The sequence below is a fragment of the Triticum aestivum genome, chromosome 1A (genome assembly GCF_018294505.1).
Source record: "Triticum aestivum cultivar Chinese Spring chromosome 1A, IWGSC CS RefSeq v2.1, whole genome shotgun sequence".
Taxonomy (NCBI): domain Eukaryota; kingdom Viridiplantae; phylum Streptophyta; class Magnoliopsida; order Poales; family Poaceae; genus Triticum; species Triticum aestivum.
In genome coordinates, this window is record NC_057794.1 from 62,647,168 (window position 1) to 62,719,256 (window position 72,089).

At 42.8% G+C, this 72,089-nt stretch overlaps 3 protein-coding genes and 1 long non-coding RNA gene across 4 annotated transcripts; all 4 read left to right on the top strand.

The window, feature by feature from the left end:
* Positions 1-8,337: 8,337 nt before the first annotated feature.
* Positions 8,338-11,419, top strand: LOC123093540 (uncharacterized). Its single transcript, XR_006445408.1, has 4 exons — positions 8,338-8,613; positions 9,961-10,051; positions 10,440-10,555; positions 11,129-11,419. It is a non-coding gene; the product is annotated as an uncharacterized lncRNA (long non-coding RNA).
* Positions 11,420-17,965: 6,546 nt separating this feature from the next.
* On the top strand, positions 17,966-19,604 carry LOC123093595 (uncharacterized). The gene is made up of 3 exons (XM_044515614.1): positions 17,966-18,305; positions 19,010-19,205; positions 19,326-19,604. Exons 1-3 carry the CDS (start codon positions 18,216-18,218, stop codon positions 19,481-19,483), a joined length of 444 nt encoding a protein of 147 aa, XP_044371549.1. The 5' UTR covers positions 17,966-18,215; the 3' UTR covers positions 19,484-19,604.
* A 16,096-nt stretch (positions 19,605-35,700) lies between these two features.
* On the top strand, positions 35,701-38,711 carry LOC123093664 (uncharacterized). Its single transcript, XM_044515703.1, has 4 exons — positions 35,701-36,383; positions 37,298-37,414; positions 38,119-38,314; positions 38,435-38,711. Exons 1-2 carry the CDS (start codon positions 36,001-36,003, stop codon positions 37,389-37,391), a joined length of 477 nt encoding a protein of 158 aa, XP_044371638.1. The 5' UTR covers positions 35,701-36,000; the 3' UTR covers positions 37,392-37,414; positions 38,119-38,314; positions 38,435-38,711.
* Positions 38,712-46,434: 7,723 nt separating this feature from the next.
* On the top strand, positions 46,435-50,060 carry LOC123093740 (uncharacterized). The gene is made up of 4 exons (XM_044515804.1): positions 46,435-47,153; positions 48,102-48,216; positions 48,926-49,121; positions 49,250-50,060. Exons 1-4 carry the CDS (start codon positions 46,771-46,773, stop codon positions 49,405-49,407), a joined length of 852 nt encoding a protein of 283 aa, XP_044371739.1. The 5' UTR covers positions 46,435-46,770; the 3' UTR covers positions 49,408-50,060.
* Positions 50,061-72,089: the final 22,029 nt, after the last annotated feature.

The following is a 72,089-nucleotide window of genomic DNA, read 5'->3' on the forward strand; positions in this document are numbered from 1 at the left end:
CTTTTATGTATTTTATTTCTTTTTTTGTTTTATTTTGTTCCTCATTGTATTTTAGTTTTGTAAAGTACAAAAATAATCCCTAAATTGGTAATAGAAATTATACCACTGCCACAATTAATATGGCACCTAAATATATTAGTTTGTAATCGTTTATCATTTTAAAAGCATTTAAATAATTGTGTTTGCTACTGTTTTAGTTTATTTAGTGCATTTAAATATTTTATTAAATGATGATTTCTTCACCAACATTTATTATGGATTATTTGACACATTAGGAACAATTTAGTTTTGACTTTTGAAAACTTTAATTGTTTTGACTTTAATTCAAATTTGAATTTGGTTTGGTTCCGAGCTAACACAAGATTATCAACAATAATCGAGGTGACGTGGCACCATTACCAGAGGGTTACTGTAGCTTGATTACCCGGGCATCACAGTCTCTTTACTCATTTTGTAATGCATCATCCCGCAACTAGCTCATTAGTTGCATTGCTTGCAAGGATTATGGTGATGTGCATTACCGAGAGGGCCCAGAGATACCTCTCCGACAATCGGGGTGACAAATCCTATTCTTGATCTATGCCAACTCCATGAACAACATCGTAGACACCTGTAGAGCATCTTTATAATCACCCAATTACACACACAAAGTGTTCCTCTGGTATTCGAGAGTTGCATAATCTCATAGTCATAGTAACATGTATAAGTCATGAAGAAAGCAATAGCAGTAACTAAAACGATCAAGTGCTAAGCTAACGAAATGGGTCAAGTCAATCACATCATTCTACTAATGACGTGATCCCATTAATCAAATGGCAACTCATGTCTATGGCTAGGAAACTCAACCATCTTTGATCAACGAGCTAGTCAAGTAGAGGCATACTAGTGACACTATGTTTGTCTATGTATTCACACATGTATTATGTTTCCGGTTAATACAATTCTAGCATGAATAATAAACATTTATCATGATATGAGGAAATAAATAATAAATTTATTATTGCCTCTAGGGCATATTTCCTTCAGATGTCTCTAATGCATAACCCCAAAACGATAGTGTTAAATCGGTAAGAGACATCATAGATCGCACCATATCTAATAAAGTATGGTTACGACGTTCAGACACACCATTATGTTGTGGTGTTCCAGATGGCGTGAGTTGTGAAACTATTCCACATTGTTTTAAATGAAGGCCAAACTCATAACTCAAATATTCGTTTCCGTGATCAGATTACAGAAACTTTATTTTCTTGTTACGATGATTTTCCACTTCACTCTGAAATTCTTTGAAGTTTTCAAATGTTTCATACTTATGTTTCATCAAGTAGATAAATCATCTGTGAAGGTCAGAAAATAACGATATCCGCCATGAGCCTCAACACTCATCGGACCGCATACATCAGTATGTATTATTTCCAATAAGTTAGTTGCTCGCTCCATTGTTCCGAGAACGGAGTCTTAGTCATCTTGCCCATGAGGTATGGTTCGCAAGCATGAAGTGATTCCAAAAGCCCATTAGCATGGAGTTTCTTCATGTGCTTTACACCAATATGAGCTAAACGACAGTGCCACAAATAAGTTGCACTATCATTATTAACTTTGAATCTTTTGGCTTCAATATTACGAATATGTGTATCACTACGATCGAGATTCAATAAACCATTTATATTGAGTGTATGACCATAGAAGGTTTTATTCATTTAAATAGAACAACAATTATTCTTTGACTTAAATGAATAAACGTATTGCAATAAACATGATCCAATCATATTCATGCTCAACGCAAACACCAAATAACATTTGTTTTAGGTTCAACACTAATCCCAAAGGTAAAGGGAGTGTGCGATGGTGATCTTGTCAACCTTGGAATCATGTCCAACACACATCATCACCTCTCCCTTAACTAGTCTCTGTTTATTTTGCAACTCCCGTTTCGAGTTACTACTCTTAGCAACTGAACTAGTATCAAATATCGAGGGGTTGGCTATAAACACTAGTAAAGTACACATCAATAACATGTATATAAAATATACCTTTGTTCACTATGCCATCCTTCTTATCCGCCAAGTATCTAGGGCAGTTCCACTTCCAGTGACCATTTCTATTGCAGTAGAAGCACTCAGTTTCAGGGGGGTCTTTCTTTGGACTTCTTCATGGGAGTGGCAACTTGCTTGCTATTCTTCTTGAAGTCCCCTTTCTTTCCCTTGCCCTTTTACTTGAAACTAGTGGTTTTGTCAACCATCAACATTTGATGCTTTTCTCGATTTCTACCTTCGTCGATTTCAGCATCACGAAGAGCTTGGGAATCATTCTCGTCACCCCTTGCATATTATAGTTCATCGCGAAGTTCCAGTAACTTGATGATAGTGACTAGAGAACTCTGTCAATCACCTTTTTATCTGGAAGATTAACTCCCACTTGATTCAAGTGATTGTAGTACTCAGACAATCTGAGCACATGCTCACTGGTTGAGCTATTCTCCTCCATCTTATAGGCAAAATACTTGTCAGAGGTCTCATACCTCTCGACACGGGCATGAGTATGAAATACCAATTTCAACTCTTAGAACATCTTATATGTTCCGTGGCGTTCAAAACGTTTTTGAAGTACCGGTTCTAAGCCGTAAAGCATGGTGAACGAAACTATCAAGCAGTCATCATACCGAGCTTTACCAAACATTCATAACGTCTGCATCTGCTCCTGCAAAAGGTCCGTCACCTAGCGGTGCATTAAGGACATAATTCTTCTGTGAAGCAATGAGGATAATCCTCAGATCACGGAGCTAGTCCGCATCATTCCTACTAACATCTTTCAAGATAGTTTTCTCTAGGAACATATCATAAATAAAACGGGGAAGCTATAGGCGAGCAATTGATCTACAACATAGATATGCAAACACTATCAGGACTAAGTTCATGATAAATTAAAGTTCAATTAATCATATTACTTAAGAACTCCCACTTACATAGACATCCCTCTAATCATCTAAGTGATCACGTGATCCAAATCAACTAAACCATGTCTGATCATCACGTGAGATGGAGTAGTTTTCAATGGTGAATATCACTATGTTGATCATATCTACTATATGATTCACGCTCGACCTTTCGGTCTTAGTGTTCCGAGGCCATATCTGCATATGCTAGGCTCGTCAAGTTTAACCCAAGTATTCTGCATGTGCAAAACTGGCTTGCACCCGTTGTATGTGAACGCAGAGCTTATCACACCCGATCATCACGTGGTGTCTCGGCACAATGAACTGTCGCAATGGTGCATACTCAGGGAGAACACTTGTACCTTGAAATTTAGTGAGGGTTCATCTTATAATGCTACTGTCGTACTAAGAAAAATAGGATGCATAAAAGATAAACATCACATGAAATCAAAATATGTGACATGATATGGCCATTATCATCTTGTGCCTTTGATCTCCATCTCCAAAGTACCGTCATGATCTCCATCGTCACCGGCATGACACCATGATCTCCATCATCTTGATCTCTATCAATGTGTCATCACATGGTTGTCTCGCCAACTATTGCTTTTGCAACTATTGCTATCGCATAGAAATGAAGTAAAGCAATTATATGGCACTTGCATCTTATGCAATAAATAGACAACCATAAGGCTTCTGCCAGTTGCCGATAACTTTAACAAAACATGATCATCTCATACAACAATTTATATCTCATCACGTCTTGACCATATCACATCACAACATGCCCTGCAAAAACAAGTTAGACGTCCTCTACTTTGTTGTTGCAAATTTTACGTGGCTGCTACGGGCTGAGCAAAAACCGTTCTTACCTACGCATCAAAAACCACAACACGGTATAGTGATTGATTTTTGATCTTCAGAAAGAACCTTGTTCATTGAATCCGATTCAACTAAAGTTAGAGAAACAGACACCCACTAGCCACCTATGTGCGAAGCACGTCGGTAGAACCAGTCTCACGTAAGCGTACGCGTAATGTCGGTCTGAGCCACTTCATCCAACAATGCCGCTGAATCAAGAATCAACTAGTGATGGCAAGCAATATGTATATACCCACGCCCACAACTCCTTTGTGTTCTACTCGTGCATATAACATCTACGCATGAACCTAGCTCGGATACCACTGTTGGGGAACGCAGTAATTTCAAAAAAAATCTTACGCACACGCAAGATCATGGTGATGCATAGCAACGAGAGGGAAGAGTGCTGTCTATGTACCCTCGTAGACCGTAAGAGGAAGCGTTATGACAACGCGGTTGATGTAGTCGTACATCTTCATGATCGGCCGGTCCTAGTATCAAAAGTACGGCACCTCCGCGATCTGCACACGTTCGGCTCGGTGACGTCCCACGAACTCACGATCCAGCAGAGTGTCGGGGAAGAGCTTCGTCAGCACGACAGCGTGATGACGGTGATGATGATGCTACCAGAACAGGGCTTCGTCTAAGCACCTCTACGATATGACCAAGGTGGACTATAACAAAACAAACTTCAAGTAACACAATCATGTAACAGACTAAAAAATGTGCGAAAAACGGGCAGTAACACATACTATATAAGGCCTCAAAGTGTGTTACCGTGATGTTGTAATAGTAACATATAAATATGTGTTGGTCGAATGTGTTACACAGAATTTCACATGGTAACATATAAATATGTGTTAGTGAAATGTATTACGAATATCAACTATAGTAACAGATAATCATGGTTGATACATAGTGTTACAAGCTCTAGTATAGGGGGGACTATAAAATACTAAAACCAACTGCATATATAGATCACAAATACGTTGACACACAGGGCCAATATGTCAACATGATTTTTTTATGTTTTGTTTTGGTAAGTAGTGTTTTCATTCTTTGGCAATATGGTATGAAAAAACAATACAATTTGGTTGGTAAATACCAAACTATTTTTCGGTACGATTGTAGTGAATATCATATTAACCATATTTTATGCGGATTTTAGGATGACTCAGCGACCATAAATGCGAAATGCACACTTTTAAATGATCATATGAACTTAAGTATTTGATATCTTTACTCACAAGAGTGGAAGACCAACATCAAACAAGAGCTTAAATTTAAGAACCGCATCGGCTGCCTGACTAGAAAAAAAAATGAAACCAAGGCCTCATCTAGGTTTTTAAGTATGTCAGCCTTTTAGGGAAAAACTAGTAAATTATATTAAAAAGTCGTGTTCTTCTAACGGAATAAAAAAAATCGTGTGAAACTAGGAATAGGACCATTGACCTTGAGCCGCCGCATGCCCAACAGCCGAATACCAATCGGACTTGCAATTTGTGACCAGGAGGGGGCGAAGTAGAATGAGGCAGATCCTATGTGACATCTGGAACTCCTATTCCGCACTCCAAGCGCCGGTTGGCGCTAACAATGCTCGTAGAGGAGGAAAAAACTACAAAAATATACTTACTGGAATATATAAGGGAGAACAAGGAATCGAACTCTTCACCTAATGAAGAGTAAACAATGCCAACCACACCAAGCTGCCAAGCTAGTCCACTTAAAGAAATGAGACCTAATTGACCCTTCTCCTAGAGGTACATTATAAACCCTTCCGCAAAAAAGAGATGTTATATACCCAGAATTAATTATTTGAAAAGAAATTCAAAAAAAAAGAAATAAAAAACCATCAATTCTGAAAAAAGTTCAAAATAGAAAAAGTTCCTAAAAATGAAAAAGTTCGTCAATTTTGAAAAAAAGTTCATTCATTTGAAAAAAGTGCACCGCGTTTAAAAAAAGTTCATCGATTTCGAAAAAAAAATCATCAAAATTTTATAAAAAGTTCATAAAAACCAAAAAGCGTTCATGATTTTTTAAATACATCAATTTAAAAAAATCATGAAATTTGAAACAAAATCCATCAAAATTCAAAAACAAATCATGGGTTTTGGAAAAACATTCATCAATTTAGAAAAAGATCATCAAATTTCAAAAAAAAGTTCATCGATTTGAAGAAACGTTCACGTATTTATGAAAAATCATCGAACCAGGAAAAATAAAAAAGGAAAAACAGTAAACCAAAAAAATGAAAAAAAGGAATTAAATAGATGAAAAGTTGAATGTGCCAACACCCAACTGGGTGGTGTGGTGGTTACACCAGCCTACCCATAGGAGCTAAGTTGCTGGCTCGATTCTCAAACGTCTCACTTTTTTTGCGAATTAAGACACGGGAAAGCAAACATTCGATGGGCCGGCCCATCGTGGGGGCGCTTCAGGCGCCTTTTTGCAAAAACACTAGTAACAGGCGCGTGAAGCGTCAAATAGGGTCTTCCTGGAGGTTGAGCTGCCGACCCTACAGTTTCAGCCGGCCCACGGTCGCTACACTGTTAATTTCTTTTCTGTTTATTTTTTGTTTTGTTTCGGTTTCTATTTATTTTCTTTTCCTTTTTCCTTTTTTTTATTTTTTTATTTTTTGTTTCTTGTAGTTCATTGCGTTTATTAGAAATTGTTCAACGAATGTACAAATGTTTACTGTGATTTTTAGATTTTTTCAGTGTATATTACCAAAAAAAAAATCAATGTGTACTCGAGAATTGTTCAACATGTTTTAAAAAATGTTCAATGCACATTAAAAAATTGTTCAATGCATATTCATATTTGTTTTTCAACTATGTTCACCTAGATTGAAAAATTTCATTGTGTGTTATTACAATCGTTTGTTGTACATTAATAAAATGTTCAACGGATTCTTACAAAATTTTCAGTTTGTATTTTTCGATAATTTTCAAAATAAGTTTGATACTTCAACTATCGTGTTGTGACTCTATCAATAGAACTCATCAACTGGGCTGGCCCACTCACCCCTCCCTTCAGTGAAGGCTCGACCGTTGCCGCCCACGGGCGGCAAATAGGAACACTCCTAGAAAGAGCCACGTTAAAAAAAAGAGTCACATGACCCACCAGACACTTTAGCGACTGCATCTAGCAGGGTGCGCGAGGCCTCACTCTCCTTCTCCTGGCATCAGGCGGGATCGAACTAGAGAAAAACCAGATCAAGAGAAGGTTGCCTGAAAAATGGATCGAGAGAAGGGGCCGAAGGGAGAGGAGAGCACTAGATCGGGGGGAGCCACATGTTTAAAGATAAATGATCAAAGGGAGGAGAGAAAAGGAAGGAAAGGTCACGCGTCTTACCAGATAGGGAGCCGCGGTATCTGGTTCCCCGCTTGAGTCTCCCTCTTGTTCAACGGTTTTTTCATACGAACATTTGGTTCGATCGTTTTTTTGTTTGATTGCGTGGATGGTCCGTGGAGCTAAGCCAACAGCCCAGGTCATTGGTCCGTGGAGCATTGTCGGTCGCAATTTTCTCCCACGTAGCTTCCATGGGAAGTCGTGTGGTAATGACGTGATCTTGGTTGAGGCGACCGACCAAGAGCGAGATCGGTCGGTCGAATTGCAATTTTTTTCTTTAACCAACTATCGAGGTCAGATGTTTTCTTTTTCTGGTACGACTGCAAATTCGGACGTTTTTTTTAAACTGTGGGTGTAGCTGCGATACCCTCCCTCCCCATCCTTTGTCGCCATGGAGGTGGAAGGAACGAGGAGACTAGATTGACATGCCACCCTCTCGGATATGTCGTTACAACACCGTCAGCGGTAGATCGTAGCTGACGCATATTGCCGTTTTGTAGGACCACCAACTGCGCTCTCAGCACCGATCAAAAGTCGTCGGTCTCGCTTGTCACAACATGTTCCGGGGCCGGGCGCAATAGCATTGTCGGTCACAGTTTTCTCCCACGCCGGTCATAGCTTACATGGGAAGTCGTGTGGGAATGACATGATCTTGGTCAAGGCGACCGATCAAGAGCGAGATCTGACAACTGATTGCCGATATTCATGACAACACTATCGCATCCATCGTCCCAACATCTGGGATCTCCCGATCACAACATCATCCAAGGCCCGTCACAGCTTCAAACTCAATGCTTTTTTATATAAACTAGTTACCCGAGGAAAACCATTGCTATAGGTTATTTAGCACATGTTACGTAAATCAATTTTATAAAATCTTTACTATTTAGATGTATCTAATTTCCCTTTCAATCAATAATAACTAAAAAATGAATGTACTCTAATTTTCCATGCCAAAAACACTTTTTGGAAAATTTCCATGCCAAACAAATAAATATATGTAACAATGTCGGTTCTTCCAAAACAATTTCCGTCTAGCTCTCCTTGGATAAAAAAGCAGATCCAAATTTTCCTCTACTTCTCGCTGGTGAAAAATTAATTCTGGTGCAAAAGCTCTAATTTTCGCGTTTACTTTTCCCTCCAATTAACTAGAAAACGCTAAATAAATTGGGTCTCCAACCCATCTACATCCAGCCCAACCCCCATTCGGCGGCTACATCGCCGCACTCCAACGCCCAGCACACCGCCCCTTCAGCGCCCAGCGCGGCCGCCACCTGAAACCCCCCATCCCACCTCCACCCCGTATCGATCTGCCGCTTCCTCGACGTGGCTCCGTGCCGCTTCCTCGATCTGCCTCGCCGCCAGTTCCTCGATCTGCCTCGCCGCCGTTTGGATCGTTGCGGCGACGGCTTTGTCGGTCTTCAGCTCCGGCACCTACATCTTAAAGGAGCACGATCTCGTCGCTGGTATGGATCTGAACGCCACTCCTTCCCTGATCTGACTGTTACGAATAGGTGCATGCTAGGTGAAACGCCACTATATCGATGCAGGGGCAGAGACATGGAGGGGCCATGAGGGTTCAGACCCCTGCCAATGGCTCGCCCCCTCAACGATTCGTAGCAGACAGTGTGTGCTGTATATGCGTAATGGCCGCAGCTAATTGCATAATTAGCCCATACGTACACAAATAATTAAACCATCACTGATGTAGTAAAGCTCCTTAAACCATGTACGGTAGTGACTGACTAATTTTGCGATGGGCCAGTGCCTAATCCATCAATCAGGTCGATCCATTCATATGTACCTACGATACATTATATCCCTATGAACGATGAGAGTGGATTTTTTATTTTATAAATTAAGACCTTAAACTGGTTAATTAATGTTTCATATAAGACAGCAAAGTAATCTAGTAATTATGTGTCCTTTTATATATAGTAGTCAAAAATGAAATGAAAGACATGAACAACTAATGTGGTAAATTATTTTTCGAACCAATTGCTTCAACTTTGAGCTGCAACATTCTTGTGGAGAATTGTCATTTTTTTAGTTCTAGACAACAATTTTATGATTTATCATTGACACTTTCACAAGACTTAATATACTGTAATATTCCATCTTTTACATCAACAGTAGTGCTTTCCCCCCCTCATGTTCAAATATTGGCTCAACCGATGCAAGCTTTTTGGAGTTCCCTTGATTGAAGGATTGCTTTTGTTAATCTCAAACTCAGATGGACTTCCGTTTTCCCTTTTGTTTAGGGAAGCAGTCAACATCATCAGGACTTCTACTTGTAGGAGTCTCTAGCTTCTTTGAAGATTTTGACATCTCACCCATCTTAAATTATTTGGTATATTTGCATTGGAATCAATTTTCAGTGTCCCTGATGTAGTGATGATTTTATATCGCCCTTAATAGTTGGTGAAATTGTAGATGTGCATACACTTGATGTAGCAATATCATGGCGAACATCCACACTAATATTGTTTGTTGGCACACTGTGCCACCTTGGCTGCTGCTTCATAAACGACTTAATGGGATGGCACATGAGGCAACATGCTGCTACTCTCCTGTCATCTAGTGCTTAACAAAATCTTATCTGTCGCATGAATACTGCTAAGTTTGCATAATCTGTACAGTTTTCGACTTAAACATGTCCTAAATCCATATATCGGCAACATTATATCTGTGTGTGTGGCTGGACACATGGTCTTGTACCTCCTCTCTCTATTTTAGTTATGATAAGCTGATGGTGCATTGACATGCTACTGTGTACTTCTCTGCCCTGTCCATTCACATGTTTCTTTTGGTAGGTTTCATCGGTTCTGGGACCCAAATTGCTGAGGGGACTTCCACAACTTGTATTGCTTGATTTCCCTGTCTGAGACTACAATCTTGTCCTAGGTGGATTCTCCTTTCTCCTTCCCTCATTTATCTGCTACGAATTCATGTCTATTGGCAAATTAAATTGTCCCTGTTGAAGCCAAAATTTACAAATATCCATGATGAGGCCTGATGTCTCGTATTATGACTTAATCTTGATGATCGAGGAAGTTAGCTTTCAGGCAATTGACTTGCTGTTCTATGCAAAAAAAAAACCCCGTCTAGGTAGCCCCTGCTTAGTTTACATTTATGATCAAGGTCTTGTGATGAAAATGTTGTCCTACCCTGAGATTGTGAAAGCTGTCCATCTGTATGTGTCTAAGGAGAAGGTCTTGAGTTTTGAAGTTGCAGCTTTCTGTAGCTTCAAGATATGAATATCATTTCATCTAATATTATTGTCTCTTGGAAGGTGAGGGAAACGAGGGATCTTACGGGCGAATCTTTTCCAAGACTGAACCAGCAGGGGACTAGAACTGAACAGCCACACCCAGCTCGCTCAAAAAAAGGTGCACTTCTTCCATCGAGGTAAAGATCCGCCAAGGGGCATGGTTTACTGCACCCAAATTCCCAACCCAAACCACATTATCATGCCTCCTTGAAAAATGAATTTTGTTACAAATTTTGCCTAATCTGCTATATGCAAGTAAACCAAGCATTAGCAAGTGAGGTAACCTTGGGCATTAGACTTCGATGTCGGGTCCAGTTTATTTAGTTTTTTGGGGCACCTATACTGGGCTGACATTAAGAGAGCTCATGTTGTTCATGCAAATTATATTATCATTGTCGTCGAATGCTAATATTGATCATAATATAGGCTGCTTCCAAAGTAATATTTGAAGTACTGATCCAAGAACTAAGGCTCGTGGTATTGAGTTAGGTGATGAATTTACCCATGTGTGCATAGATCAACCTATTCTTGATAATGAGGAGTTGGTAAGGGAAGTTTCCAATTGCAAGACAATTGGCGAGGCTTTCTCTTCGGGATACTTAATTGCATGGCCTTTCGCTTTTGAAAGTTAAAATATTCTCTTACACATTCTGAAATCATATTTGTGTACATTTAATTACATATATCTAAGGTGCAATTTTCTTTTACAGATTCGAGAGAAGGATAATTGATTTGCAGCGGAATTCTTGGATCAAGAAGCAAATAAAATTTGAAGATTTTAGCTACCAATAGTCGTAGTTTACATACATAGATTGAAAAATGTAATATCATCAAGAAGGATCTTTTTCTTTTGTCGAATTGATGCAAATGCTATGTTGTAATATTCTCCATAGTTGTGTTCTCTACGCTCAAAATGATATGAATGATATCTTTACTGTAATGCATACGTATCATATGCTCTTGTATATTCGTAATAAATAGCTTCATATTTTGAATTTCTATATGTGTTGTGCTTCAATTTATATATCATTTTGATGTTGCAAAGCATAATAATAAAATGATTAACTATTTGTGCAATTGCATTGATTTTATTAAATAAATTTATATTCCATAAAATAGATATCAATTTTTTTGTTAATAATAAAAAAATGAATAGATTAATCATGTTACCATATTGATATAGTAGTGTTACTGATGGTGTTGCTATAGATACAAATTTCGTTACTAGAGTAGTTGATAACTATAAACTGTAGTGTTACAATATTTGGATATTATGTTACTGGTTGTGTTCTGAAGATAAAAAAAAATGTGTTATCAGTTGTGTTACTATACTTACAAAAACATACCAACCATGTTATATGTGTATGGAAATATGTTACTAACGATGTTACTATAAGTACAAAAATGTGTTACCTGTGTGTTTGGTAACACATAATACACATGTTACTACAACGTAACTGTAACACATTTTTAAATATATGGTAACAATTACTATGTGTGACAGTTGACACCACTTAGTAACACGGTTAGAACACATTTCAAACTATGTTGCTACAAGGCCTAGTAAAACACTTTTGGCCTATAGTAACACAAGACGGTGTTACAAAAGCTCTGTCCTGCACACGGCTGGAAACAATCAATTTGTGTGTCCTAGGGTGCCCCTGCCCCTGTATATAAAGGAGCAAGGGGGAGGCCAGCCGGCCCTAGTGGCGCGCCAAGGGAGGAGGAATCCTCCTCCTAGTAGGAGTAGGATTCCTCCTTTCCTAGTCCTACTAGGAGGAGAAGGGGAAGGAAGGAAGGGAGGGGAAGAGGAGAAGGAAAGGGGGGCGCCCCCCTCCCTAGTCCAATTCGGACTCCCTATAGGGAGGTGTCCGAATATAGCCGTCCAATATATCAATCTTTATGTCTCGACCATTTCGAGACTCCTCGTCATGTCCGTGATCATATTCGGGACTCTAAACTACCTTCAGTACATCAAAACACATAAAATCATAATACTGATCGTCACCGAACGTTAAGCGTGCGGACCCTACGGGTTCGAGAACTATGTAGACATGACCGAGACACGTCTCCTGTCAATAACCAATAGCAGAACCTGGATGCTCATATTGGCTCCTACATATTCTACGAAGATCTTTATCGGTCAAACCGCATAACAACATACATTGTTCCCTTTGTCATCGGTATGTTACTTGCCCGAGATTCGATCGTCGGTATCTCAATACCTAGTTCAATCTTGTTACCGGCAAGTCTCTTTACTCGTTCCGTAATGCATCATCCCGCAACTAACTCATTAGTCACATTGCTTGCAAGGCTTATAGTGATGTGCATTACCGAGAGGGCCCAGAGATACCTCTCCGATACTCGAAGTGACAAATCCTAATCTCGACCTATGCCAACACAACAAACACCATCAGAGACACCTGTAGAGCACCTTCATAATCACCCAGTTACGTTGTGACGTTTGGTAGCACATAAAGTGTTCCTTCGGTATTCGGGAGTTGCATAATCTCATAGTCATAAGAACATGTATAAGTCATGAAGAAAGCAATAGCAATATACTAAATGATCAAGTGCTAAGCTAATGGAATGGGTCAAGTCAATCACATCATTCTCTAATGATGTGATCCCGTTAATCATATGACAACTCATGTATATGGCTAGGAAACTTAACCATCTTTGATTCAACGAGCTATTCAAATAGATGCATACTAGTGACACTCTGTTTGTCTATGTATTCACGCATGTACTAAGTTTCCGGTTAATAAAATTCTAGCATGAATAATAAACATTTATCATGATATAAGGAAATATAAATAACAACTTTATTATTGCCTCTAGGGCATATTTCCTTCACCTAGTGCTAGGATTTTGGATTTTACCACGTTCGCACACCTTTTTTTATCTGTTTTCGCTAGGCTGTGAATTGTGGAAGCATTTGAGAGTCTAAGGAAAGAACGTAAAAATATGGTGATAAAATCACGCCAATTAACATGAATTATACCTTAAAATAATAAAGCAAAGAGGAAAAGAAAGGGCATTGTGGAATAGTCCAGAGCGCTTAATGGTGCATGGTATGAGCGCATGCGTTCCTACCACCGGTCGTACCGTGTGCCGTCGACACCACCTAGTCAACTACTTCACCCCCGTGCAACCAGATCAGAGTTTAGATGCCCATAACCACTAGAAACTCATCTAGAAGGAAGAACCCTAGCCTCCAGAAGGATTAGAAGGGGAATTGGGTAAGGGACTCCGCTACCGCATCAATGAGGCATCATCATCAACCATTAACTTCATCACCATTCTGCCTTCATTTCTTTGTAATATATTAGTCCATGTGGATGCATTTGTGTATTACTTTGACACTTCATCCATGATTCCCTTGACTTTATTCACCGATGCTTATTGTCTCGATGAGCGAGTAATCTCCATAGTTACCGGGGAATGGAGGAACCCTAGTATGTTTAGGATTGAATGTTGATAGGATTTGACATCCTCTTTTTATGTTTATATTAATGATCTTCTCTATGGTGGGTGAACTCAACCATCCAACATACATCTCTTTTGGACGAAAGTTCGTACTATTGGCGCGTGATGGTGGGTTGCAGAAGTTGGTAATAACAGTGCTTACCTTCCTCCTTCTGTGACTGTTGCAACAGGGAATAAATGGAGACCACTTTAACTGCGTCCATGGGGGAACCCTTAATTACCATTCAGTAGTTAGAGTGGGGATGAAAAGTAGTACCATATAGGATATGGGTACATGACATGTATGAACATATTTGTACTTAGCTCCACCCACTTATAGAAACATATAAAGTTACTTAGAAATCCAAACATCGAGGTCACATTAGATACATACTAGTGGGAAATCCAGACTCCCGGAGAACGCTTTAGCCCTATTGATTCCGGCAACCGATATTTCACGTCTTGCACCATTTTTTATTTTACTCTTGCATTTTATTATTGTGTTCACTACAACCTTGCAATATTTCAAACTTTCGTTTCGCTTTGCTTTGGATCACAACTAACTCACATGCACAATATTATAAAACCACTACAAGAGACAAATCCATTTTCTATGCTCCTTATGGGATCAATAGTCTTACTTCAGAAAGGCTACAGTTAAAACCTTGTGCAGTTGCAGGCCCACCGGAAGCAAGGTTGTACTTCTCGCAACAATTGTGTGCGAGGGCGGAGCGACTCAGCGACACCGCCCAAGCTTGGTTCGCGGCGTGGAAGGAGCTCCAGGAGGCTCAAAAGTACGTCGAGGTGCCCTCTTCGGGCCGACGATGACGTAAATCCACAAGTTGCAGGGGCAGGAGGCCGTTGAGCTGTACTTTTTGGTCCTCCGCATCATTCACGATGCCACCCCAATGGAGCGTGAAGCGATGAGGCCTGCATGGCTTTCAATGGAGATCTTCAATTGGGCAACCCGTGAAGCGCGCTCAGAAAAACCCATTCGGGCGGGTGCTGGGAGTGCCTCTTCAGAAGCATGCCCAACCTCGATTCCATGCCGGTGGGCGGTCCATCTTCCTCTGACGCTCCAAGAATGCGCTTGACGAAGCGGGATGGTCCTCGGGGGTGCATACATCAACGGTGGTGGTGGAATTTCTTTTGTTTTTATTTTTATACTTGTTTTTTTGTTAGTGTTGATGTCGGATTTCTATCCAGGACCACCCTTAGTTGAGGAGCAGGTTTCCCAAAGCCCTTATCTACCGATCTCTTGATCAACATATTTATTAGCGAGCTCGAGGAAGTTGGTAATATTCAGAAAAAACAAGCAATGTCAAGAAGATAACCTGGAGCAGCTCCGTTTCACACCATGGACCCTCTCAGAGGGATATGTGAGGATCAAAGTGGATTAGGGTATAGTGAGGTACGAACTGGCAGGCGTTGTGTGGCAGTGTGCAGAAATTCAGAAAGCGTGTTCTTGGGGTCTTCTTCGATGGTTTTATCAAGTGTGACGGACACAGCTTCCCTCGAAGAAATTAGGTGTCTCGAGGCCCTTGCACTGGCAGTGGACTTAGCACTACAGAACACCATTATCGCTTCTGATCCTAAGGAGCTATTTACAGATCTTTCATGTTGTTTGGGAGGACTTTATGGAGCCATTGTATGGGGGATCATCATTACATTGTTAAGCTTTATGAACTGCAACTTCATCTTCAAGGGTCAAGCCTCAGATGTGAGGCCCATAAATCTTGCCAAGTTTTCTCATTCTTTAGGGCGGGACGAAATGTTTGGTTGAGTCAGCCCATGACCCTTTTTATCCCCATGTTGTTTAACCTCGATCACAAAACTTGGCAATATTAAAAAAAATGATTTTTCAGTTGGTTTTCTCTTTTTATATCTATTTTTAAAATTTAGAAATGCATTTTCTAAAAATGTTTATGTAATTAAAATAAATCATTCATGTATTTAGAAAAAGTCCATGCCATTTTTAAATAGTATTCACACATTAAAAAATATTTTTATATAATTAATAAATGCGTTCACTTATTTAGAAAAAAATTGGGCAATTTTAAGAAGTGTTCACACAGTTTACAAAAAAGGTTTTCTTAATTAAAATGTCCATGTAATTATAGAAAAAATTGTAATTTAACAAAAAGGAAAAAAGGAAAAGAAAAATCTAAGAGGAAATAAATCCAGGAACAAATCAAAAGGTAAAAAAGATTAAAATAACTTTTTAGAAGAAAAAAAGAAATGGAAGAAGGAGGAAAAAAGTTGGTACAGCATAGGAACCAGCGCCAGCAACATCGGCAGTCTCTCTTCTCAAGAGCAGAAGAAAAAGAATAAGAAAAAGGATTGCATGCGAGCATCCGCCGGCTCATTTGTACGACACGTGTCCTAGCGGAGCGGTTTTTTCTTTCTTTCGGTCAACGTGGCTGCTGCTCGATACTCACTGTTCACTACGATGAATTTCCATAGCAATGTCTTTGTTGCACAAAAATTGCAACAAGACCTCTGTTTTAAAAAAGTTAAATTTGAAGTGAGACCTTCGTTGCAAAAAAACCTAAATTACAACATGACCTCTGTTGCAAAAAAATGAAACAATGCGAAAGAAATATTTTACAAAAAAATTCCGTAACATGACCCATGTTGCAATGATAAAAGGTGACGCTCGGTCGCTCAATTCGTCAGATCCGACAGCTCGCGAGGCGGCAGATCTTTTAGCGCCCAAAGTGACACAAGAAATTCGGTGTGGTTGCTTACACCCAACGCAGCCGCATCGGCAGCAACCTTCATACCGCCGTCTCCGAATTCCCCAATTCCAGAGGAGGCGAACCAGCCCTTGATCGGATCCCGACTCCGAGTGCTGGGCGGAACAATGGTAACGCAGTCGGAGCCAGCACCAACCCGTCGTCCTCCACCGCCCTCAACCATGGATTTATTCTCCACCTCCTCCTTCGTCCGCCGCCGATTTTCTTGAACCCCTCGCCGGCTTGTCTGACGCTTCCGACGACGACATGGATAGTGCGGAAGATCGACCCTCCTTGGTTGTGGAGGAGAAGGACAAGCAGCCTGTTCCCTTTAGCGACGCCCCGTCTCCAGTGCGCGCCGTGCTCAACCGTCCGTGGCCATCCGCCGTCGTCATCCGGCCGGAGGATAATCCGTCCGGAAAGTACCGCACTCTGGTGGCCACCGCCAAGGACATTGGGGACCCGATCTCGCCGGAGGAGATAGCCGCGCTGGAGGACAAGGAGGGCGACGACGCAGGCACACGGTTCTACAAGGCAGCTGCTCGGGCCAACGTTGTTATGAGGAATTACATCCATAAACACGGCAGCCTTTACATGGATGAGAACGGCAAGTACATGATGGACAACTCTGCCCAAGTTGAGGAAATACGGTAGCATCTCCCTGCCACTCCAGAAATTAATTATTCATGCATACTTGTTTGTTTTTCGTCCATGTCAAACTTTATCCAGCACTTATTTTCTGCTCAGTTTCCTCTTCACTTTTATGATCATGATTTGTTAGAACTTCAATGGGTTGATATATAGTAGTATCCCGGAATTTTCCTTTCGGCAAAATTGATTCTTTACAAGCATTGGATTTGACTTACCATAGATCTGCAAGTTGTAGTCTTCCCCTATCGGCGGCTTTGACCAAATGCACACACTCTTTCGTTGCTTGACCTTGTACTAAGGAGCCATTGTCTTGCGATTGGCTCGAACTCCTCAATATGTTGAAGCTAATTCCTCCTGCTACAGACCGTGAGCGATATTTGAAGCTTCCTCGCTAGTCAATTAGTGCGACCTGGTTGAATTGAACAATGCAGCTTATTGTCAAAATTGTTCAGCTTAATATGAAAGCTCTGCAGCAACTTAACATGAGCTCAAGAGGGGTGGTGACTGTAGCTCATTTTCTCTCTCCAGTACATGCAGGATGGTTGCCTGTAAATTGTGCCAACAGAAGTACCTGGAGTTCTTATTTTTGTGTCTTTGTGCGTGTGGGTGTTTGCCCCGGGGGGGGGGGGGTCAATAAATATTTGTTTCAGTCAACGCATTATGTTTTCAGTTTTCAGAAATTACCAGCGCTCCACAATGGTTGAGTGTTTATGCAAAGGCTAAATAATTAGGTTGTTCATGAGCTGATTTTGCTTTTACTTTTCTATCTCTTTTGTTTGAGCTTCATTCCCTTTTGTCACTGAAACTCTAAGCAAGGAAGTGAGTTCTTAATCCACTGGTGTATATTTTCACGTACTGTAGTCAGAAATTCCTTATTTGTCTGCTTAATGCTCTAATAATATGTTTCTATCATTGTAGTTGCAAGCATGTTACAGCAGAAGAAATGGAAGCGAAGATAATGAAGCAAGAGATAACTAAGGAGCAAACTTATTTATCAGAACTGGCTTTAGCAAGTTTCAACAAGAGGAGAAAGGTATAGCAGCCATTTTCCTATCCTCCATTTGCTATTTGGTTTCTGCTTATAAATTGTATGCAAATCGGTGTTCTGTTGCGTGCCGGTATGTAGTCTTAGAAGAATACCGGATTTTGTTTCTTGATAGTATAAATAGAAATCTAAGCTCGCATCCATGAGGACCTGAACCTGGGTTTTGGATTTTGGATTTGTACATCAACTCTCCGAACCAAGCGAGTCCTGAAAATATTAAATTAGGATGACTAGCTAGTACCATTAGCGGCACAAACTGCATGTTTCAAAATACTTGAAGTGTAATTAATGAGTGTTTCACTTAAACTTAGGGAACCTTTTGAAGATTACAGAAATCCCTATTCCACTTCTAGCATTCTGTAGTGGCTACTGATAATAATTCTTGTTAATCCAGTTAAAAGAATTAGCAGCCAACTCCATTCATAGTTTGTTACGAATTTCTAGCAGTACATAATAGGCATTTCATTTTATTGTGTCCAGTTTTGGTTCTTCTAGTGGTGCTTCTTTGTACTGGATATTTTGTTCCCTTAGAGTTGTGTTTGATTATCTTATTAAGTCCCGTTTTGTGCAAGTTTGCAAGTGCAATCACTAATTACGTGCACCACATTACTGTGACAATGCTCAATATATAGCTGCACAATTTTCTAAACCTGATATTTTATTTTCCTCAACTTTCTGTGCCCAAATTGCAGGTGAAGCTTGAGTTGTTTGAGACATTGCTTTCTAGGCTCTTTTACGAGAGCAGCCATATTTTTACGCACCTAAATTTCATCGCCAAGCGCAAGGATAAGAAGAAACTCTTTTTCGCCGAGATAGAGGACTGTGGACGGGGTCGTGAAGAGATCTTGAAAGTACGCTGTTGCGTTCCCCTGGATTCATTATGTGAAGGTAAACCCGAATATTATCCAGATCAACGATTTATTGGTTTTGTGTTTGTTCCCTATTCACCAGTTTGTTGCTATATATTTTGGCACTGAACGACCTCTTACTACTGTATTTGTTATGCAGGTGGTTATTATTACTACTGTGATGATCCTAGACGTGGCTGTAGGAAAGGGTTTGACTTCACACGTTGCTACGGCTGCAGCGAGTTCCTGAAACATCCGGTTGATGGCTCCACGTACTCAGGAGGCCATGACCATCGGAGGAGGAACTATATAGTTTAGAACGTTGTTTCATTTATCAGCGGTGGAGCCTCATGGTCATGGAGGTCCATACCGGACCTTGCAGCAACGGGGTGACAGTGAGCCCCATCGTTAATTAATTAATTCACCGTGGATTCGTACACTTGTGACACATTTTTTTCTTTTATTTCTAAATATAAGACGTCTTTGACAAACAAGACATCTTATATTTAGAAAAATGTAGTACTTTACATTAATGTCCGCTGCAAGCTCGTGGTGCGTACTCTGATGTAGTATATTCACTAAGTGTGTACTGTTGTGAATTGTGTTAATACTTCTTCCGTCCGGTGAAAATTGTACATACAGAAATTTTATGACAAATTATGGAGTGAATTAAAAATGGATTAGGAAGATGCAAGCCATCATCTCTCTTCTTTTTAATTCCCAACACCCAGTAAGCTAAGTGCATGTAGAAACTAAGGAGACCATGTGTATAATGTTATTGGTCGTGATTACCATGTGATTAGAGAAATTTCATTTTTTGTATTTTAAAGTGCATGGAGAGATAAAATTACACTCTTTTTGTGGACAAATTTTAAAACCAAAAATATGCTATGTATCGAGCATGCTCTCTCTAATATATTCCTCAAAGTGTAATATGGTATTTACACCATACCAAGTAAGAAAAATGAAAAAAATGAAAAATGAAAAACCTAGAAAACTGCTAAAAGAAACATGAACAAATGTAAGAAAAACAATAAAAACCAACGCTGAAACACACAAGAAAAAAAACATGCTCAGGAAAGAGCTCTTGGAATCTGAATTGGGCCGGCCAATAAGGCGATCTGTCTTGCAATAGGGCGAGAAATAGCCAAAATTTCCAAAATCACTAATTAAGAAGTACTTCTTGCATTCACTCACATTCTCTAGTGTTGCAAATGGCGCATTGCATGTCTGCCACTTGTTGGAACCTAGGTGTATTTTTTGTAGATTTATCTTTTTAAAATGGACTATCTCTTGAACTAGACGTCCAAATCTCGAATTGTTTTCATGGTTGGATTTCTCGTGTCGGACATCTTTGAAATTTAGAACCCATATTAATAGGTTTCTATGGGCTTTCCCATGAAAATACCAGGGGAAAACTGGAATAATAAAAGAAATAAAAACTCAAAATACCGAAAGTCAAAAAAAACTGAACCTGGAAGAATAGTTACTACTACTTGTGAGCTACGTTGGCATTTTTCGAAGAGGAGAGAATGATGCAGTACAGTAGAGATAAGTAGTTTCCTCAGCTAAGAACCAAGGTCATCAATCCAGTAGGAGAACCACGTGAAACCTCGTTAGCAGCACCTACACACAAAAAAGCAAATACTTGCACCCATCGTAGTCAAGGGGTTGTCAATCCCCTTGATGGTTATGTGCAAGGATCAAATGTGATAGTGGTAGATAGATAAATAAAACACAAAAAATAACGGTAAATAAATTGCAGCAATGTATTTTTGGATTTTATATATTATAAAAGTAGACCTAGTGGCCATAGGTTTCACTAGAGGCTTCTTTCTCGAACAAAGAGCATGCGGTGGGTAAACAAATTACTATTGGGCAATTGATAGAAAAACGCATAGTTATGACGATATTCAAGGTAATGATCATGTATATAGGCATCACGTCTGAAACAAGTAGACCGACTCCTGTCTTGCATCTACTATTATTACTCCACCCGTCGACCGCTATCCAGCATACATCTAGAGTATTAAGTTCGTGAGAAACGGAGTAACACCTTAAGTAAGATGACATGATGTAGACAAAGTAAATCCAACCAATATGAATAAACCCCTTCATTTTCCCAATGGCAACAATACAAATACGTGTCTTGTACCCTTCTATCACTAGGATATAGAGCACCACAAGATTGAACTCATTACAAAGCAGCTCTCCCATTGCAAGATAAATCAAACTAGTTGGCCAAACCAAACAGATAGATCAGAGAGAAATACAAAGCTATAATAATCATGCATAAAAGAATTCAAAGAAGACTCAATTAATATTCATCAATAGTCTGATCATAAACCCACAATTCATTGGGTCCCAACAAACACATCGCAAAAAAGGATTACATCGAATAGATCTCGAAGAACATCGAGGAGAACATTGTATTGAAGATCAAAGAGAGAGAAGAGCCATATAGCTACTAGCTATGGACACGTAGGTTTGTGGTAAACTACTCACACATGATCGAAAGGGCAGCAAGGTTGATGTATAAGCCCTCCGTGATCGATTCCCCCTCCGGCAGAGTACCGGAAAAGGCCTCCAAATGGGATCGTGGAAGAACGGAAACTTGCAGCAATGGAAAATGAAAGTGCAACTATCCCTGGGTGGTTTTGGTAATTCCTAACAACATATAGCTCATTGAGCTAACATTATTCCAAGATTAATATTTCAGGAAAAGCTCAATGAATGGCATGGCATGGATGAGGAAAGTGGATCCCTCAAAATTCTAAGGACAAAAAGTTTGGCTCAAGCTTGAAGCTCAAGACTCTACATTTTATATTTTAGTGATCCAAGATCACATTGAGTCTATAGGAAAAGCCAATACTATCAAGGAGGGATGAGGTGTTGCTTAATGGCTTGCTTGCTCAAAATGCTTAGTGATATGCTCCAAAACCCTCAACTACCTTCCCACATCCACATATGACCTAAACCAAAAGTCAAACTCGGCCCCACCGATTCTTTCTATCCGGCGCCACCGAGTTTCAAATGTCATAGCCACTGCCACAAACCCTAGGCAAATCGGTCTCACCGATAGGGATCTCGGTCTCACCGAGATGGGATTGTAATCTCTCTGTTTCCCTTCGTAACGTTTCGGTCTTACCGAGATGAGCGATCGGTCCCACCGAGATTGCAATGTAAACTCTCTGTTTCCCTTTTGTAACATTTCGGTCTCACCGAGATGAGCGAATCGGTCCCACCGAGTTTACCTGACCAACTCTCTGGTTAGCTTATTACCAAAATCGGTCCCACCGAGTTTGTGTAATCGGTCACACCGAGATTACGTTATGCCCTAACCCTAACCATATCGGTCCTACCGAGTTGCATCTCAGTCCCACCGAAAATCCTAACGGTCACTAGGTTTGCTGAATCGGTCCGACCGAGTTTAACCATTCGGTCCCACCGAGTTTGGCAAATTGTGTGTAACGGTTAGATTTTGTGTGGAGGCTATATATACCCCTCCACCCACTCTTCATTCGTGGAGAGAGCCATCAGAACATACCTACACTTCCAATACACATTTTCTGAGAGAGAACCACCTACACTTGTGTTGAGGTCAAGATATTCCATTCCAACCATATGAATCTTGATCTCTAGCCTTCCCCAAGTTGCTTTCCACTCAAATCTTCTTTCCACCAAATCCAAATCCTGTGAGAGAGAGTTGAGTGTTGGGGAGACTATCATTTGAAGCACAAGAGCAAGGAGTTCATCATCAACACACCATTTGTTACTTCTTGGAGAGTGGTGTCTCCTAGATTGGCTAGGTGTCACTTGGGAGCCTCCGACAAGATTGTGGAGTTGAACCAAGGAGTTTGTAAGGGCAAGGAGATCGCCTACTTCGTGAAGATCTACCGCTAGTGAGGCAAGTCCTTCGTGGGCGACGGCCGTGATGGAATAGACAAGGTTGCTTCTTCGTGGACCCTTCGTGGGTGGAGCCCTCCGTGGACTCGCGCAACCGTTACCCTCCGTGGGTTGAAGTCTCCATCAACGTGGATGTACGATAGCACCACCTATCGGAACCACGACAAAAACATCCGTGTCTCCAATTGCGTTTGAATCCTCCAAACCCTTCCCTTTACATTCTTGCAAGTTGCATGCTTTACTTTCCGCTGCTCATATACTCTTTTGCATGCTTGCTTGAATTGTGTGGAGATTGCTTGACTTGTGCTAAGATAGCTAAAATCTGCCAAGAACTAAAATTGGGAAAAGGCTAGATTTTTATTTGGTCAAGTAGTCTAATCACCCCCCTCTAGACATACTTTCGATCCTACAAGTGGTATCAGAGCTTTGGTCTCCATTTGCTTTGATTTCCATAGCTTTTGGTGATCATAGCTTTGGTTTCACAACCTTGGAGAGTATGGCGTCTAGCGAGGGAAATTATCACCGTAGAGGTCCTTACTTTGATGGCACTAATTTTGCTAGTTGGAAGCATAAGATGAAAATGCATATTCTTGGACATAACCCTGCCGTTTGGGCTATTGTGTGTATTGGCTTGCAAGGTGAATTCTTTGATGGGAAAGAACCGAACCGTGAAGCCACCGCGGAAGAGTTAAAGATGCTGCAATACAACGCTCAAGCTTGTGATATCCTCTTGAACGGATTGTGCCCCGAAGAATTCAACAAAATCAGCCGTCTTGAGAATGCAAAGGAAATTTGGGATACTTTGATTGATATGCACGAAGGTACCGACTCCGTCAAGGAATCCAAATTGGATGTGCTTCAAAGTCAACTTGACAAGTTCAAAATGAAGGATGGTGAAGGTGTCGCTGAAATGTACTCTAGGCTTGCTCTTATCACAAATGAGATTGCCGGCTTAGGGAGTGAAGAGTTGACCGATAGATTCATCATCAAGAAGATCCTAAGAGCCTTGGATGGAAAATATGATACCGTGTGCACATTGATCCAAATGATGCCCAATTACAAAGATCTCAAGCCAACAAAAGTCATCGGAAGAATTGTTGCTCATGAGATGTCACTCAAGGATAAAGAGGAACTTCACAACAAATCAAGTGGTGCTTACAAAGCCTCATGTGAAGCCCCCACATCATCGAGTGAGAAACAAACCTTCAATGAAGAATTGAGCTTAATGGTGAAGAACTTCAACAAGTTCTACAAGAGTAGAAGCAAAGAGAGAAGCTCCAAGTCAAGGTCCTACAATGACAAAAGATCTTCTAGTCGAGAGCGAAACTGCTACAATTGTGGAAGGCCCGGACACTATTCCAATGAGTGTACGGCCCCCTACAAGAGAAGAGAAGATTCTCCCAAGAGAAGAAGTAGAAGAGAAGAATCACCATCTAGAGAAAGAAGGAGTAGAGATGATCGTTATGAACGAAGACCCTCACGGAGAAGCAAGGATTCGGAAAGAAAGGACAAGTCATCAAGGAGCTACACAAAACGAAGACATCAAGCTCATGTTGGTGAATGGGTATCCGGCTCCGACTCCGACAACCACTCCGAGAGAAGCTATCACTCCGACTCCGAATATACTCAAGATGAAGGTGTTGCCGGTCTAGCACTTGTGACAACCAACTCCTACGACATATTTGACTCACCAAATGAAGGAGTTGGAACATGCTTCATGGCTAAAGGCCCAAAGGTATCACACCCCGAGTATGTTGATTTCAATAGTGATGAAGATGACTTGTTAGGTGATGATGATTTACTTGTTGACAACTCTAGTGATGAATACTATGATGAAACGTCAATTAATCATGCTAATCAAGATAAAACGAATGACAATGATAAGGAGAAGATTGAGTCTCTAACTAAAGAACTAAACACTCTTAAGTTAGCTCATGAAACTATCTTAGGAGATCATCGAGAACTTTTAAGGACTCATGAGAAATTACGCTTTGAAAAGCTCAACCTTGAGCAAGAGCATGAGTTCTTAAAAGCAATCAATGATGATCTTCGTAAGAAAAGTTCTTCTTACATTGCCAAGCGTTTACTCTTATCCACTTACATGCCTCAAGTCAAGTCTAGTAACAAGAACAAGAAAGATTCTTCCTCTAGTAGTAACAATAATCATGCTAAATCCAATATTGTTGCTTCTAGTAGTTCTCTTGATTCCACTAATGATTCTCTTAGCCAAGTTACACTTGAGCAAGAAAATAGCTTATTGAAGGGAATTATAGAGAAAGGTGTTTACAAGAGCCTTGCCGGAAGTAAGCAATTCGAGGAAATTGTACGCAAGCAAGGAAGGCACCGGAAGAATCAAGGTGTTGGTTTTGAACGAAAGTTCAATGCCAATGGAGTTGAGTGGGAAGAAGATCAATACCCCAAGACGAAGTTTGTTCCTCAACAAGAGAAGTATGATCCTACTTCTCTCAAAGGGACACAAGCTCAAGATGATCTTCCACCACAAGACCACAAGCAAAAAGGCAAGGACAAGCTTCAAGAGGAAATTGATGCATTTGAAGAAGCTCCTAAGGCCTTGGTCAAGTGGGTTCCCAAGACTACTTCAAGTTCCACTTCATCAAGTACAACTACAACACCGAGGATTCCCATCAAGATGGTGTGGATCCCGAAGAAGAAGAACTAGAGAGTTCTTGAGGGTGACTCCGCCAACATACTTCACTCTTATCATCTTGGCAAGAACAAGTGCAATCAACTTCCACATCTTGCACTAGTTCAAGGAGTCACAAACCCTCTTGTTGGTAAGACAAGGGACAAGGTAACCTAAAAGCTTTCATAGACATCATCTTGTGTGTGCATCACTCTATGTCTATGGATATCCTTGTTTGTTCCTTGTGGGACTAACCCGTGTAGGTATTGAAAGTGCAACTCACTCCAATGGATAGCTCCAAATGATCTACATCAACATTGAGCATCCACATCTTCAACATCTACATGAAGTCATCATCGACAAAACCCAAGGTTAGTTCATCCCTCTTAGGGGGGATCTCACATCTAGGGGGAGCTTTACTCTAAGAATTGAGCTAAAGCAACTCTAATGGTGTGAACACAACAATGCTTTATGTAAAAGTGGTAACCCCACTTGTGCTTAAACGATGAGTATGACCTATGATCAAATGTTCTCATTTGACTCCTAAGTCAATATACTCATATATAGATGACCTAGTCATCGCAAATTGTTTGATAGATGCTAGAATTGGTTGTGCATACTTTGCCACATATTTCAATTGCCATTTTATTGTGTGAGCATGTTGATTGCATATTTTACTCATTTGAGGACATCCACTTGTTGTTTTGATTGATTGGTTTTCTTTTCTTTTGCCAAGTGGATGGACAAGAATGCCTAAGAACCCTCTCTAGCTATCTATGCTTTTCTCGTCTCAAACTCTATTCATGCTACATCACAAAATTAGATCAAGTCAGATTCGAACCACTCTGTGTGAGGAGCACTCGGAGTCCCTGATTCGTCATAGACTTAAACTTCCAAAACTTCTTTGTGCTTTTCGGTCTAACCGATTCCTCCATTTCGGTCCTACCGAGATCACTAAGTCGATCTAGGTTTTCAATCTCGGTGCAACCGATTTGAACCTTTCGGTCACACCGAGTTTTAGTAACTGCGTGCAGTTATGAATCTCGGTGCCACCGAGTTGTTCCACTCGGTCACACCGACAGGGTCGGGCTATATATACTCACGGGCAAAATTTTGGAAATTTCTCCGAAACCCCTTCGCCCGCGCATAGCTCGCTCTGCCTCCAGGGTCTCCGGATCATCTTCCTCGTCGCCAGCCGCCTCCTGCCGCTGGTCTCCACTGCCGTCAATGGAACTCTTCCCCGCCGTTGCCGCCGTAGCAAGTTCATCGCTGAACTAGGGTATGAACTTGATCACTGTGCTATCCCTATCTTATTCCTAGCACATTGTGTTCATTATGATTCTTACCACGATTGAAACACTTCTATCCAGTCAAAACACTCCGTAGATTAGAGTTGAATTGAAAATTTAGGGTTAGGTTTCCGCCGAAACCATCTCGGACCATCCGAGTTGTGGAACTCGGTACCACCGATTCGGCTCAGGCCATTGCACATGTAATTTTTGGTCTGACCAAGAATTGCAAATCGGTGTGACCGAGTTCAGGACTTTGTGAAACCCTAGCAGTCTCGGTGCCACCGAACTGTGACTCGGTCTGACCGAGTTCACTAGTTTAGGTTCCAACAGCTGCTTCGGTATCATCGAGTTTACAAATCGGTTGATCCGAAATGCTTTCTATGGAAAACTAAAACTAAGTTTTTGACTCATTCTTTTGCAAAAACCTCTGCATTTTGTGATGCTCATCCACTCTATATTATCTATATCTATTCACAGGGTCTGTTGTCAGTGTTTGCAATATGTCTGATCAGAGTGACAGCCAGAACAGGTCAGAGGAGCAGGTTCACCTGAGTGAGGGCACTAGTCCCTCTAGCAGTTCAGATGATGGTAGCAGGAGCACTCCCAGCAACTTGCCCAAAGCTTCCACCAGAACAAGGAAGAAGAAAACTTCAGAGTCTGAGGATGAAGACTATGTGGCAGTTGAGGATGAGGCCACTTCCAAGAAGAAAGTGGTTAAGAAGGAATATAGCACTGTTGCTGCCACCAATCCAGGCATGAAGCAAAAGGTTCCTGCAAAGAGAATTCCAATGTCTAAGGCCAGAGCATCTACTCAAGTCCCTTTGGGATCTGAACCCAAAGAGGCTGCTGCAGAAGGGAAGAAGAGGAAGGAGAGGATCAAAAAGACCACTGCTAGAGTGCTTGGGAGATCCTCAATCATGAGAGATTCTGAAGAGGAAGAGGAAGAAGAGGTTGCTGCACCAGCACCTAAGGCCCAAAATCTTATGGGTGATGCTATCAGGACAGGGGCTGCTTCATCAAAGCCCAAAGAAGCACCCAAAGCAGCCTCCAAGCCCAAGAGTGCACCTAAGAGGAATACCAGGAATATACCAGCTGCTGAGAAGAACAAGGCCCCAGTGTCTGAAGTTGCTGCTGATGAAGATGATGAAGGACAAGTCCTGAGGAAGCTCAAACCCAAGATTCTAGACCACAATGATGCTCATCCTGTGGCTGAGAACATGAAGATCGGGAGAGCCTCAGGACTGAGGAAATGGAGAGAGACAAACCCATATGCTACAAGAAGAAGAACTGCTGTTGATTACAGGTTCCACACAAAGGAATAACAAGATTTCTATGAGACAATGCTGCTGGACAAGAAGCCTATAGTGTGTGAAATGAGGTGGGTCGACTGGAAGTACATCAAGCAAAATGAGGAACACTATCCTGGTGTGTTTGATAACTTCAGTGCTTGTGGAGTTGCAGACTTTGTTGGGCAGAAGCTCACAAAGTGGAATGAGGAGCTCATAATGCAATTCTACTCCACAACACACTTCTATCCAGATGGCAGGATAGTATGGATGTCTGAAGGTACAAGTTACCACTCAACTATTGAGGAATGGGCAAATCTGATCAATGCTCCTAAGGAAGAAGAAGATGACTTGGATGTCTATGCCAAGAAGAAGATGGATCACAACTCTATGGCAAACATGTACAAGGAGATTCCTGAAGATGATCTTGAGACTCACCAGTTTGGGTCAGTAAAACACTTGCTGTCAGGGCTGCCTACAATCAATTGGATCCTTAGGCACACTCTCTTGCCCAAGTATGGTGATCACAGAATGATCAGAGGCCATGCAATTAACTTGCTACATATATTTGATGTGCCACAGAAGTTCAAGGTCATGAGCCTTATAGTTGAGACTATCAAGAGGACTGCAGCTGACCAGAAAAGAAGTTGTGGATATGCCCCACAGATCCAGGAGTTGATAAACTCAAAGATGGGCACAGGCACATACTTGTTGGATAAGGAACACTTGCCTATCTATCCTGACTTTGAGGACAATCAAGTTGTGATGAATGAGAATGAACCATCATCAGTACAAGCTCAAGAGAAGAAGGAGAAAGCAAAGAAAGATAAGGCTGCCAAGATGCCAACTCAAGAGGAGGCATTTGAGTACTTTTTGAAAAGCAAGCAGGACCAGCTTGGTTATTTGATAGCATCAACTCTGAGGATTGAGAAGGGGTTGGCCACCCTGACTCAAAACCAGGAGAGCTTGGAAAGAATCGTGGAGCAAAAATTCTATGATTTAAATGTCAAAGTAACTGAGATTCAGTCTGTTGTGGAGCAAGTTCAAGATGATATGCAGGAGAGGAAGGGCAAGACAACCACTGATGCATTTGCCAGAGTGCCTAGAGCTCAGAGGTCTGCTGCAGTGCCTGTTCCAGACACTAGAGTCACTTCATCTGCACCAACTACAGCTCCAGCGCAACAAGCTCCAGCACCAACTCCTTCAGCTCCATCCACATCAACTGAAGCCTTTGTCCTTGCGTTCTCCGGACATCACCACCTGAAGACCAAGCCTGAGAGACGTTTTAGTGCTATGCATTTTCTATGAACTTTTTGGTAACTTGTTGCCAAAGGGGGAGAAAAATGTATAGATCACAGGCTTCGAGAGAGAGAGTTTGCTTTTGTTCTCTCTTGTCTTCTTGGTTGAACTTTGTTTGTCTTTTGATTGATTGAGATACTATGCTATTATCTGTGAGACATTGATGATCATGTGGTTGATCATAAGCTACACTTAGCTTGTTAGATGATATTATCTTACTTATCCTTATATGATCATTCACTTTGCTTGGTGATGAGTGCATGTATTTAATTTTTATCATTTTGAGCGCTCCACCAAGATGTATGTGACATGGAAGAGTAACCCATTATCCTAACTCATTGTGCATTTGCAGTCCAAAGCAAATCTTAAGATATGCACAAATTTAGGGGGAGCTTTTGCTTTTCACATACTTCTCAAAGCGACAATATCTTTCACTCTTATTATCATTTGTCGAAGCTTTGATCTATATGTTGTCATCAATTACCAAAAAGGGGGAGATTGAAAGTGCAACTATCCCTGGGTGGTTTTGGTAATTCCTAAAAACATATAGCTCATTGAGCTAACATTATTCCAAGATTAATATTTCAGGAAAAGCTCAATGAATGGCATGGCATGGATGAGGAAAGTGGGTCCCTCAAAATTCTAAGGACAAAAAGTTTGGCTCAAGCTTGAAGCTCAAGACTCTACATTTTATATTTTAGTGATCCAAGATCACATTGAGTCTATAGGAAAAGCCAATACTATCAAGGAGGGATGAGGTGTTGCTTAATGGCTTGCTTGCTCAAAATGCTTAGTGATATGCTCCAAAACCCTCAACTACCTTCCCACACCCACATATGACCTAAACCAAAAGTCAAACTCGGCCCCACCGATTCTTTCTATCCGGCGCCACCGAGTTTCAAATGTCATAGCCACTGCCACAAACCCTAGGCAAATCGGTCTCACCGATAGGGATCTCGGTCTCACCGAGATGAGATTGTAATCTCTCTGTTTCCCTTCGTAATGTTTCGGTCTTACCGAGATGAGCGATCGGTCCCACCGAGATTGCAATGTAAACTCTCTGTTTCCCTTTTGTAACATTTCGGTCTCACCGAGATGAGCGAATCGGTCCCACCGAGTTTACCTGACCAACTCTCTGGTTAGCTTATTACCAAAATCGGTCCCACTGAGTGTGTGTAATCGGTCACACCGAGATTACGTTATGCCCTAACCCTAACCATATCGGTTCTACCGAGTTGCATCTAAGTCCCACCAAAAATCCTAACAGTCACTAGGTTTGCTGAATCGGTCCGACCGAGTTTAACCATTCAGTCCCGCCGAGTTTGGCAAATTGTGTGTAACGGTTAGATTTTGTGTGGAGGCTATATATACCCCTCCACCCACTCTTCATTCGTGGAGAGAGCCATCAGAACATACCTACACTTCCAATACACATTTTCTGAGAGAGAACCACCTACACTTGTGTTGAGGTCAATATATTCCATTCCAATCATATGAATCTTGATCTCTAGCCTTCCCCAAGTTGCTTTCCACTCAAATCTTCTTTCCACCAAATCCAAATCCTGTGAGAGAGAGTTGAGTGTTGGGGAGACTATCATTTGAAGCACAAGAGCAAGGAGTTCATCATCAACACACCATTTGTTACTTCTTGGAGAGTGGTGTCTCCTAGATTGGCTAGGTGTCACTTGGGAGCCTCCGACAAGATTGTGGAGTTGAACCAAGGAGTTTGTAAGGGCAAGGAGATCGCCTACTTCATGAAGATCTACCGCTAGTGAGGCAAGTCCTTCGTGGGCGACGGCCATGATGGAATAGACAAGGTTGCTTCTTCATGGACCCTTCGTGGGTGGAGCCCTCCATGGACTCGCGCAACCGTTACCCTCCGTGGGTTGAAGTCTCCATCAACGTGGATGTACGATAGCACCACCTATCGGAACCACGACAAAAACATCCGTGTCTCCTATTGCGTTTGAATCCTCCAAACCCTTCCCTTTACATTCTTGCAAGTTGCATGCTTTACTTTCCGTTGCTCATATACTCTTTTGCATGCTTGCTTGAATTGTGTGGAGATTGCTTGACTTGTGCTAAGATAGCTAAAATCTGCCAAGAACTAAAATTGGGAAAAGGCTAGATTTTTATTTGGTCAAGTAGTCTAATCACCCCCCTCTAGACATACTTTCGATCCTACAGAAAAAGTATTTCGGGTGGCTCTCTGTTGGTTTTTCGATTTTAGAGAATTTATAGAGGTGGAATTAGGTCAGCGAAGCCACGAGGGGCGCACAATGCATCAGGGGGTGCCCTGTTGCCTTGCCATCTACTCGTTTGCCTTCTGGTCTCCTCCCAAAGCTTCTAGGGTCTCTCTTGTCTAGAAAAAGTTGCCACAAAGTTTCATAGCGTTTGGACTTCGTTTGGTACTGATTTCCTCGAAAAATAGAAACAGACAAAAAACAACAACTGGCACCTGGCACTAGGTTAATAGGTTAATCCCAAGAAATGATATATAATTGCATATAAAACATTCAAGATTGATACTAGAATAGCACGGAACAATAAAAAATTATAGATACGTTGGAGACGTATCAGTTTCGTTTTTCACATTTTTGAGAAACATAGGTTGTGCTTTTCCTTTTTTTGAAGAAGCACATTTGTGCTTTTCCCTTTTCTGGAAGCTCAGCTGTGGTTCTCGTGGAATCACATGCTATGTTTCTTGCGGAAGCACAACGTCGGTTCTCACGGAAGCACAAATTGAGCTTCTCGCGGAAGTGATGTCCAATTTTTGAGTTAAATTTCACCCTTTTTTATTCCCTAGTGCTAGGATTTTGGATTTTACCATGTTCGCACACCTTTTTTTTATCTGTTTTTGCTAGGTTGTGAATTGCGGAAGCATTTGAGAGTCTAAGGAAAGAACGTCAAATTATGGTGATAAAATCATGCCAATTAACATGAATTATACCTTAAAACAATAAAGCAAAGAGGAAAAGAAAGGGCATTGTGGAATAGTCCAGAGCGCTTAATGGTGCATGGTATGAGCGCATGCGTTCCTACCACCGGTCGTACCATGTGCCGTCGACACCACCTGGTCAACTACTTCACCCCGTGCAACCAGATCAGAGTTTAGATGCCCATAACCACTAGAAACTCATCTAGAAGGAAGAACCCTAGCCTTCGGAAGGATTAGAAGAGGAATTGGGTAAGGGACTCCGCTACCGCATCAAGGAGGCATCATCATCAACCATTAACTTCATCACCATTCTGCCTTCATTTCCTTGTAATATATTAGTCCATGTGGATCCATTTGTGTATTACTTTGACACTTCATCCATGATTTCCTTGACTTTATTCACCGATGCTTATGGTCTTGATGAGGGAGTAATCTCCATAGTTACCGGGGAATGGAGGAACCCTAGTATGTTTAGGATTGAATGTTGATAGGATTTGACATCCTCTTTTTATGTTTATATTAATGATCTTCTCAATGGTGGGTGAAGTCGACCATCCAACATACATCTCTTTTGGACGACAGTTCATTACTATTGGCGCGTGATGGTGGGTTGCAGAAGTTGATAATAACAGTGCTTACCTTCCTCCTTCCATGACTGTTGCAATAGGGGATAAATGGAGACCACTTTAACTGCGTCCATGAGGAACCCTTAATTACCGTTCAGTAATCAGAGTGGGGATGAAAAGTAGTACCATATAGGATATAGGTACACGACATGTATGAACATATTTGTACTTAGTTCCGCCCACTTAAGAAACATAGAAAGTTGCTTAGAAATCCAAACGTCGAGGTCACATTAGATACTAGTGGGAAATCCGGACTCCCGGAGAACGCTTTAGCCCTACTAATTCCGACAACCGATATTTCACATCTTGCGCCTTTTTTATTTTACTCTTGCATTTTATTATTGTGTTCATTACAACCTTGCAATATTTCAAACTTCCGTTTTGCTTTGCTTTGGATCACAACTAACTCACAAGCACAATATTATAAAACCACTACAAGAGACAAATCCATTTTCTATGCTCCTTATGGGATTAATACTCTTAGTTCAGAAAGGCTACAGTTTAAACCTTGTGCAGTTGCAGGCCCATCGGAAGCAAGGTTGTACTTCTCGCAACAATTGTGTGCAAGGGCGGAGCGACTCAGCGACACCGCCCAAGCTTGGTTCATGGCGTGAAAGGAGCTCCAGGAGGCTCAAAAGTATGTCGAGGTGCCCTCTTCAGGCCGACGATGACGTAAATCCACAAGTTGCAGGGGCGGGAGGCCGTTGAGCTGTACTTTTTGGCCCTATGCATCATTCACGATGCCACCCCAATGGAGCGTGAAGCAATGAAGCCTGCATGGATTTCAATGGAGATCTTCAATTGGGTAACCCATGAAGCGCGCTCAGAAAACCCCATTCGGGCGGGTGCTGGGAGTGCCTCTTCAGAACCATGCCCAACCTCGATTCCACGGTGGTGGGCGGTCCATCTTCCTCTGACGCTCCAAGAATGTGCTTGATGAAGTGCGATGGTCCTCGGGGGTGCAAACATCAATGGTGGTGGTGGAATTTCTTTTGTTTTTCTTCTTATACCTTTTTTTGTTAGTGTTGATGTCAGATTTCTATCCAGGACCACCCTTAGTTGATGAGGAGATCTCCCAAAGCCCTTACCTATCGATCTCTTGATCAACATATTTATTAGCGAGCTCGAGGAACTTGGTAATATTTAGAAAAAGCAAGCAATGTCAAGAAGATTACCTAGAGCAGCTCCTTTTCACACCATGGACCCTTTCAGAGGGATATGTGAAGATCAAAGTGGATTAGGGTATAGTGAGGTATGAACAGGCAGGCGTTGCGTGGCAGTGTGCAGAAATCCAGAAGGCGTGTTCTTGGGGTCTTCTTCGATGGTTTTATCAAGTGTGACGGACACAACTTCCCTCGAAGAATTTGGGTGTCTCGAGGCCCTTGCACCGGCAGTGGACTTAGCACTACAGAACACCATTATCGCTTCTGATCCTAAGGAGCTATTTACAGATCTTTCAAGTTGTTTGGGAGGACTTTATGGAGCCATTGTAAGGGGGATTATCCTTACATTGTTAAGCTTTATGAAATGCAGCTTCATCTTCAAGGGTCAAGCCTCAGATGTGAGGCCCATAAATCTTGCCAAGTTTTCTCATTCTTTAGGGCGGGACGAAATGTTTGGTTGAGTCAGCCCATGACCTTTTTTATCCCCATGTTGTTTAACCTCGATCACAAAACTTGGCAATATTTAAAAAAATGATTTTTCAGTTGGTTTTCTCTTTTTATATCTATTTTTAAAATTTAGAAATGCATTTTCTAAAAATGTTTATGTAATTAAAATAAATCATTCATGTATTTAGAAAAAGTCCATGCCATTTTTAAATAGTATTCACACATTAAAAAATATTTTTATATAATTAATAAATGCGTTCACTTATTTAGAAAAAAATTGGGCAATTTTAAGAAGTGTTCACACAGTTTACAAAAAAGGTTTTCTTAATTAAAATGTCCATGTAATTATAGAAAAAATTGTAATTTAACAAAAAGGAAAGAAGGAAAAGAAAAATCTAAGAGGAAATAAATCCAGGAACAAATCAAAAGGTAAAAAAGATTAAAATAACTTTTTAGAAGAAAAAAAAGAAATGGAAGAAGGAGGAAAAAAGTTGGTACAACATAGGAACCAGCGCCAGCAACATTGGCAGTCTCTCTTCTCAAGAGCAGAAGAAAAAGAATAAGAAAAAGGATTGCATGCGAGCATCCGCCGGCTCATTTGTACGACACGTGTCCTAGCGGAGCGGTTTTTTCTTTCTTTCGGTCAACGTGGCTGCTGCTCGATACTCACTGTTCACTACGATGAATTTCCATAGCAATGTCTTTGTTGCACAAAAATTGCAACAAGAACTCTGTTTTAAAAAAGTTAAATTTGAAGTGAGACCTTCGTTGCAAAAAAACCTAAATTACAACATGACCTCTGTTGCAAAAAAATGAAACAATACAAAAGAAATATTTTACAAAAAAATTCCGTAACATGACCCATGTTGCAATGATAAAAGGTGACGCTCGGTCGCTCAATTCGTCAGATCCGACAGCTCGCGAGGCGGCAGATCTTTTAGCGCCCAAAGTGACACAAGAAATTCGGTGTGGTTGCTTACACCCAACGCAGCCGCATCGGCATCAACCTCCATACCGCCGTCTCCGAATTCCCCAATTCCAGAGGAGGCGAACCAGCCCTTGATCGGATCCCGACTCCGAGTGCTGGGCGGAACAATGGTAACGCAGTCGGAGCCAGCACCAACCCGTCGTCCTCCACCGCCCTCAACCATGGATTTATTCTCCACCTCCTCCTTCGTCCGCCGCCGATTTTCTTGAACCCCTCGCCGGCTTGTCTGACGCTTCCGACGACGACATGGATAGTGCGGAAGATCGACCCTCCTTGGTTGTGGAGGAGAAGGACAAGCAGCCTGTTCCCTTTAGCGACGCCCCGTCTCCAGTGCGCGCCGTGCTCAACCGTCCGTGGCCATCCGCCGTCGTCATCCGGCCGGAGGATAATCCGTCCGGAAAGTACCGCACTCTGGTGGCCACCGCCAAGGACATTGGGGACCCGATCTCGCCGGAGGAGATAGCCGCGCTGGAGGACAAGGAGGGCGACGACGCAGGCACACGGTTCTACAAGGCAGCTGCTCGGGCCAACATCGTTATGAGGAATTACATCCATAAACACGGCAGCCTTTACATGGATGAGAACGGCAAGTACATGATGGACAACTCCGCCCAAGTTGAGGAAATACGGTAGCATCTCCCTGCCACTCCAGAAATTAATTATTCATGCATACTTGTTTGTTTTTCGTCCATGTCAAGCTTTATCCAGCACTTATCTTATGCTCAGTTTCCTCTTCACTTTTATGATCATGATTTGTTAGAACTTCAATGGGTTGATAGATAGTAGTATCCCGGAATTTTCCTTTTAGCAAAATTGATTCTTTACAAGCATTGGATTTGACTTACCATAGATCTGCAAGTTGTAGTCTTCCCCTATCGGCGGCTTTGACCAAATGCACACACTCTTTCGTTGCTTGACCTTGTACTAAGGAGCCATTGTCTTGCGATTGGCTCGAACTCCTCAATATGTTGAAGCTAATTCCTCCTACTACAGACCGTGAGCGATATTTGAAGCTTCCTCGCTAGTCAATTAGTGCGACCTGGTTGAATTGAACAATGCAGCTTATTGTCAAAATTGTTCAGCTTAATATGAAAGCTCTGCAGCAACTTAACATGAGCTCAAGAGGGGTGGTGACTGTAGCTCATTTTCTCTCTCCAGTACATGCAGGATGGTTGCCTGTAAATTGTGCCAACAGAAGTACCTGGAGTTCTTATTTTTGTGTCTTTGTGCATGTGGGTGTTTGCCCCGGGGGGGATCAATAAATATTTGTTTCAGTCAACGCATTATGTTTTCAGCTTTCAGAAATTACCAGCGCTCCACAATGGTTGAGTGTTTATGCAAAGGCTAAATAATTAGGTTGTTCATGAGCTGATTTTGCTTTTACTTTTCTATCTCTTTTGTTTGAGCTTCATTCCCTTTTGTCACTGAAACTCTAAGCAAGGAAGTGAGTTCTTAATCCACTGGTGTATATTTTCACGTACTGTAGTTAGAAATTCCTTATTTGTCTGCTTAATGCTCTAATAATATGTTTCTATCATTGTAGTTGCAAGCATGTTACAGCAGAAGAAATGGAAGCGAAGATAATGAAGCAAGAGATAACTAAGGAGCAAACTTATTTATCAGAACTGGCTTTATAGCGAGTTTCAACAAGAGGAGAAAGGTATAGCAGCCATTTTCCTATCTTCCATTTGCTATTTGGTTTCTGCTTATAAATTGTATGCAAGTCGGTGTTCTGTTGCGTGCCAGTATGTAGTCTTAGAAGAATACCGGATTTTGTTTCTTGATAGTATAAATAGAAATCTAAGCTCGCATCCATGAGGACCTGAACCTGGGTTTTGGATTTTGGATTTGTACATCAACTCTCCGAACCAAGCAAGTCCTGAAAATATTAAATTAGGATGACTAGCTAGTACCATTAGCGGCACAAACTGCATGTTTTAAAATACTTGAAGTGTAATTAATGAGTGTTTCACTTAAACTTAGGGAACCTTTTGAAGATTACAGAAATCCCTATTCCACTTCTATCATTCTGTAGTGGCTACTGATAATAATTCTTGTTAATCCAGTTAAAAGAATTAGCAGCCAACTCCATTCATAGTTTGTTACAAATTTCTAGCAGTACATAATAGGCATTTCATTTTATTGTGTCCAGTTTTGGTTCTTGTAGTGGTGCTTCTTTGTACTGGATATTTTGTTCCCTTAGAGTTGTGTTTGATTATCTTATTAAGTCCCGTTTTGTGCAAGTTTGCAAGTGCAATCACCAATTACGTGCACCACATTACTGTGACAATGCTCAATATATAGCTGCACAATTTTCTAAACCTGATATTTTATTTTCCTCAACTTTCTGTGCCCAAATTGCAGGTGAAGCTTGAGTTGTGTGAGACATTGCTTTCTAGGCTCTTTTACGAGAGCAGCCATATTTTTACGCACCTAAATTTCGTCGCCAAGCGCAAGGATAAGAAGAAACTCTTTTTCGCCGAGATAGAGGACTGTGGACGGGGTCGTGAAGAGATCTTGAAAGTACGCTGTTGCGTTCCCCTGGATTCATTATGTGAAGGTAAACCCGAATATTATCCAGATCAACGATTTATTGGTTTTGTGTTTGTTCCCTATTCACCAGTTTGTTGCTATATATTTTGGCACTGAACGACCTCTTACTACTGTATTTGTTATGCAGGTGGTTATTATTACTACTGTGATGATCCTAGACGTGGCTGTAGGAAAGGGTTTGACTTCACACGTTGCTACGGCTGCAGCGAGTTCCTGAAACATCCGGTTGATGGCTCCACGTACTCAGGAGGCCATGACCATCGGAGGAGGAACTATATAGTTTAGAACGTTGTTTCATTTATCAGCGGTGGAGCCTCATGGTCATGGAGGTCCATACCGGACCTTGCAGCAACGGGGTGATAGTGAGCCCCATCGTTAATTAATTAATTCACCGTGGATTCGTACACTTGTGACACATTTTTTTCTTTTATTTCTAAATATAAGACGTCTTTGACAAAGAAGACATCTTATATTTAGAAAAATGTAGTACTTTACATTAATGTCCGCTGCAAGCTCGTGGTGCGTACTCTGATGTAGTATATTCACTAAGTGTGTACTGTTGTGAATTGTGTTAATACTTCTTCCGTCCGGTGAAAATTGTACATATAGAAATTTTATGACAAATTATGGAGTGAACTAAAAATGGATTAGGAAGATGCAAGCCATCATCCCTCTTCTTTTTAATTCCCAACACCTAGTAAGCTAAGTGCATGTAGAAATTAAGGAGACCATGTGTAGAATGTTATTGGTCATGATTACCATGTGATTAGAGAAATTTCATTTTTTGTATTTTAAAGTGCATGGAGAGATAAAATTACACTCTTTTTGTGGACAAATTTTAAAACCAAAAATATGCTATGTATCGAGCATGCTCTCTCTAATATATTCCTCAAAGTGTAATATGGTATTTACACCATACCAAGTAAGAAAAATGAAAAAAATGAAAAATGAAAAACCTAGAAAACTGCTAAAAGAAACATGAACAAATGTAAGAAAAACAATAAAAACCAACGCTGAAACACACAAGAAAAAAAACATGCTCAGGAAAGAGCTCTTGGAATCTGAATTGGGCCGGCCAATAAGGCGATCTGTCTTGCAATAGGGCGAGAAATAGCCAAAATTTCCAAAATCACTAATTAAGAAGTACTTCTTGCATTCACTCACATTCTCTAGTGTTGCAAATGGCGCATTGCATGTCTGCCACTTGTTGGAACCTAGGTGTATTTTTTGTAGATTTATCTTTTTAAAATGGACTATCTCTTGAACTAGACGTCCAAATCTCGAATTGTTTTCATGGTTGGATTTCTCGTATCGGACATCTTTGAAATTAGAACCCATATTAATAGGTTTCTATGGGCTTTCCCATGAAAATACCAGGGGAAAACTGGAATAATAAAAGAAATAAAAACTCAAAATATCGAAATTCAAAAAAAATTGAACCTGGAAGAATAGTTACTGCTACTTGTGAGCTACTTTTGCATTTTTTGAAGAGGAGAGAATGATGCAGTACAGTAGAGATAACTAGTTTCCTCAGCTAAGAACCAAGGTCATCAATCCAGTAGGAGAACCACGTGAAACCTCGTTAGCAGCACCTACACACAAAAAAGCAAATACTTGCACCCATCGTAGTCAAGGGGTTGTCAATCCCCTTGATGGTTATGTGCAAGGATCAAATGTGATAGTGGTAGATAGATAAATAAAACACAAAAAATAACGGTAAATAAATTGCAGCAATGTATTTTTGGATTTTATATATTATAAAAGTAGACCTAGTGGCCATAGGTTTCACTAGAGGCTTCTTTCTCGAACAAAGAGCATGCGGTGGGTAAACAAATTACTATTGGGCAATTGATAGAAAAACACATAGTTATGACGATATTCAAGGTAATGATCATGTATATAGGCATCACGTCTGAAACAAGTAGACCGACTCCTGTCTTGCATCTACTATTATTACTCCACCCGTCGACCGCTATCCAGCATACATCTAGAGTATTAAGTTCGTGAGAAACGGAGTAACACCTTAAGTAAGATGACATGATGTAGACAAAGTAAATCCAACCAATATGAATAAACCCCTTCATTTTCCCAATGGCAACAATACAAATACGTGTCTTGTACCCTTCTATCACTAGGATATAGAGCACCACAAGATTGAACTCATTACAAAGCAGCTCTCCCATTGCAAGATAAATCAAACTAGTTGGCCAAACCAAACAGATAGATCAAAGATAAATACAAAGCTATAATAATCATGCATAAAAGAATTCAAAGAAGACTCAATTAATATTCATCAATAGTCTGATCATAAACCCACAATTCATTGGGTCCCAACAAACACATCGCAAAAAAGGATTACATCGAATAGATCTCGAAGAACATCGAGGAGAACATTGTATTGAAGATCAAAGAGAGAGAAGAGCCATATAGCTACTAGCTATGGACACGTAGGTTTGTGGTAAACTACTCATACATGATCGAAAGGGCAGCAAGGTTGATGTATAAGCCCTCCGTGATCGATTCCCCCTCCGGCAGAGTACCGGAAAAGGCCTCCAAATGGGATCGTGGAAGAACGGAAACTTGCAGCAATGGAAAATGAAAGTGCAACTATCCCTGGGTGGTTTTGGTAATTCCTAACAACATATAGCTCATTGAGCTAACATTATTCCAAGATTAATATTTCAGGAAAAGCTCAATGAATGGCATGGCATGGATGAGGAAAATGGATCCCTCAAAATTCTAAGGACAAAAAGTTTGGCTCAAGCTTGAAGCTCAAGACTCTACATTTTATATTTTAGTGATCCAAGATCACATTGAGTCTATAGGAAAAGCCAATACTATCAAGGAGGGATGAGGTGTTGCTTAATGGCTTGCTTGCTCAAAATGCTTAGTGATATGCTCCAAAACCCTCAACTACCTTCCCACACCCACATATGACCTAAACCAAAAGTCAAACTCGGCCCCACGATTCTTTCTATCCGGTGCCACCGAGTTTTGAATGTCATAGCCACTGCCACAAACCCTAGGCAAATCGGTCTCACCGAGATGGGATTGTAATCTCTCTGTTTCCCTTCGTAACGTTTCGGTCTTACCGAGATGAGCGATCGGCCCCACCGAGATTGCAATCTAAACTCTCTGTTACCCTTTTGTAACATTTTGGTCTCACCGAGATGAGCGAATCAGTCCCACCGAGTTTACCTAACCAACTCTCTGGTTAGCTTATTACCAAAATTGGTCCCACCGAGTTTGTGTAATCGGTCACACCGAGATTATGTTATGCCCTAACCCTAACCATATCGCTCCTACCGAGTTGCATCTTAGTCCCACCGAAAATCCTAATGGTCACTAGGTTTGCTGAATCGGTCCGACCGAGTTTAACCATTCGGTCCCACCGAGTTTGGCAAATTGTGTGTAATGGTTAGATTTTGTGTGGAGGCTATATATACCCCTCCACCCACTCTTCATTCGTGGAGAGAGCCATCAGAACATACCTACACCTCCAATACACATTTTCTGAGAGAGAACCACCTACACTTGTGTTGAGGTCAAGATATTCCATTCCAATCATATGAATCTTGATCTCTAGCCTTCCCCAAGTTGCTTTCCACTCAAATCTTCTTTCCACCAAATCCAAATCCTGTGAGAGAGAGTTGAGTGTTGGGGAGACTATCATTTGAAGCACAAGAGCAAGGAGTTCATCATCAACACACCATTTGTTACTCCTTGGAGAGTGGTGTCTCCTAGATTGGCTAGGTGTCACTTGGGAGCCTCCGACAAGATTGTGGAGTTGAACCAAGGAGTTTGTAAGGGCAAGGAGATCGCCTACTTTGTGAAGATCTATCGCTAGTGAGGCAAGTCCTTCGTGGGCGACGGCCGTGATGGAATAGACAAGGTTGCTTCTTCGTGGACCTTCGTGGGAGGAGCCCTCCGTGGACTCGCGCAACCGTTACCCTCCGTGGGTTGAAGTCTCCATCAACGTGGACGTACGATAGCACCACCTATCGGAACCACGACAAAAACATCTATGTCTCCTATTGCGTTTGAATTCTCCAAACCCTTCCCTTTACATCCTTGCAAGTTGCATGCTTTACTTTCCGCTGCTCATATACTCTTTTGCATGCTTGCTTGAATTGTGTGGAGATTTCTTGACTTGTGCTAAGATAGCTAAAATATGCCAAGAACTAAAATTGGGAAAAGGCTAGATTTTTATTTGGTCAAGTAGTCTAATCACCCCCCCCTCTAGACATACTTTCGATCCTACAAGTGGTATCAGAGCTTTGGTCTCCATTTGCTTTGATTTCCATAGCTTTTGGTGATCATAGCTTTGGTTTCACAACCTTGGAGAGTATGGCGTCTAGCGAGGGAAATTATCACCGTAGAGGTCCTTACTTTGATGGCACTAATTTTGCTAATTGGAAGCATAACATGAAAATGCATATTCTTGGACATAACCCTGCCGTTTGGGCTATTGTGTGTATTGGCTTGCAAGGTGAATTCTTTGTTGGGAAAGAACCGAACCGTGAAGCCACCGTAGAAGAGTTGAAGATGCTGCAATACAACGCTCAAGCTTGTGATATCCTCTTGAACGGATTATGCCCCGAAGAATTCAACAAAATCAGCCGTCTTGAGAATGCAAAGGAAATTTGGGATACTTTGATTGGTATGCACGAAGGTACCGACTCCGTCAAGGAATCCAAATTGGATGTGCTTCAAAGTCAACTTGACAAGTTCAAAATGAAGAATGGTGAAGGTGTCGCTGAAATGTACTCTAGGCTTGCTCTTATCACAAATGAGATTGCCGGCTTAGGGAGTGAAGAGATGACCGATAGATTCATCATCAAGAAGATCCTAAGAGCCTTGGATGGAAAATATGATACCGTGTGCACATTGATCCAAATGATGCCAAATTACAAAGATCTCAAGCCAACGGAAGTCATCGGAAAAATTGTTGCTCATGAGATGTCACTCAAGGATAAATAGGAACTTCACAACAAATCAAGTGGTGCTTACAAAGCCTCATGTGAAGCCCCCACATCATCGAGTGAGAAACAAACCTTCAATGAAGAATTGAGCTTAATGGTGAAGAACTTCAACAAGTTCTACAAGAGTAGAAGCAAAGAGAGAAGATCCAAGTCAAGGTTCTACAATGACAAAAGATCTTCTAGTCGAGAGCGAAACTGCTACAATTGTGGAAGGCCCAGACACTATTCCAATGAGTGTACGGCCCCCTACAAGAGAAGAGAAGATTCTCCCAAGAGAAAAAGTAGAAGAGAAGAATCACCATCCAGAGAAAGAAGGAGTAGAGATGATCATTATGAACGAAGACCCTCATGGAGAACCAAGGATTCGGAAAGAAAGGACAAGTCATCAAAGAGCTACACAAAACGAAGACATCAAGCTCATGTTGGTGAATGGGTATTCGGCTCCGACTCCGACAACCACTCCGAGAGAAGCTATCACTCCGACTCCGAATATACTCAAGATGAAGGTGTTGCCGGTCTAGCACTTGTGACAACCAACTCCTACGACATATTTGACTCACCAAATGAAGGAGTTGGAACATGCTTCATGGCTAAAGGCCCAAAGGCATCACACCCCGAGTATGTTGATTTCAATAGTGATGAAGATGACTTGTTAGGTGATGATGATTTACTTGTTGACAACTCTAGTGATGAATACTACGATGAAACGTCAATTAATCATGCTAATCAAGATAAAATGAATGACAATGATAAGGAGAAGATTGAGTCTCTAACTAAAGAACTAAACACTCTTAAGTTAGCTCATGGAACTATCTTAGGAGATCATCGAGAACTTTTAAGGACTCATGAGAAATTACACTTTGAAAAGCTCAACCTTGAGCAAGAGCATGAGTTCTTAAAAGCAATCAATGATGATCTTCGTAAGAAAAGTTCTTCTTACATTAACAAGCGTTTACTCTTATCCACTTACATGCCTCAAGTCAAGTCTAGTAACAAGAACAAGAAAGATTCTTCCTCTAGTAGTAACAATAATCATGCTAAATCCAATATTGTTGCTTCTAGTAGTTCTCTTGATTCCACTAATGATTCTCTTAGCCAAGTTACACTTGAGCAAGAAAATATCTTATTGAAGGGAATTATAGAGAAAGGTGTTTACAAGAGCCTTGCCGGAAGTAAGCAATTCGAGGAAATTGTACGCAAGCAAGGAAGGCACCGGAAGAATCAAGGTGTTGGTTTTGAACGAAAGTTCAATGCCAATGGAGTTGAGTGGGAAGAAGATCAATACCCCAAGACGAAGTTTGTTCCTCAACAAGAGAAGTATGATCCTACTTCTCTCAAAGGGACACAAGCTCAAGATGATCTTCCACCACAAGACCACAAGAAAACAGGCAAGGACAAGCTTCAAGAGGAAATTGATGCATTTGAAGAAGCTCCTAAGGCCTTGGTCAAGTGGGTTCAGAAAACCCCATTCGGGCGGGTGCCGGGAGTGCCTCTTCAGAACCATGCCCAACCTCGATTCCATGGCGGTGGGCGGTCCATCTTCCTCTGACGCTCCAAGAATGCGCTTGATGAAGTGCGATGGTCCTCGGGGGTGCAAACATCAATGGTGGTGGTGGAATTTCCTTTGTTTTTTCTTCTTATACCTGTTTTTTTGTTAGTGTTGATGTCGGATTTCTATCCAGGACCACCCTTAGTTGATGAGGAGATTTCCCAAAGCCCTTACCTATCGATCTCTTGATCAGCATATTTATTAGCGAGCTCGAGGAACTTGGTAATATTCAGAAAAAGCAAGCAATGTCAAGAAGATAACCTAGAGCAGCTCCTTTTCACATCAGGGACCCTCTCAGAGGGATATGTGAAGATCAAAGTGGATTAGGGTATAGTGAGGTATGAACAGGCAGGCGTTGCGTGGCAGAGTGCAGAAATTCAGAAGGCATGTTCTTGGGGTCTTCTTCGATGGTTTTATCAAGTGTGACAGACACAACTTCCCTTGAAGAAATTGGGTGTCTCGAGGCCCTTGCACTGGCAGTGGACTTAGCACTACATAACACCATTATCGCTTCTGATCCTAAGGAGCTATTTACAGATCTTTCATGTTGTTTGGGAGGACTTTATGGAGCCATTGTAAGGGGGATCATCCTTACATTGTTAAGCTTTATGAAATGCAGCTTCATCTTCAAGGGTCAAGCCTCAGATGTGAGGCCCATAAATCTTGCCAAGTTTTCTCATTCTTTAGAGCTGGACAACATGTTTGGTTGAGTCAGCCCATGACCTTTTTTATCCCCATGTTGTTTAACCTTGATCACAAAACTTGGCAATATTTTCTAAAAAATGATTTTTCAAATGGTTTTCTCTTTTTATATCTATTTTTAAAATTTAGAAATGCATTTTCTAAAAATGTTTATGTAATTAAAATAAATCATTCATGTATTTAGAAAAATGTCCATTCCATTTTTAAATAGTATTCACACATTAAAAATTATTTTTATATAATTAATAAATGTGTTCACTTATTTAGAGAAAAAATGGGCAATTTTAAGAAGTGTTCACGTAGTTTACAAAAAAGGTTTTCTTAATTAAAATGTCCATGTTATTATAGAAAATTTGTAATTTAACAAAAAGGAAAAAAGAAAAAGAAAAATCTGAGAGGAAATAAATCCAGGAACAGATCAAAAGGTAAAAAGGATTAAAATGATTTTTTAGAAGAAAAAAAGAAATGGAAGGAGGAGGAAAAAAGTTGGTACAACATAGGAACCTACGCCAGCAACATCAGCAGTCTCTCTTCTCAAGAACAGAAGAAAAAGAATAAGAAAAAGGATTGCACGCGAGCATCTGCCGGCTCATTTGTACGACACGTGTCCTAACGGAGCGGTCTTTTCTCTCTTTCGGTCAACGTGGCTGCTGCTCGATGCTCACTGTTCACTATGATGAATTTCCGCAACAATGTCTTTGTTGCACAAAAACTGCAACAAGACCTCCATTTCAGAAAAGTTAAATTTGCAGTGAGACCTTCGTTCCAAAAAACCTAAATTGCAACATGACCTCTGTTGCAAAAAAAATAAAACAATGCAAAAGAAATATTTTGCAAAAAAATTATGTAACATAACCTATGTTGCAATGATAAAAGGTGACATTCAGTCGCTTAATTTGTCAGATCCGACAGCTCGCAAGACGGCAGATCTTTTAGTGCCCAAAGCGACACAAGAAATTCGGCTTGGTTGCTTACCCCCCAACGCAGCCGCATCGGCATCAACCTCCATACCGCCGTCTCCGAATTCCCCAATTCCAGAGGAGGCGAACCAGCCCTTGATCGGATCCCGACTCCGACTGCTGGGCGGAACAATGGTAACGCAGTCGGAGCCAGCATCAACCCATCGTCCTCCACCGCCCTCAACCATGGATTTATTCTCCACCTCCGCCTTCATCCGCCGCCGATTTTCTTGAACCCTTCGCCGGCTTGTCTGACGCTTCCGACGACGACATGGATAGTGCGGAAGATCGACCATCCTTGGTTGTGGAGGAGAAGGACAAGCAGCCTGTTCCCTTTAGCGACGCCCCGTCTCCAGTGCGCGCCGTGCTCAACCGTCCGTGGCCATCCGCCGTCGTCATCCGGCCGGAGGATAATCCGTACGGAAAGTACCGCACTCTGGTGGCCACCGCCAAGGACATTGGGGACCCGATCTCGCCGAAGGAGATAGCCGCGCTGGAGGAGAAGGAGGGCGACGACGCAGGCACACGGTTCTACAAGGCAGCTGCTCGGGCCAACGTCGTTATGAGGAATTACATCCATAAACACGGCAGCCTTTACATGGATGAGAATGGCAAGTACATGATGGACAACTCCGCCCAAGTTGAGGAAATACGGTAGCATCTCCCTGCCACTCCAGAAATTAATTATTCATGCATACTTGTTTGTTTTTCGTCCATGTCAAACTTTACCCAGCACTTATCTTCTGCTCAGTTTCCTCTTCACTTTTATGATCATGATTTGTTAGAACTTAATGGGTTGATATATAGTAGTATCCCGGAATTTTCCTTTCGGCAAAATTGATTCTTTACAAGCATTGGATTTGACTTACCATAGATCTGCAAGTTGTAGTCTTCCCCTATCAGCGGCTTTGACCAAATGCACACACTCTTTTGTTGCTTGACCTTGTACTAAGGAGCCATTGTCTTGCGATTGGCTCGAACTCCTCAATATGTTGAAGCTAATTCCTCCTGCTCTCCTGTACCGCTAATGGCAGTTAGATGCTACAGACGGTGAGCGATATTTGAAGCTTCCTCGCTAGTCAATTAGTGCGACCTGGTTGAATTGAACAATGCGGCTTATTGTCAAAATTGTTCAGCTTAATATGAAAGCTCTGCAGCAACTTAACATGAGCTCAAGAGGGGTGGTGACTGGAGCTCATTTTTTCTCTCCAGTTCATGCAGGAGGGTTGCGTGTAAATTGTACCAATAGAAGTACCTGGGGTTCTCATTTTCTATCCATGTGCGTGTGGGGAGGTGGCGGGGTGGGGGGGGGGGTCGATAAATATTTGTTTCAGTCAATGGATTATGTTTTCAGTTTCCAGAAATTACCAGCGTTCCACAGTGGTTGAGTGTTTGTGCAAAGGCTAAATAATAAGGTTGTTCACCAGCTGATTTTGCTTTTACTTTTCTATCTCTTTTGTTTGAACTTCATTCCCTTTTGTCACTGAAACTCTAAGCAAGGAAGTGAGATCTTAATCCACTGGTGTATATTTTCATGTACTGTAATCAGAAATTCCTTATTTGTCTGCTTAATGCTCTAATAATATGTTTCTTTCATTGTAGTTGCAAGCATGTTACAGCAGAAGAAATGGCAGCGAAGATAATGAAGCAAGAGATAACTAAGGAGCAAACTTATTTATCAGAACTGGCTTTAGCGAGTTTCAACAAGAGGAGAAAGGTATAGCAGCCATTTTCCTATCTTCCATTTGCTATTTGGTTTCTGCTTATAAATTGTATGCAAGTCGGTGTTCTGTTGCGTGCCGGTATGTAGTCTTAGAAGAATACCGGATTTTGTTTCTTGATAGTATAAATAGAAATCTAAGCTCGCATCCATGAGGACCTGAACCTGGGTTTTGGATTTTGGATTTGTACATCAACTCTCCCAACCAAGCGAGTCTTGAAAATATTAAATTAGGATCACTAGCTAGTACCATGAGCGGCACAAACTGCATGTTTCAAAATACTTGAAGTGTAATTTATGAGTGTTTCACTTTAACTTAGGGAACCTTTTGAAGATTACAGAAATTCCCTATTCCACTTCTAGCATTCTGTAGTGGCTACTGATAATAATTCTTGTTAATCCAGTTAGAAGAATTAGCAGCCAACTCCATTGCATAGTTTGTTACGAATTTCTAGCAGTATATAATAGGCATTTCATTTTATTGTGTCCAGTTTTGGTTCTTCTAGTGGTGCTTCTTTGTACTGGATATTTTGTTCCCTTAGAGTTGTGTTTGATTATCTTATTAAGTCCCGTTTTGTGCAAGTTTGCAAGTGCAATCACCAATTACGTGCACCACATTACTGTGACAATGCTCAATATATAGCTGCACAATTTTCCAAACCTGATTTTTTTTATTTTCTTCTCCTCTCTCTGTGCCAAATTGCAGGTGAAGTTTGAGTTGTGTGAGACATTGCTTTCTAGACTCTTTTACGAGAGCAGTCGTATTTTTACGCATCTAAATTTCATCGCCAAGCGTAAGGATAAGAAGAAACTCTTTTTCGCGGAGATAGAGGACTGTGGACAGGGTGGTAAAGAGATCTTGGAAGTACGCTGTTGCGTTCCCCTGGATTCATTATGTGAAGGTAAACCTGCCGAATCTTCAGAATATTATTCAGATCAATGATTTATTGGCTGTGTGTTTATTCCCTATTCGCCAGTTTGTTGCTATATATTTTGGCACTAAACTGCCTCTTACTATTTTGTTATGCAGGTGGTTATTATTACTACTGTCATGATCCTAGACGTGGCTGTAGGAAAGGGTTTGACTTCACACGATGCTACGGCTGCAGCGAGTTCCTGAAACATCCGGTTGATGGCTCGACTTACTCAGGAGGCCATGACCATCGGAGGAGGAACTATATAGTTTAGAATGTTGTTTCGTTTATCTATATAGTTTAGAATGTTGTTTCATTTATCAGCGGTGGAAGACAGAGTTGCCGGTGAAAACCGAGCCGATGGCAGTCGATGGCGACGTTCTCCGCCGCTACCTTGATGAATGCATCGTCGTGTAACTTCTGTCGACCCACTCGTGCTGCTTCAGGGGAAACCCTAGGATCTAGTCTTCCACATCGGACGATGGCGGTACTGCGATGTTGTTTCTCTCTTGGGAGCATCGTTTGTGGAGCAGTGCTGAAAGACAGAGGCAGGAGGTGGAGCGGCTTCGTCTTGCACTGAGTTTCGGTGGAGATGTCAAGTCATGCCTGTCCGGCGGGTGCTACGCACGACAGATCCTTTAAAATCTTCGTCTCTGGATGGACGAGCGCAGGGCGGTGGCGCCGTTGGGCGCCGTGATGGTGTCGATGGATGGACGGACTGACAAGGATGATGGAGATCTCTCTCCTAAAGATGAGTCAACGGTCTGATGATACTGACAGCTTTTAAAACGTGTATATGTGGTGTACGCTTTAGGTCTGATGCATCGGCTATTCATTTCGATACATTATTTGGATGGATCAACAACGACACCGGATTTAGATATGAGAGTGAGAGCACTTGACATTATCAAGTTTTGTAAGTATGAGTGATGGCTTCGGATGGCTTGATATATGTTTTTGTTAGACCTTGTTGAGTAATAAATGAAGATGATCGTATGCATTAATTGATGTAGAGGCCTGAGAATTTTAACCTCCCTTTCAAAAAAAAGGAATCAGTAGTGGAGTCTCATGGAGGTCCATACTGGACCTTGCAGCAACGGGTGACAGTGAGCCCCATTGTTAATTAATTAAATTCACCATGGATCTGTACACCTTTGTTTTTAAATATAATACTTCTTTGAACAAACAAGATGTCTTATATTTAGAAACAAATGCAGTATTTTGGATTAATGCCCGCTGAAAGCTCGTGGTGTGTACTGTGATGTAGTATTCACTAAATGTGTACTGATGTGAATTTCCAAGATAAAAGAGCACCCGGCCAATTTGAAAGAAAAATGAAAAGGAACATAGTTTCAGTAAAGGGAACCCAGGGACCATATTCTTCTTCGATCTGAATTTTGCTCAAGTCTCGAATAAACTCAAGGACATCTTCAAAAAGCATTGTCATTAACCACCAGGCCATTGCGAGCATCCCTATATAAGAGAGGAACACGGAGGGGGTGGCATCGTTCACTTCGTGATGCACTTCCCTTTCCTTGCACTTTATTCTATCTTCTCCCTTCCCATGGCGCCCCTCCGCCACCATGACACTTGCACTATGCCTTTCCTTCCCTCATCACCTCCTCCACTTCTCACGTTATACGAGGAGATGATTGTCGCTCGGCTCACTTGATGTTGCCCATGGACGCGATGGTGCCTTTCTGGAGCCACATGGCGCAGTATGAGGCGACAGCGGCGCCTCCACGGGTTTGGTTTGATCCTTTAAAACAACTAGATGACTCGTTGCGCCAATGGCGCAAGGGGCGAGAGGGAGCCAAGTATTGTGAGAATATTTAGACACCCAAGTTGAAAACCAAATGTGGCCAACACTCCCGCATCCTCTGCTTGGAAGCCGCCTTTTCTCACCGGATCTAACATAGATACATGATTCTTCAAGAGCAAATTTTAGAGAAACTATAAATCATGACCCTCAGAGTGATTATGCAAAATATAAACACATAGACATCTTGAGATCGACAGCAATGCACCAACAACTTTTTTTCAAACCGCCATAACTTTGGCAAACAAACACTTGCCGATCATCCTTGTTAGTTATCCTGAGAAAGACCATGCCTCCACAGTGCGTTATACAAATATTCCATGCTATCAAAGGCACTTCCGATCTAACAAAGATTCAAATGCCAAGCCTAACAATGAATAACAACAAACAACCACATTCTAAAATGTACTAAACTTGGATATGCACTTTGTTACTTCATTTTATAAACCGTTATAAGCGCTATAATTTCTTTCATTTATCTGATTTAATTGTCCCAAACTCCCAATACATATTTAAACCGTGTTGTGGGCTTACAAGAGACAAATGACAAATTCAAAATAATGGGCCAGCCCAAGTTACTTGACTAGGCGATGTTAATCCACTTACTCACTTCATGACCATCCCCTCCTTCTCCAATCTCTCACTCACCCTGTAGTTTCCACCGCATCGCCGCTGCTCCTCTGCATCGGAGAGACGTCTTCAATTGCAAGATCCACTCCTGCACGCACAAGATCTAATTCCTCCAATGTACGCATCGCGTCACCAGGTCAGTTCGTTAGCTGGATCCTCACCAGGTCAGGCTACCTCAACCACTTCCAAGTGAACCTTCACAAACAACACAGTATTACCTCTAAAAGATAGCAAGTAAATCCGGAGTATTTCAGTTTTGAGCTGATGATTTTTTCCTAGAGGCAAGGTCATAGATAGCAAAGTTTTACTTTTCAAACAAAGGCAGTAGTGTAATTATTAGCCATCATTAAAATCAATATTGTCTCATGAAAATGCCTACCCTGTTGACCCACTAATGGCAACTACAAAAATGTTTGATTCATCACGCCTAATTCAAATTAGCTTCAATGCCTCATGTTTACTTCCATAGCCTAAACTAATAAATCACTGAAACTTCTTCTCTGCTAAACCTATGTCTACTTGCTAATCAACACCCGAGTAATAACATGGTAGATCATCATACATGTTTATCTCCTGTTTTCTTGATGTCTGAGTAACAGTATATGCATGTGTACTCTACAGTTTAAACAAGCTCAACGCCCTACTATTCTGGTTGATAGCTGACTGTTGAGTCATTGGCACTAAGGTTGCTAATAGAACGGCGCACTTACAGAGAGTCCATGAACAAGATAGAAAGCAGAAAATATAACATAAAATAGAGATGTAATTCCCCTTTCTACTATGATGTATATGCTTGTTTAGGGCAAACCATATATTTTCAGAAATTTGTACCTTATCAGCTATTTGATTTGGTTACCGCAGTTCGGTCTTTTCCCTCTTGTGAGTTCTGCACCATCCTCACATGATTCATCAACAACCACCTAGAAACGATCAGCAGAGAAAAAAAATCAAAGTGAAATCAAATGGAATCGCATGTAGGTAGTAGCAAAGTACGATATGTCACTCTATTGGCACTTCGCCTGTACACCATGCAACATCAAGTGAGGCATGAGCAATAAAGTGATCAGATACCAACATCATGTATTAAGCACAAATCATGAATCAATACCAGAGGACCAAATAGTGTCACCACCTCTGTACTAACAACCAAACTTTTTTTAGAAGAACAGGGAGGCTCTAACAACCAACGTTTTAGCATGTCATTTGTTTAACAACCAAGCCGTTTACCAAGCAAAACCACAATAGCTAAATCTCCCAAGAGCATACTTTCAGAGAAGCACAGTCTAGATCATGCACCCACAAATAAACGACTTGGTTTTCAACTGGCATAATGATTTCCTTCCTACCGCAAACCTCTGCCTGCAGCTTTAAACTGAACCATCAAGTTCGAATGTCATTTATCTACAAAAGTATTGCCATGGCAGTCTAATTTCCCAAGGGCAGGAGTGAAATATACTTTCAGAATGTGCAGTTCAGATCATGCAGTTAGAAATAAACTTTATGGTAGTAACTCTACAGGACTTGCTATTCAATTATCTTTTCTAGTACCCATTTTGAACACGACACAATGATTAGCTCCTATTATGTAAGGTCACACTATTTAAATCGAGAATTGCTCGCATTTTCATGATTTTTTTAGTTATCCTAGTAGTGTTTACTTGCACATCAGGAGTATCACAGTTACAGCTAGAGAGGCATTGTCCTATCATAATTTAAATATCAGAAGCTGACAGCAGTAATGTAAATACATATGGTCGAGACATAATTTTGTAGCAAAACATGTCAGAGAGGCAATAGATTACATGTGAAGGCACCCACACAAGATTATTACAAGAGCAGACACAAGGATCAGAACACTAAGTAACAATTAGAATCTGTATTGCGAGCTCCCTTCCCCCATTCTATTTTTGCTTGACATTCAAACCAAAAACAAAGTAATTCTTTTTAATTTCCAAAGCACATGTGAATATGACAATACAACTTGTCAAACCAGTACATTGACTCATAGCTCTGTGTCTAACATTCAAATTTAAAATTAAGTAACTCTATTTTGTTCTTAACGAAAACAAAAAGGACCTCAGAAAGCCCAAGTAGCACCAAAAAAATATAACACGGGATATTAAAAAAACACTGAAGCATCAGAGTAGAGAGTAATTATCAAATAGAAACAAAAGGAAAACAAAAGCAAGAAGCTCCCATCCCCCATCTGTTTTTGTTTTCTTTCACTTATATACACCAGACCAATAGACAAGCACTTTAACTATAAAAAACATAATTCCTAATTCAAGAACATAGTTGAATATTGGAGCACCACATACTACTCTTCGTAAAGTAAAACCAGGCATGTGAAGTCTCGCTTGACGGACGCTGCTTAGGAAGGATTCAATTATGCTATTGTTCAGTAGGTACATTACAAAGCCCGTTCATGCTAACAGTAGTAGATTCTTGTAATCACACTTCATGTTCTATTTTCTAAATAAAATAAATGATCTCGCTATAGCAGAAAACAATACATGCATATAGCTGACTGAATTACCTCGCAAAGGTTCTGTTCTTGCATTTCTACATCGCCCTTGGTGCTGAAAATATATAAAACATCAGGCCAACGCTTAACAAGATTTTGATACTTCAGGTGATAGGAGCACATCCTACCAGAAGTTTAGAACAAGATGCACCAGAAGAACAGATAAACTGAACTGTAGACAGTTACCCCAAACACATAACAGGAACTGACAAACTTAACTGCAACAAATCATTATACTCCACAGGAGCAAAAGAAAATAGAACCGAAAGAGGAAGCACAAACCTTGGCAGCAAGAATAACAACATGTGAGCCGACAAGATGGTGGAAGAGCGGCATCATCTGCAACACAAACAGAAAGAACATAGGAAGAACTGATCAGACAGATAAAACACATGAAAATGTATATAAGACAACCAATGGTAGTACATATAGGTGAATTAAAATGCATTGGGTCAGCCAAAAACAGAGAAAACATAACTGATGAGAGCACATAAAAGTAGAAATATGGGAAAGGAAGCCAATGGTACAATAGACAAATTGTAATGCATGTGCTAAAATAAATGGGCTCATCCTAGAGTCGTAGACCACCCGTCAAATAATCACCACAACACATCCAAGCAGAAATCCAGGGAATGCCAAAGGCAGAATAGACAAGCTCCAAAATCGATCTAGCTAGTCCAGGCAAGACAGGGGAATGGGCTGCTGCAATCAAAGTTATATGCAAGATTCAGTAACAGATTACTTCGTTGCCGCTGACTCAGAACTGAACTAAGCTAGGCATACCCGCTGGATTCAGGAACATATTACTTCGTTGCCGCTGACTCAGAACTGAAGTAAGCTAGGCATACCCGCTGGATTCAGGAACAGATTACTTTGTTGCCGCTGACTCGGAACTGAACTAAGCTAGGCACCCGAGCACCGCGCTAGTCTGCTAGAATCCAGCGGGTATGCCAACAAATATCCTCGTTTGATATGCCAACAAAGATCACACACATGGGGAGGTTGTCAAAACCAATACATCAGCACACATCGCTTTCAGTAGGCAAAAATTGAGCAAGGGAGCGGGAAGGAACCCAACTGTAACGCCCTCGATGCGGCTATATCTCCCACGTGTCGAAGCACGACTTAGAGGCATAACTGCATTGAAAGCAATATCGCAAGTGAGGTAATCTTCACAACAACCCATGTAATGAATAAGGGGAAAAGGTACATAGTTGGCTTACAATCGCCACTTCACACAATACATGAATAAAGCATTACATCATCCAGATACACACAGGGTCCTGTTGGGGAACGTTGCAGAAAACAAAAAAAATTCCTACGTTTTCACCAAGATCCATCTATGAGTTCATCTAGCAACGAGTGATCGGATGCATCTACATACCTTTGTAGATCGCGAGCGGAAGCGTTCAAGAGAACGGGGATGATGGAGTCGTACTCAATGTGATCCAAATCACCGGAGATCCTAGCGCCGAACGGACGGCACCTCCGCGTTCAACACACGTACGGTCAGCGTGACGTCTCCTCCTTCTTGATCCACCAAGGGGGAAGGAGAGGTTGATGAAGATCCAGCAGCACGACGGCGTGGTGGTGGAGGCAGCAGTCACCGCAGCAGGACTTCGCCGTTCTACTGTGAGAGGGAGAGGTGTATCAGGGGAGAGGGAGGCGCCAAGACTTCAGGGTGCGGCTGCCCCCCTCCCCCCTTTATATAGGCCCCTAGGGGGGTGCGCCGGCCCTAGGAGATGGGATCTCCTAGGGGGGCGGCGGCCAAGGGGGACATGTGTACTCATATCTATACAACCCTAGCATCATCGAACCTTAAGTGTGTAGACCCTACGGGTTCGGGAGACATGTAGACATGACCGAGACGACTCTCCGATCAATAACCAACAACGGGATCTAGATACCCATGTTGGCTCCCATATGCTCCTCGATGATCTCATCAGATGAACTACGATGTCGAGGATTCAAGCAACCCCGTATACAATTCCCTTTGTCAATCGGTATGTTACTTGCCCGAGATTCGATCATCGGTATCCCAATACCTCGTTCAATCTCGTTACCGGCAAGCCACTTTACTCGTACCGTAATGCATGATCCCGTGACCAGACACTTGGTCACTTTGAGCTCATTATGATGATGCATTACCGAGTGGGCCCAGAGATACCTCTCCGTTATACAGAGTGACAAATCCCAGTCTTGATCCGTGTCAACCCAATAGACACTTTTGGAGATACCCGTAGTATACCTTTATAGTCACCCAATTATGTTGTGACGTTTGGTACACCCAAAGCATTCCTACGGTATCCGAGAGTTACACGATCTCATGGTCTAAGGAAAAGATACTTGACATTGGAAAAACTCTAGCAAACGAACTATACGATCTTGTGCTATGTTTAGGATTGGGTCTTGTCCATCACATCATTCTCCTAATAATGTGATCTCGTTATCAATGACATCCAATGTCCATAGTCAGGAAACCATGACTATCTGTTGACCAACGAGCTAGTCAACTAGAGGCTTACTAGGGATATGTTGGTGTCTATGTATTCACACATGTATTACGATTTCCGAATAACACAATTATAGCATGAATAAAAGACAATTATCATGAACAAGGAAATATAATAATAATCCTTTTATTATTGCCTCTAGGGCATATTTCCAATAGTCTCCCACTTGCACTAGAGTCAATAATCTAGTTACATTGTGATGAATCGAACACCCATGGAATTCTGGTGTTGATCATGTTTTGCTCTAGGGAGAGGTTTAGTCAACGGATCTGCTACATTCAGGTCCGTATGTACTTTACAAATATCTATGTCTCCATCTTGAACATTTTCACGAATGGAGTTGAAGCGACGCTTGATGTGCCTGGTCTTCTTGTGAAACCTGGGCTCCTTGGCAAGTGCAACAGCTCTAGTGTTGTCACAGAAGAGTTTGATCGGCCCCGACGCATTGGGTATGACTCCTAGGTCGGTGATGAACTCCTTCACCCAAATTGCTTCATGCGTTGCCTCCGAGGCCGCCATGTACTCCGCTTCACATGTAGATCCCGCCACGATGCTCTGCTTGCAACTGCACCAGCTTACTGCCGCACCATTCAAAATATACACGTATCCGGTTTGTGACTTAGAGTCATCCAGATCTGTGTCGAAGCTAGCATCGACGTAACCCTTTACGACGAGCTCTTCGTCACCTCCATAAACGAGAAACATTTCCTTAGTCCTTTTCAGGTACTTCAGGATATTCTTGACCGCTGTCTAGTGTTCCTTGCCGGGATTACTTTGGTACCTACCTACCAAACTTACGACAAGGTTTACATCAGGTCTGGTACATAGCATGGCATACATAATAGACCCTATGGCTGAGGCATAGGGGATGACACTCATCTCTTCTATATCTTCTGTCGTGGTCGGACATTGAGCTGAGCTCAATTTCACACCTTGCAACACAGGCAAGAACCCCTTCTTAGACTGATCCATATTGAACTTCTTCAATATCTTATCAAGGTATGTGCTTTGTGAAAGACCTATGAGGCGTCTTGATCTATCTCTATAGATCTTGATGCCTAATATATAAGCAGCTTCTCCAAGGTCCACCATTGAAAAACTCTTATTCAAGTAGGCCTTAATGCTATCCAAAAGCTCTATATCATTTCCCATCAAAAGTATGTCATCTACATATAATATGAGAAATGCTACAGAGCTCCCACTCACTTTCTTGTAAACGCAGGCTTCTCCATAAGTCTGCATAAACCCAAACACTTTGATCATCTCATCAAAGCGAATGTTCCAACTCCGAGATGCTTGCACCAGCCCATAAATCGAGCGTTGGAGCTTGCACACCTTGTCAGCATTCTTAGGATCGACAAAACCTTCCGGCTGCATCATATACAATTCTTCCTTAAGGAAACCATTAAGGAATGCCGTTTTGACGTCCATTTGCCATATCTCATAATTATAGAATGCGGCAACTGCTAACATGATTCGGACGGACTTCAACTTCGCTACGGGTGAGAAAGTCTCATCGTAGTCAACCCCTTGAACTTGTCGATAACCCTTAGCGACAAGCCGAGCTTTATAGATGGTCACATTTCCATCCACGTCCGTCTTCTTCTTAAAGATCCATTTATTTTCTATGGCTCGCCGCTCAACGGGCAAGTCAGTCAAAATCCATACTTCGTTTTCATACATGGATCCTATCTCGGATTTCATGGCTTCCAGCCATTTGTCGGAATCCGGGCCCACCATCGCTTCTTCATAGTTCAAAGGTTCACCGTTGTCTAACAACATGATTTCCAAGACAGGGTTGCCGTACCACTCTGGTGCGGAACGTGTCCTTGTGGACCTATGAAGTTCAGTAGCAACTTGATCTGAAGTTCCATGATCATCATTGTCGGTGTCAAAACCGGCGGATCTCGGGTAGGGGGTCCCGAACTGTGCGTCTAGGCCGGATGGTAACAGGAGGCAAGGAACACTTTGTTTTACCCAGGTTCGGGCCCTCTCGATGGAGGTAATACCCTACTCCTGCTTGATTAATATTGATGATATGGGTAGTACAAGAGTAGATCTACCACGAGATCAAGGAGGCTAAACCCTAGAAGCTAGCCTATGGTATGATTGTTGTGTATGGAGTTGAATTCCTACGGACTACAACCCTCCGGTTTATATAGACACCGGATAGGGTTAGGGTTACATAAAGTCGGTTACAATGGTAGGAGATCTTGAATATCCGCATCGCCAAGCTTGCCTTCCACGCCAAGGAAAGTCACATCTGGACACGGGACGAAGTCTTCAATCTTGTGTCTTCATAGTCCAGGAGTCCGGCTGAAGGTATAGTCCGGCTACCCGAACACCCCCTAATCCAGGACTCCCTCAGTAGCCCCTGAACCAGGATTCAATGATGACGAGTCCGGCGCCCAAATTGTCTTCGGCATTGCAAGGCGGGTTCCTCCTCCAAGTCCTTCATAGAAGATTGTAAACACCAATAGTAGTGTCCGGTTCTACAAAATAAGCTTCCACATATTGCCATAGAGAGAATAATATTAACACAAATCAAATTTGCCGACGTATTCCGCAGCGCGTCATCACACTACGGCCAAGTCCTTTACTCAAATCGTTTTTACTTTTCCACCTCAGCATGTTTTGCGAGGCGGTTTCCTTGGCACGTCTTGTCAAAGCAGAGATCGTGTACCCCCTTTTACGGGATTCTCATCAATACGGACGTGGGTAACCCAATCGTGCCCGTTAGCATGTTTTCTCGATTAAAGGCGAGTCCCAAACGGTTATGGGGAGGGCTCCTGGTATTCAACCTCTTATAAAGAGACCAGGGCCTTACTCCTTTTCTCCAATCCCAAAACAAGTTCGCCCGTCACCTCGAGTTCCAACACCCTAGGCTCTAGATTCCGGGTGCCCCAAACCTTCGACAATGTCCGGTTCCGACCTTCAAGGCCGATGGATGCCCTCCTCCATCACGGAGGAGGACGTGCTAAAGTTGAGAGAGGCTAAGTTCTTGACCGCCGAAATTCCGCACAGGTTGCCTGCTCAAAGGCAGGCTATCCCCAGTCCCTAGTCCGGCGAGAGCGTAGTGTTCGTGTCTCACTTCCTTCAGGGGTTAGGCTTCCCGATGGATCCCTTTGTGAGGGGACTGCTGTTTTATTATGGGCTGGAATTCCACGACTTAGCTTCGGAGTCCATCCTCCATATCTCCTCGTTTATCGTTGTATGCGAAGCATTCCTCTGTGTTACCCCTCACTTCGGATTATGGCTCAAGACTTTCAAAGTGGAGCCGAAGATGATCAAGGGACGGCACGCAGAGTGCGGAGGCGCTGTTATAAGCAAAAATGCTGATTCTCCATGGCCCGAGGGCTCTTTTCAAGAGGAGCTGGGCTTGTGGCAACGAGAGTGGTTTTATATCACCGCTCCCTGGAGCGCCAAGTGGGCGGCGCTTCCCGCCTTTCGCTCGGGTCCCCCGCCACGGCTAGCGTCATGGGTTAACAGAGGGTTAGATTGGGGTTTGCCCAAAGACGTGCCCTTGTTACAGGGCCGAATTAAGGATCTCTTGGAAGGAGACCTCAGCTTGATCAAGGTGACGCAGGTCATGCTGATTCGCTGAATATTGCCCGGCAAACATCGCCCCCTTCGCCTATGGGAGTTTAATCCAGAGGGACCGCGAGCTCTCCAGAACTTTATGGGCGCAACGCCCGCGGAGATGTATAGGCTGTTCTTCGGATCACAAGAGATGTGTCCGGATTTAACCGAGGACGCAGGCCTAAGCTGCAATCGCCCGGATACTCAAGTAAGCGACCTTGTGCCCGGACCTTCTATCCGTATAATTTTCATAACCTTGCCCCTAAAAGAGCCGTCCTTTTAAACAGGAGTGGATAGCGAAGGCAAAGCTGATCAGGTGTCCGGCTCCCCTTCCTGAAACCAGGCCGGATCCCGTGCTGGTCAGGATGCTGGAGATAATGACTTTGGAGGGGGAGGACAAGGAAGCTATGGCCTCCTCGAAGGAAGCTGCTCCGAAGGGAGGAACCGACAATTCCTCTCCTAAGGGGAAGAAGAGGACTGCCTCTGACGACCCGGAAACCATGGCCTCGAAATGGGGGAGAAAATCCTTGTCAGAGGGTCCGATGCTGGGGAGTCCCTCGGCCGAACTACGCCCTCAGGGGGATCAGCCCTCCAGCGAGCCGTAAGTAGAGAGAGATTTTCCTTTTGAGGGATGAGAGAAATCCTTGATTCATATCTGAGAAGATTAACCGAAATTTTACCTTGTAGCTCGGACCTCAGCCCTTCTCAGCAGAGCTCGTCTTCGGGGGATCTTCTTCCGGAGATGATGGAGAGCGGGACGCCTCCCCCTGCCGTGCCGCCTAGCGAGGCGGGCGACCCTGAGGTGTCGTCGCGGAGGGTTTCTCCAAATCCGGCAGGGGCGGGAGGTGGCTGTGCGGCCCCCCGAGGTTCTTCGTGTCCGGCCTTCGAAAGAGGCCATAGGACAAGTCCGGCACCGTCTGGTGCTCGGCTGGAGGAGCTAAAGATTCTGCTGGGGCGAGCTTCTATCTCAGAGGAGCACCGTGCATTGATGGGCACGGTGATTGAAAGGATTTCATCCGCAGAAAGCGGATTGCATGAGGCCGTCAAAAGTTTACTGACGGGTTTTGAGGTACGTTAGATAATGTACACTTTTGTCAGTTGCGCATAAGTAAGATGCGCCCTGTGTAGATAGTAGCCCCTGAGACTCTGCGTGTTGTCAAGAAATGACGGCACGCAGAGGATCATAATCCCAGGTCTTAAGATGTCGCCTTTGAATGTAGGTGGCGAGGTGTCCGGATTCAAGCCGAACTGATGATGTGGCCGAACTAAAGCGGCAACTGGACATGGCAGATGTCGACATCGCGCTTGTCAACAAGCTGCTTGATGAGGCTCAAGGTATGTAATTCTTCGGGCGACATCAGGTAAGAGGAGCTTCATGCCAGTGTCTTACAATGTGTGTGCTTGACGCAGATGGTACGGCCGTCGTGGATAATCTTAGGGCAGAACTTGCCCGAGCTAAGGAGCAAGCCAGAAAAAGCGATGCGGCTGCCGAGAAGGCCCTTGAAGAGCTGAGAGCCGAACAGGCTGCTCACTGCCGAAGCAAAGAAGAGATGGCCGAGATGGCCGAGAAGTTAAAGAGCACTGCAGACCGTTGCAAACTTCTTGAGAAAGAAGACCGGGCGAGACAGACGGACTTAGAGAAGGCCGTTGCCGATGCCAAGGACGCTCGCTCTGCGATGAGAGCTGCGATGGAGGAGCTGCGTCAGGCGGAACAGATTGCGGCTGGAAAGCCCTTTATGCTGCAGAGGAAGTTTTGTGATCCGAAGTTTGCTCCGTTGGACCGGATGTGGAGTGTGGAGGATACCTATCTGGATTTGGCAGCAAGTGCTGATGATGCGACTGAACACTTTCAAGATCAGAAAGATCGCGAAGTGGAAAAGCTTTTCTGGTCGCAGTTTCACAATCCCGAGCGTCCACTGGCAGTGGATGATCGTTTGGCTCAATGGGCTGAACTGAATAGGTTTTCTGGACTCGCCATGAAGTACGTCATGGGTAACCTGTGGCCGGGGAGATCAGAGCCGAAGAGTTACTTCAGCTTGGTGCATCAATTCCTTGACGTGGTGCCGTATAAATGCAATGAAGAGGTCAGCATGCATAGAGGGCACTAGGATGGCTCTTTCCCGTGTTAAGACATACTGGGCAGAGATGGAGACCACCATTGTTGCGTCCCGAGATTCGGACAAAAGCCGAGTACCCTCCGAGCACTATTTTCAGGAAGTTCTTGAAGGCGCTCGTATAATAGAGACACAGTGCTCGAAAGATGCTATGTTATGATAGCATATGTAATTATAAAGTAATATTTTGATAAACTGTAGTGGCCTTTTTTATACTTGTGCCTCCAAGTATTGGGAACACCTCCTATGCGGCCGTTTTAAGATATATATATATATATATATATATATATATAGAATCTGAAAGATGGCAGTCGTTGGCTTCAGCCCCCACGCACATAGTGCGGGGGTGCTCGCAGAAGACGCATTTTCACACTTAACCCAATGTCTCGGTCCTACAAAGGAGGTGATAGCGCAGCGGGCCATGCAACCGGACTATATGCTTTAACACTTTCACTTAGCCATAGGTGTTTGACAATGAGACTCTTTAGGTAGCTCCTTGGTGGCAACTGTGCTCGTCCGAATTCGGGGCGCGTGTGTGCCTGACCGGGAAGCGGCCCTTCGTTAAAGCGGAGGAATCCGATAGATTCTGATAGGTCATCGAGTGGCTGACCAGTCTCACGCTACATCATGACAGTCAGTTTTCGGCTTTCTCTACTGAGGTGCTCGCCCGGCCGAACCGGGGGCACAATCACAGTAGTTCTCCTGGTGCTACCTTAGCCGATAGAGCGGAACGTAAGGTAGCCGAACTCAGGAGCCGGGCAACCCAACATTTGACCAAAGACATGATTCGGAGCTGATGCATATAATGCCAAAACTCGCGACGTCGAACACTCCCTAAGGTGTTCGGTCTTTATGAGTGCGGGCGAAATGACACTCTTTATTAAAAAAGCCCCTAGTGTCCAGGTACGTGCAAAAATTCTGACGTGGCCACATGCCAAGACGCCAGCCTTCTCCTTGGTTATATCAGAAAAAAAGAAAAAACCAGGGGATATGTAGCAACAAGAGACAGTAAAAAAGGTTTACGTAGGGTCTTAATCTAAAAAGAATCCTTTAGGACAGGTCCCTACTGCACGTCTGCGCCAGTGTCTCCGTTGTGCCGTATCCTGGACGGGCGTCGTACGATGTTCATCTGTAAAAGAGAGGAACTGAGTTGAAAACGGGTCGTGCCAAAAAAGTTTAAAATAAGCAAAGTATAAAGTAAGATATATAAGTTTGAGCTTTATTGTCTCTTATTGTATATGCGTGGAGCCCCTAGTGCGAGGGTATATGGCTTCTAGGCCTGCATCAATGATGATTTTGCACCGAACTCGTCTATCCGCGTTCGTGGTCTTGAATGACCTATTTCGAAGTTTTTTGGCCGGTGAGGCCATTTTGCTGTGGGCTGTCAAAGCGGCCGCACAGCCCTCCGCTTGGGGAGGCGCACTTTAGTGCTTCCCCTTCAAGGAGATGATGCGTCGTGGACCGGGCATCTTAAGCATAAGAGATGCATAATGCGGTATTGCGTTAAAGCGAGCGAAAGCTTCGCGTCCCAGTAGTGCTTGATAGCGGCTTGAAAACGGGACGATATGGAAGGTCAGCTTTTCGCGGCGGAGGTTATCGGCAGAGCCGAATGTGACTGTGAGCCGGAGAAAACCCATACAATGGGTGTCCGGACCAGGTATTACCCCTTGAAAGGAGGTTTTTCTACGGTGGATTCTTGCTGGGTTTATCCCCATGTACTGGATTGTATCCTGATATATCAGGTTTAGTCCACTACCGCCATCCATAAGGACATTTGAAAACTGGAGTCCGCCAATTATTGGATCGAGTATCAAGGCAGTCCAGCCTACATTCTTGATATTCCTAGAATAATCTAGCTGATCGAAGATGATCGGTTTTCACAACCAGTGGCAGGACCCTTTGGGCCGTGTGGTGCGTACCTTTACGGGCGCCGCACGTTTTGTTATGTGAAGTGAGTTCACTGTTTTTACTTCTTGTGGGAAGTTCTTTTGTTTCCTGGTGCTCTGCTTTTGGGGTTCGTCCTCGTCTTCTCTTGGTGTGTCGAGCCCCTTGTGTTCGGCATTGAGTCTGCCGGATTGTTTGAAAACCCAACAGTCTCTGTGGGTATGGTTAGCAGGCTTCCCGGGAGTACTGTGTATCTGACATATCCTGTCCAGGATTTTACTTAGGTTGGATGGATCGTCCCTGCTATCCTGGGGGGGGGGGGCGATTTTTCCTGATTTTGTCGTGAGCCTTTGAATCCGGCATTGACTGCCGTGCTCTTCAGACTTTTGTCCTTAGTCCAGCGACGGTCCTTGTTGTGTCGCGGTTTTCCGTTTCCATCCCTAGTTTCAGATGTACTTGGGTCGCTGGGGCTGCACCTTGCCAAGCAGCTGTCCTCCAATGCACAAAAGCGGGTCATGAGGCTTGTTAGTGCAGCCATTGTTCTTGGCTTTTCTTGGCCGAGGTGTCTGGCGAGCCATTCGTCTCGGACATTATGGCTGAAAGCTGCTAAGGCTTCGGCGTCCGGACAGTCGACTATCTGATTCTTTTTAGTGAGGAATCTATTCCAGAACTGCCGAGCTGATTCTCTGGGTTGTCGAGTTATGTGACTAAGATCGTCTGCATCCGGAGGGCGGACATAGGTCCCTTGAAAGTTTGCTCGGAAAGCATCCTCGAGCTCTTCCCAGCTTCCAATTATGTTTTCGGGAAGGCTTTTAAGCCAATGCCGGGCTGGCCCTTTGAGCTTAAGGGGTACATATTTTATGGCGTGGAGATCATCTCCTCTAGCCATGTGTATGTGGAGGATATAATCCTCGATCCAGACTCCAGGGTCTGTTGTTCCATCATATGCCTCTATGTTTACGTGTTTGAATCCCTCTAGGAATTCATAGTCCAGGACCTCATCGGTGAAACATAGGGGGTGTGCGGTGCCCCTGTATCTGGGTGTGCCGGATTCTGATGATGGCTTCATAGCGTTGCTTACAAGAGCTTGCTTTCTTGGCCCATAAATGGACCTGACTGGGCCATGATGCGAATCCTTAAGTGGGTCGCATGCCGATTTAGGTGTGGCGCCGCTTGCCGCTTTATGGGGTCATCTATCCGACCGTGTGGCTTTTTCATTTTTTGAATGCGAGGGCTCTAGGGCCTCTTCGTCGAATTCAGGTAGTAGCTTTCTTTTTGGATAGCTTTTAGTGCGGCGACTGTCGCCGTACTTATCTGTGGTGTTGATTACTTTGCTCCATCTAATCCGGAGTGCGTCTTCTGCTGTTTTTAGCTTCCGCTTCTGCTTCTTTAGGCTGCGTGCAGTTGCAACGAGCCTCTCGTGGAGATTCTTCTGCTCCATAGGTTTATTCGGCGTGAGGTCGTCCGGAATGCCGTTTTCGCCGGAGGAGGGATGTTCGGTTTCTCTATCCGTGTTGCCCTGTTTGGATGGTTGCTCTAAGGCCTGCTCGTCGTCTACCTGCTCATCCTGCTCTATGGCTGGGTTTTTGTTGAGGCGGGGCTTGGGTCGGCGTTTACGCCGACGCTTTGATTGCTTTTCGGGGGGTCGATCTCCCGTCCCCTCCCCTTTTTCCTCGTTGTCGCTTCCTTTAAGGGTATCCACCATGTACACATCGTGAGATGAGGTGGCTGTCCAATGCTCTATGGGCGTTGGTTCGTTGGTATCTCCTGCATCGTCATCCATGTTGTCGATGTCTCCGGAGTCGAAGTTGAGAACGTCGTTTAAATTGTCAACAGTGGCTACCAAGTGGGTGGTGGGTGGGCTTTGAATTTCTTCATCGTCCGTATCCCATCCTCGCTGACCGTAGTTCGGTCGGGGATCTCTTGATAAGGAGAGAGTCTTGAGGGAGTTCAGGATATCGCCACAAGGCGAGTGCTGAAAGATGTCTGCGGCGGTGAACTCCATTATCGGCGCACAATCGGATTCGATTGGCACGGGCGCGGGGGGTTCGGAGTCCGGGGAGGAGTCCGGATCCTCGGAGTCACGGGTGGTGCAGAGTGCGGGGCTAGCGTTTGGCTCGATCGCTTTTGGGATCACAGCCCCCAAGGTGACGTCCAACCGCTCATTCTCGATTGGTGCAATAGGCTCTGAGTTAGGGGTTGGAACCGATACGTGTGCGGCCTCCAGGACACTGTCCGGAGGCAGAGCTAGATCATGCCCCTCGAGATAGTGCGGCGCGCTTGGCTGTGGCTCGAACCCGTCGAAGATCAAGTCTCCGCGGATGTCGGCCGTGTAGTTTAAACTTCCAAACCTGACCTGATGGCCAGGGGCGTAGCTTTCAATCTGCTCCAAGTGACCGAGCGAATTGGCCCGCAGAGCGAAGCCGCCAAAGACGAAGATCTGTCCAGGGAGAAAAGTCTCACCCTGGATCATATCGTTGTTGATGATCAAAGGAGCCATCGTGCCTAAGGGCGATGACACAGAGGAACCCTCAATGAAAGCACCAATGTCAGTGTCAAAACCGGCGGATCTCGGGTAGGGGGTCCCGAACTGTGCGTCTAGGCCGGATGGTAACAGGAGGCAGGGAACACTTTCTTTTACCCAGGTTCGGTCCCTCTCGATGGAGGTAATACCCTACTCCTGCTTGATTAATATTGATGATATGGGTAGTACAAGAGTAGATCTACCACGAGATCAAGGAGGCTAAACCCTAGAAGCTAGCCTATGGTATGATTGTTGTGTATGGAGTTGATTGCCTACGGACTACAACCCTCCGGTTTATATAGACATCGGATAGGGTTAGGGTTACATAAAGTCGGTTACAATGGTAGGAGATCTTGAATATCCGCGTCGCCAAGCTTGCCTTCCACGCCAAGGAAAGTCCCATCCGGACACGGGACGAAGTCTTCAATCTTGTGTCTTCATAGTCCAGGAGTCCGGCTGAAGGTATAGTCCGGCTACCCGAACACCCCCTAATCCAGGACTCCCTCAATCATCATTAACTTCCTCTCTAGTCGGTGCAGGCACCTCAGGAACATTTTCTTGAGTTGCGCCATTTTCCGGTTCAAGAGGTAATACTTCATCAAGTTCTACTTTCCTCCCACTTACTTCTTTCGAGAGAAACTCCTTCTCTAGAAAGGATCCATTCTTGGCAACAAAGATCTTGCCTTCGGATCTGAGGTAGAAGGTATACCCAATAGTTTCTTTAGGGTATCCTATGAAGACGCATTTTTCCGACTTGGGTTCGAGCTTTTCAGGTTGAAGTTTCTTGACATAAGCATCGCATCCCCAAACTTTTAGAAACGACAGCTTAGGTTTCTTCCCAAACCATAATTCATACGGTGTCGTCTCAACGGATTTCGACGGAGCCCTATTTAAAGTGAATGCGGCAGTCTCTAAAGCATAGCCCCAAAATGATAGCGGTAAATCGGTAAGAGACATCATAGATCGCGCCATATCTAATAGAGTGCGATTACGACGTTCGGACACACCATTACACTGAGGTGTTCCAGGCGGCGTCAGTTGTGAAACTATTCCACATTTTCTTAAGTGTGTGCCAAATTCGTGACTCAAGTATTCTCCCCAACGATCTGATCGCAAGAACTTGATTTTCCTGTCACGTTGATTCTCAACCTCACTCTGAAATTCCTTGAACTTTTCAAAGGTCTCAGACTTGTGTTTCATTAAATAGACATACCCATATCTACTCAAGTCATCAGTGAGGGTGAGAACATAACGATAGCCACCACGAGCCTCAACACTCATTGGACCGCACACATCAGTATGTATGATTTCCAATTAGTTGGTTGCTCGCTCCATTGTTCCTGAGAATGGAGTCTAGGTCATTTTACCCATGAGGCATGGTTCGCACGTGTCAAATGATTCGTAATCAAGAGACTCTAAAAGTCCATCTGCATGGAGCTTCTTCATGCGTTTGACACCTATGTGACCAAGGCGGCAGTGCCACAAGTATGTGGGACTATCATTATCAACCTTACATCTTTTGGTATTCACACTATGAATATGTGTAGCATTACGCTCGAGATTCATTAAGAATAAACCATTCACCATCGGAGCATGACCATAAAACATATCTCTCATATAAATAGAACAACCATTATTCTCGGATTTAAATGAGTAGCCATCTCGAATTAAACGAGATCCTGATACAATGTTCATGCTCAAAGCTGGCACTAAATAACAATTATTGAGGTTTAAAACTAACCCCATAGGTAAATGTAGAGGTAGCGTGCCGACAGCGATCACATCGACCTTGGAACCATTCCCGACGCGCATCATCACCTCGTCCTTCGCCAGTCTCAGCTTATTCCACAGCTCCTGCTTTGAGTTACAAATGTGAGCAACCGCACCGGTATCAAATACCCAGGAGCTACTACGAGTACTGGTAAGGTACACATCAATTACATGTATATCACATATACCTTTCGTGATGCCGGCCTTCTTGTCCGCTAAGTATTTGGGGCAGTTCCGCTTCCAGTGACCACTTCCCTTGCAATAAAAACACTCAGTCTCGGGCTTGGGTCCATTCTTTGGCTTCTTCCCGGCAGCTTGCTTGCCGGGCGCGGCAACTCCCTTGCCGTCCTTCTTGAAGTTCTTCTTACCCTTGCCTTTCTTGAACTTAGTGGTTTTATTCACCATCAACACTTGATGTTCCTTTTTGACTTCTACCTATGCTGATTTCAGCATTGCAAATACTTCAGGAATGGTCTTTTCCATCCCCTGCATATTGAAGTTCATCACAAAGCTCTTGTAGCTTGGTGGAAGCGACTGAAGGATTCTGTCAATGACCGCATCATCCGGGAGATTAACTCCCAGCTGAGTCAAGCGGTTATGTAACCCAGACATAGTGAGTATGTGCTCACTGACAGAACTGTTTTCCTCCATCTTACAGCTGAAGAACTTGTCGGAGACTTCATATCTCTCGACCCGAGCATGAGCTTGAAAAACCATTTTCAGCTCTTCGAACATCTCATATGCTCCGTGTCTCTCAAAACGCTTTTGGAGCCCCGGCTCTAAGCTGTAAAGCATGCCGCACTGAACGAGGGAGTAATCATCGGTACATGTCTGCCAAGCGTTCATAACGTCTTGTTCTGCAGGGAGAGCAGGTGCTTCACCTAGCGGTGCTTGTAGGACATAATCTTTCTTGGCAGCTATGAGGATGATCCTCGGGTTCCGGACCCAGTCCGTATAGTTGCTGCCATCGTCTTTTAGCTTGGTTTTCTCTAGGAACGCGTTGAAGTTGAGGACAACGTTGGCCATTTGATCTACAATACATGTTGTAAAGATTTTAGACTAAGTTCATGATAATTAAGTTCATCTAATCAAATTATTCAATGAACTCCCACTTAGATAGACATCCCTCCAGTCATCTAAGTATAACATGATCCGAGTTAACTAGGCCGTGTCCGATCATCACGTGAGACGGACTAGTCAACATCGGTGAACATCTGCATGTTGATCGTATCTTCTATACGACTCATGCTCGACCTTTTAGTCTTCTGTGTTCCGAGGCCATGTCTGTACATGCTAGGCTCGTCAAGTCAACCTAAGTGTTTGCATGTGTAAATCTGTCTTACACCCGTTGTATGTGAACGTTGGAATCTATCACACCCAATCATCACGTGGTGCTTCGAAACAACGAACTGTCACAATGGTGCACAGTTAGGGGGAACACTTTCTTGAAATTATTATGAGGGATCATCTTATTTACTACCGTCGTTCTAAGTAAACAAGATGCAAAAACATGATAAACATCACATGCAATCGAATAATAGTGACATGATATGGCCAGTATCATATAGCTCCTGTAATCTCCATCTTGGGGCTCCATGATCATCTTGTCACCGGCATGACACCATGATCTCCATCATCATGATCTCCATCATCGTGTCTCCATGAAGTTGCTCGCCAACTATTACTTCTACTACTATGGCTAACACGTTTAGCAATAAAGTAAAGTAATTTACATGGCGTTTCTCAATGACACGCAGGTCATACAAAAAATAAAGACAACTCCTATGGCTCCTGCCGGTTGTCATGCTCATCGACATGCAAGTCGTGATTCCTATTACAAGAACATGATCTCATACATCACATATATATCATTCATCATTCATCACAACTTTGGCCATATCACATCACAGAACACTTGCTGCAAAAACAAGTTAGACGTCCTCTAATTGTTGTTGCAAGTTTTACGTGGCTGCAAGAGGGTTCTGGCTAGAACGTTTTCTTACCTACATTAAAGCCACAACATGATTTGTCAACTTCTATTTACCCTTCATAAGGACCCTTTTATTCAAATCCGCTCCAACTAAAGTGGGAGAGACAGACACCCGCCAGCCACCTTATGCAACTAGAACTACAGGAATCCAGTACTTCGCCGTCTGCCATGGCGGACGGCAAAGGCAGGGACGGCTGACGGCAAAGCACTTTGCCATCCGCGGCGGACGGCAAACAGTGACGGCAAAGATAGGGTCGGCAAACAGGTTCTTTGCCGTCGACTTTTTATGGCGGACGGCAAAGAGCCCTTTGCCTACAGCGGCTGACGGCAAAGAGGGGGGACGGCAAAATGTTGCACGTCCGCCAGCGTCACTCCGTTAGGCGGCTAATGGCGGCCTTTGCCGTCCGCCAGCGGATGGCAAATTTGAGCGCCTCTTTGCCGTTCACCAGACGATGTCAGCTATACGTCAGCGCCCGCTCTTTTTTGCCGTCCGCCTGGCGGACGGCAAAGGCAAAGTCTTTGCCAACAGCTTGGCTTGCCGTCCGCCACGGTAGGCAAATTGGCCAAATGGTCCATCCCCAGGAAGCACAGGTGGGCGCCACGTGCCCCCTTTGCCGTCTGCCACCGACGGCAAAGGGGTCTTTGCCGTATGCCGCGGACGGCAAAGAGCCTGCACTGCCTCTTTTTTGTTCTGTTTTTCTTATATCCAACAATTATCACAACAAATATTTCACGGCACATATATATCCAACATAATAAATATCCAGCACATATATATCCATCCATACATACATAGTAGGTTGCACATAGTTCCATCGATCCATACATATTACAATATGCAAAGTTTCATCATAGCAAGCGAGTAGAATACAAGAAGTGCATCAAAGGAAAAAACAGGAAAAAGCAAGCAATCCATCATAGGAAGCTGGCTTCCGTGAAGTGAATGAAACCTGCAAAATGACAAATAAGAAAGTTAGAAAAAGAAGACTAGAAGAAGAATTAGACTAGAGGAAAAAGAATAGAAGAAGAAGACTAGAAGAAGAAGTATATGCCATATATTAGCTAACTTATGTGAAATGTATCGTTTATGAGCTAACCTAGGTGAAATGGGTAGTTTATGAGCTATCCTAGGTGAAATGGATCATTTTGGAGCTAAGTTAGGTGAAATGGGTCGTTTATGAGCAAACCTAGGTGAAATGGGTTGTTTATGAGCAAACCTAGGTGAAATGAGTCGTTTATGAGCAAACCTAGGTGAAATGGGTCGTTTATGAGCTAAGTTAGGTGAAATGAGTTGTTTATGAGCAAACCTAGGTGAAATGGGTCGTTTATGAGCTAACCTAGGTGAAATAGGTTGTTTATGAGCTAACCTAGGTGAAATGGGTCATTTATGAGCTAACCTAGGTGAAATGGGTCGTTTATGAGGTAACCTAGGTGAAATGGGTCGTTTATGAGCTAACCTAGGTGAAATTGATCATTTTGGAGCTAACTTAGTTGAAATGGGTGGTTTATGAGCTAACTAAGGTGAAATGCCACGTTTTTGATCTAACTAAGGTAAAATGGATCGTTTTTGAGCTAACTTAGGTGAAATGGGTCGTTTATGAGCTAAGTT

Bases quoted from the DNA above. Each gene is read 5' to 3' on its own strand.
- LOC123093595 (XM_044515614.1), top strand. From the start codon at position 18,216: ATGGAAGCGAAGATAATGAAGCAAGAGATAACTAAGGAGCAAACTTAT. The intron at 18,306-19,009 runs GTATAGCAGCCA...CCCAAATTGCAG, and splicing joins GTTTCAACAAGAGGAGAAAG to GTGAAGCTTGAGTTGTTTGA. The intron at 19,206-19,325 runs GTAAACCCGAAT...TTTGTTATGCAG, and splicing joins CCTGGATTCATTATGTGAAG to GTGGTTATTATTACTACTGT.
- LOC123093664 (XM_044515703.1), top strand. From the start codon at position 36,001: ATGGATAGTGCGGAAGATCGACCCTCCTTGGTTGTGGAGGAGAAGGAC. The intron at 36,384-37,297 runs GTAGCATCTCCC...CTATCATTGTAG, and splicing joins GCCCAAGTTGAGGAAATACG to TTGCAAGCATGTTACAGCAG.
- LOC123093740 (XM_044515804.1), top strand. From the start codon at position 46,771: ATGGATAGTGCGGAAGATCGACCATCCTTGGTTGTGGAGGAGAAGGAC. The intron at 47,154-48,101 runs GTAGCATCTCCC...CTTTCATTGTAG, and splicing joins GCCCAAGTTGAGGAAATACG to TTGCAAGCATGTTACAGCAG. The intron at 48,217-48,925 runs GTATAGCAGCCA...GCCAAATTGCAG, and splicing joins GTTTCAACAAGAGGAGAAAG to GTGAAGTTTGAGTTGTGTGA.